This window comes from Poecile atricapillus, assembly GCF_030490865.1.
Source record: "Poecile atricapillus isolate bPoeAtr1 chromosome 36 unlocalized genomic scaffold, bPoeAtr1.hap1 SUPER_36_unloc_9, whole genome shotgun sequence".
Classification (NCBI taxonomy): Eukaryota; Metazoa; Chordata; class Aves; order Passeriformes; family Paridae; genus Poecile; species Poecile atricapillus.
In genome coordinates, this window is record NW_026708999.1 from 10,619 (window position 1) to 71,810 (window position 61,192).

Genomic DNA, 61,192 nt, shown 5'->3' on the forward strand with positions numbered 1-61,192 from the left:
GCAGGATCCCACCCAGTGCTCCCAGGTGCTCCCAGTGCTCCCAGTATCCCCAGTATTCCCAGTCCTCACCCCCGAGCTGCAGCGCCGCTAGGGGGCAGGATCCCACCCAGTGCTCCCAGTGCTCCCAGTGCTCCCAGTATCCCCAGTATCCCCAGTATTCCCAGTCCCCTCACCCCCGAGCTGCAGCGCCGCCAGGGGGCAGGATCCCACCCAGTGCTCCCAGTGCTCCCAGTGCTCCCAGTATCCCCAGTATTCCCAGTCCCTCACCCCCGAGCTGCAGCGCCGCCAGGGGCAGGATCCCACCCAGTGCTCCCAGTGCTCCCAGTGCTCCCAGTGCTCCAGTATCCCCAGTATTCCCAGTCCCTCACCCCCGAGCTGCAGCGCCGCTAGGGGGCAGGATCCCACCCAGTGCTCCCAGTGCTCCCAGTGCTCCCAGTGCTCCCAGTATCCCCAGTATTCCCAGTCCCTCACCCCCGAGCTGCAGCGCCGCCAGGGGCAGGATCCCACCCAGTGCTCCCAGTGCTCCCAGTGCTCCCAGTGCTCCCAGTATCCCCAGTATTCCCAGTCCCTCACCCCCGAGCTGCAGCGCCGCCAGGGGGCAGGATCCCACCCAGTGCTCCCAGTGCTCCCAGTGCTCCCAGTATCCCAGTATTCCCAGTATTCCCAGTCCCTCACCCCCGAGCTGCAGCGCCGCTAGGGGGCAGGATCCCACCAGTGCTCCCAGTGCTCCCAGTGCTCCCAGTGCTCCCAGTATCCCAGTATCCCCACTCCCTCACCCCCGAGCTGCAGCGCCGCCAGGGGGCAGGATCCCACCCAGTGCTCCCAGTGCTCCCAGTGCTCCCAGTGCTCCCAGTATCCCCAGTATTCCCAGTCCCTCACCCCCGAGCTGCAGCGCCGCTAGGGGGCAGGATCCCACCAGTGCTCCCAGTGCTCCCAGTGCTCCCAGTGCTCCCAGTATCCCCAGTATTCCCAGTCCCTCCACCCCGAGCTGCAGCGCCGCTAGGGGGCAGGATCCCACCCAGTGCTCCCAGTGCTCCCAGTGCTCCCAGTATCCCCAGTATTCCCAGTCCCTCACCCCCGAGCTGCAGCGCCGCTAGGGGGCAGGATCCCACCCAGTGCTCCCAGTGCTCCCAGTGCTCCCAGTATCCCCCAGTATTCCCAGTCCCTCACCCCCGAGCTGCAGCGCCGCCAGGGGGCAGGATCCCACCCAGGCCGCGGCGCGCGCGGGGGCCCCGAAGGCGCCGCCAGGGGGGGAGGCAGAGCCCGAGCGCGCGCGCGGCCCCGCTCACACAGCGCCACCTGCAGGAACGCGCCCGACAGCGCCGGGAGCGCGCCCGGGGGGAACGGCCACAGGGGAGCCACGGCGGGGACAGAGGGGACAGAGCGGGGACACGGGGGGGACAGAGCGGGGGACACGGGGGGGACAGAGCGGGGACACGGGGGGGACAGAGCGGGGACACGGGGGGGACAGAGCGGGGACACGGGGGGACAGCGGGGGGATGGGGGGGTCACAGGGACACCGGGGGGACAGAAGGGACAGAGGGGACAGAGGGGACAGCGGGGACAGAGGGGACACGGGGGGACAGCGGGGGGACAGAGGGGACAGCGGGACACGGGAAATGGGGGACACCGGGGAATCAGGGGGACACCGGGGGACACGGGGGGGGGACAATGGGGACCCGGGAAATAGGGGCCTGGGGTCACAGGGGCACCGGGGACAGAGGGGGATCAGGGGGGATGGGGGACACCGGGGGGACACCGGGGGGGGGACACCGGGGGGTCACAGGGACACCGGGGGATCGGGGACACCGGGGGGACAGAGGGGGCTGGGGGTCACAGGGACACGGGGGGACACGGGGACACTGGGGGGGACACCGGGGGGACAGAGGGCAATGGGGGTCACAGGGACACGGGGGACAGGGGGGGATACGGGGGGACACCGGGGGGGACACGGGGGGACAGAGGGCAATGGGGGTCACAGGGACACGGGGGACACGGGAAATGGGGGGCTGAGGTCACAGGGACACGGGGGACAGAGGGGACACGGGGGGACAGGGGGGGACAGAGGGGGCTGGGGGTCACAGGGACACGGGGGGATTCGGGAAATGGGGGGCTGGGGGTCACAGGGGGACAGAGGGAAATGGGGGTTGGGGTCACGGGGACAGTGGGGACACCGGGGGGGACACCGGGGACAGCAGGAATTTGGGGTCAGGGTCACAGGGACACCGGGGGGGACACCGGGGACAGCAGGAATTTGGGGTCAGGGGTCACAGGGACACCGGGGGGGACACCGGGGACAGCAGGAATTTGGGGTCAGGGGGTCACAGGGACAGCGGGGACAGGGTGAAACGGGGACAGCGAGGACAGGGGACAGCGGCAAATGGGGGCTGGGGGGTCACGGGGACACTGAGGGGACACTGAGGGGACACTGAGGGGACACCGGGGACAGTGGGGGGTCACAGGGGGTCACGGGGGGGGTCACGGGGGTCACGGGGGGTCACAGGGGGGTCACAGGGGGTCACGGGGGGTCACAGGGGGTCACGGGGGGGTCACGGGGGTCACAGGGGGGTCACAGGGAGGTCACGGGGGGTCCGGGGGGGGGTCAGGGGTGCCCCAGGAGCTTTGGAGGGTCCCCAATGTCCGGCACCAGCAGCCTGCAAAAAAAACCCACCCGGGGGTCTCAGGGGGTCCCTGGGGGTCTCAGGGGGTCCCGGGGTCTCAGGGGGTCTCAGGGGGGCTCAGGGGGGTCTCACGGGGGTCTCAGGGGGTCTCAGGGGGTCTCAGGGGGTCCCTGGGGGCTCTGGGGGGCTCAGGGGGGTCTCAGGGGATCTCAGGGGGTCTCAGGGGGGTCCCTGGGGGTCCCTGGGGGTCTCGGGGGGGCTCAGGGGGGTCCCGGGGGGTCTCAGGGAGTCTCAGGGGGCTCAGGGGGGTCTCAGGGGGGCTCAGGGGGTCTCAGGGGGGTCTCAGGGGGGTCTCAGGGGGTCCCTGGGGGTCTCAGGGGGTCTCAGGGGGTCTCAGGGGGGTCTCAGGGGGTCCCTTGGGGTCTCAGGGGGTCCCTGGGGGTCTCGGGGGGGCTCAGGGGGTCTCAGGGGGTCCCTGGGGTCTCAGGGGGTCTCAGGGGGTCTCTGGGGGGTCCCTGGGGGGCTCAGGGGGGGCTCAGGGAGTCTCAGGGGGTCCCTGGGGTCTCAGGGGTCTCAGGAGGTTGGGAGGGTCCCAAGGGATCAGGGGGACACCCAAAATTCTGGGGGACTCAGAGGTCAGAGGTCACCAGGGGGACCCAGGTGGGGTTTGGGGGGTCTCAGTGAGTCTGGGGGGGTTTGAGGGGTCCAGTGAGTCCCGGGGGGGGTCCCAGGTGATTTGGGGGGTCCAGGGGGGGGGGTCCCAGTGTCCGGTCCCGCTCCGTACCTGGTGCAGCTCAGGGACAGCTTTGGGGGGTGGGGGGGGGCGAAGTCCCTGGAGGGGGCGGGGGGGGTCACCCGTGTCCCTGTGAGGGGGGGGAGGGGTCTCTGTTAATTAATGATCGCCCCGCCCGCCCCCCCCACCGTGCAAAGGGCGCCAGGAGGGGGCGGGGCCTCCTCGCCATAGCTCCGCCCCTTTTCCCCTCCTCCTCATCCCAAGATGGCGCCGCCCATTTGGCCTCACCCAAGATGGCGTCCGTTAAGCCCCGCCCCCTTTTGCTTTGCCCTCACCCAAGATGGCGCCCGCCATTAACCTCCATTCACTCCCTGACCTCACCAAGATGGCGCCCGCCATTCACCCCCATTCCCTCCCTGCCCTCACCAAGATGGCGCCCGCCATTCACCCCCATTCACTCCCTGCCCTCACCAAGATGGCGCCCGCCATTCACCCCCCATTCACTCCCTGCCCTCACCAAGATGGCGCCCGCCATTAACCCCCATTCACTCCCTGCCCTCACCAAGATGGCGCCCGCCATTAACCCCCATTCCTTCCTGCCCTCACCAAGATGGCGCCCGCCATTAACCCCCATTCACTCCCTGCCCTCACCAAGATGGCGCCGCGGCTTCAGGCCCCGCCCCGTTCCCGCCCCCCGCGCGGGGCACGCCGGGAGCCGGGGATTCCCCAGCGCGTGAGGCGCGGGAGCCGCCGGCGGTACCGGGGGGGGCCCCGGGGGGTTTTGGGGGGTCCCCGGGGGGGGTTTTGGGGGGTCCTGGGGGGGTTTTGGGGGTCCCCGAGGGGCTCCGGGGTTCAGGGGGGTCCCCCCAAACCCTGGGGGTTCCACTGGGGGGAGGGGGTCCCATCCTGAGGGGTCCCCTCAGGCTGAGGGGGAGCAGTGGCGGGAATTTGGGGGGGGGGGGGGGGGGGCGGCTTTTTGGGCCCCTCAGTGAGGGGGGGGAGGGGGAGGGGAGGTTTGGGGGTCCCCAGAGTGGGGGAGGGGAGGTTTGGGGGTCCCCACAGTGGGGGAGGGGAGGTTTGGGGGTCCCCACAGTGGGGGAGGGGCCGTTTTGAGGGGGGGGGTCCCCAAAATCCCCCGAATTTTACCCAAAATAGGAAGGGGGGGGGGGAACAGAGTGGGGGCGGGGCTTTTTAAAAGGGGGCGGGGCTTGAGGAGGCTCCGCCCCTCGGGTTACATTTGGGGGGACCCCCCCCCCCCCCCTAAAAAAAAAAGGGATTTTGGGGATTCCAAAAAAATGGGAATTCCCAAAAAAATCTCGGGGTTCCCCTCCCCCCCCCCAGTGGAGCCGCCGCCCCTCCCCCCACCATGGCCGAGGAGCTGGAGCCGCTGCTGGGGGGGGAAGGGTTCCTGGACCTGTGGAAAATGTGAGGATTTTTGGGGAAAAATGGGGGATTTTGGGAAGAAATGGGGGATTTGGGAAAAAATGGGGGATTTTGGGGAAAAATGGGGGATTTTGGGAAAAAATGGGGGATTTTGGGGGAAAAATGGGGGGATTTTGGGTGGAAATGGGGATTTTGGGGGGGAAATGGGGGATTTTGGGTGGAAAATGGGGGATTTTGGGGGCTTTAGAGTGGAAAATGGGGGATTTTTGGAAAAAATGGGGGATTTTGGGGGGCTTTAGGGTGGAAAATGGGGGATTTTGGGGAAAAATGGGGGATTTTGGGAAAAAATGGGGGATTTTGGGGGGAAAATGGGGGATTTTGGGGGGAAAAACGGGAGATTTGGGGGGTAAAATGGGGGATTAGTGGAAATAAGGGGGATTTGGGGGAAAAAATGAGTGGTTTTGGGGGAGAAAATGGGGGATTTTGGGAAAGAATGGGAGATTTTGGGGGGCTTTAGGATGGAAAATGTGAAGTTTTGGAGAAAAAATGAGGGGTTTTGGGGAAAAACGGGACATTTTGAGGAAAAACTGAGGATTTTTGGGGAAAAATGGGAGAATTTGGGAAAAAATGGGGGGTTTGGGAAATGGGGGATTTTGGGGGGCTTTAGGGTGGAAAAGGGGGGATTTTGGGAAAAAATGGGGGGTTTTGGGGGGCTTTAGGGTGAAAAATGGGGATTTGGGGGAAAAAATGGGGGATTTTGGGAAAAAACGGGGGATTTTGGGAAAAAACGGGGGATTTTGGGGGGCTTTAGAGTGGAAAATGGGGGATTTGGGGGAAAAATGGGGGATTTTGGGAAAAAATGGGGGATTTTGGGGGCCTTTTGGGTGGAAAATGGGGGATTTTGGGGGAAAAATGGGGGATTTTGGGAAAAAATGGGGGATTTTGGGGGGCTTTAGAGTGGAAAAGGGGGGATTTTGGGAAAAATGGGGGATTTTGGGAAAAAATGGGGGATTTTGGGGGGCTTTAGAGTGGAAAATGTGAGGATTTGGGGAAAAATGGGGGATTTTGGGAAAAAATGTGGGGCTTGGGGAAAAAATGGGGGATTTTGGGGGGCTTTAGGGTGGAAAATGGGGGATTTGGGGGAAAAATGGGGGATTTTGGGAAAAAATGGGGCGTTTTGGGAAAAAATGGGAGATTTTGGGGGGCTTTAGAGTGGAAAAGGGGGGATTTGGGGGAAAAATGGGGGATTTTGGGAAAAAATGGGGGATTTTGGGGGGCTTTAGGGTGGAAAATGGGGGATTTTGGGGAAAAATGGGGGATTTTGGGTGGAAAATGTGAGGATTTGGGGGAAAAATGGGGGATTTTGGGGGGCTTTAGAGTGGAAAATGGGAGATTTGGGGGAAAAATGGGGGATTTTGGGGAAAAATGGTAGATTTTGGGGGGCTTTAGGGTGGAAAAGGGGGGATTTTGGGTGGAAAATGGGGGATTTTGGGGGCCTTTAGGGTGGAAAATGGGGGATTTTGGGGGAAAATGGGGGATTTTGGGGAAAAATGGGGGATTTTGGGGGGAAAATGGGGGATTTTGGGAAAAAATGGGGGATTTTGGGGGGCTTTAGGGTGGAAAATGAGGGATTTTGGGGAAAAATGGGGGATTTTGGGGGGCTTTAGGGTGGAAAATGGGGGATTTTGGGGAAAAATGGGGGATTTTTGGGAAAAAATGTGAGGTTTTGGGGAGAAAATGGGGGATTTTGGGAAAAAATGGGGGATTTTGGGTGGAAAATGTGAGGATTTGGGGGAAAAATGGGGGATTTGGGGAAAAAATGGGGGATTTTGGGGGAAAAATGGGGGATTTTGGGAAAAAATGGGGGGTTTTGGGGGAAAAATGGGGAATTTTGGGGAAAAAACGGGGGATTTTGGGGGGCTTTAGGGTGGAAAATGGGGGATTTTGGGGAAAAATGGGAAAATTAGGGAAAAAATGGGGGGGTTTGGGGAAAAAAATGTGAAGTTTTGGGGGAAAAAATGAGAGATTTTGGGAAAAAATGGGAGATTTGGGGGGTAAAATGGGGGATTAGTGGAAATAAGGGGGATTTGGGGAAAAAATGAGTGGTTTTGGGGGAGAAAATTGGGGATTTTGGGAAAGAATGGGAGATTTTGGGGGGCTTTAGGGTGGAAAATGTGAAGTTTTGGAGAAAAAATGAGGGGTTTTGGGGAAAAACGGGACATTTTGAGGAAAAACGGAGGATTTTTGGGGAAAAATGGGAGAATTTGGGAATAAATGGGAGATCTTGGGGAGAAAATGGGAGATTTTGGGGGGCTTTAGGGTGGAAAATGTGAGGATTTTGGGGAAAAATGGGGGATTTTGGGAAAAAATGGGGGATTTTGGGAAAAAATGGGGATTTTAGGGATAAAATGTGAGGATTTGGGGAAAAATAGGAGATTTTGGGGGAAAAACGGGGGATTTTGGGTGGAAAATGTGAGGTTTTGGGGGGCTTTTGGGTGGAAAATGCGAAGTTTTGGGGAAAGAATGAGAGATTTGGGGAAAAAATGGGGGAGTCTGGGAAAAAATGGGAGATTTTTGGGGAATAAATGGGAGAATTTGGGAATAAATGGGAAATTTTGGGGGAGAAGTGGGAGATTTTGGGAAAAAATGGGGGATTTTGGGTGGAAAATGGGGGATTTGGGGGAAAATGGGGGGATTTGGGAAAAAATGGGGATTTTAGGGATAAAATGTGAGGATTTGGGGAAAAATAGGAGATTTTGGGGGATAAACGGGGGATTTTGGGTGGAAAATGTGAGGTTTTGGGGGGTTTTTGGGTGGAAAATGCGAAGTTTTGGGGAAAAAATGAGAGATTTGGGGAAAAAATGGGGGATTCTGGGGAAAAATGGGAGATTTTTGGGGAGAAAATGGGAGAATTTGGGAATAAATGGGAAATTTTGGGGGGGAAGTGGGAGATTTTGGGAAAAAATGGGGGAGTTTGGGTGGAAAATGGGGAATTTGGGGGAAAATGGGGGGATTTGGGAAAAAATGGGGGGTTTTGGGGGGAAAATGGGGGAGTTTGGGAAAAAATTGGGGGTTTTGGGGGGCTTTAGGGTGGAAAATGGGGGATTTTGGGGAAAAATGGGGGATTTTGGGGGGCTTTAGGGTGGAAAATGGGGGATTTTGGGAAAAATGGGGGATTTTTGGGGGGTAAATGGGAGATTTGGGGGGCTTTAGGGTGGAAAATGGGGGATTTAGGGGAAAAATGGGGGATTTTGGGAAAAAATGGGGGATTTTGGGGGCCTTTAGGGTGGAAAAGGGGGGATTTGGGGGAAAAATGTGAGATTTTGGGAAAAAATGGGGGGTTTTGGGGGACTTTAGAGTGGAAAATGGGAGATTTGGGGGAAAAATGGGGGATTTTGGGGAAAAATGGGGGATTTTGGGGAAAAATGGGGGATTTTGGGTGGAAAACGGGGGATTTTGGGGGGCTTTAGAGTGGAAAATGGGGGATTTTGGGGAAAAATGGGAAAATTAGGGAAAAAATGGGGGGGTTTGGGGAAAAAAATGTGAAGTTTTGGGGAAAAAAAATGAGAGATTTTGGGAAAAAACGGGAGATTTGGGGGGTAAAATGGGGGATTAGTGGAAATAAGGGGGATTTGGGGAAAAAATGAGTGGTTTTGGGGGAGAAAATGGGGAATTTTGGGAAAGAATGGGAGATTTTGGGGGGCTTTAGGGTGGAAAATGTGAAGTTTTGGAGTAAAAATGAGGGGTTTTGGGGAAAAACGGGACATTTTGAGGAAAAACTGAGGATTTTTGGGGAAAAATGGGAGAATTTGGGAAAAAATGGGGGGTTTTGGGAAATGGGAGATTTTGGGGGGCTTTAGGGTGGAAAAGGGGGGATTTTGGGGAAAAATGTGAGATTTTGGGAAAAAATGGGGGGTTTTGGGGGGCTTTAGAGTGGAAAAGGGGGGATTTTGGGAAAAAACAGGGGATTTTGGGGGGCTTTAGGGTGGAAAATGGGGGATTTGGGGAAAAATGGGGGATTTGGGGGAAAAATGGGGGATTTTGGGGGGCTTTAGAGTGGAAAATGGGGGATTTTGGCGAAAAATGGGGGATTTGGGGGGCTTTAGAGTGTAAAATGGGGGATTTTGGGGAAAAATGGGGGATTTTGGGAAAAAATGGGGGATTTTGGGGGAAAAATGGGGATTTTAGGGATAAAATGTGAGGATTTGGGGAAAAATAGGAGATTTTGGGGGAAAAACGGGGGATTTTGGGTGGAAAATGTGAGGTTTTGGGGGGTTTTTGGGTGGAAAATGCGAAGTTTTGGGGAAAAAATGGGGGATTCTGGGAATAAATGGGAAATTTTGGGGGGGAAGTGGGAGATTTAGGGAAAAAATGGGGGAGTTTGGGTGGAAAATGGGGGATTTGGGGGAAAATGGGGGGATTTGGGAAAAAATGGGGGGTTTTGGGGGGAAAATGGGGGAGTTTGGGAAAAAATTGGGGGTTTTGGGGGGCTTTAGGGTGGAAAATGGGAGAATTTGGGGGGAAAATGGGAGATTTTGGGGGAAATTTGGGAGATTTTGGGGATAAGTGGGAGATTTTGGGTGGGAAAATGGGAGGTTTTGGTCGGAAAATATGAAGTTTTGGGAAAAAAAGAGATTTTGGGAAAAATGTGAGGTTTTATGTGGAGAATTGGGGATTTTGGGGAGAAAATGGGAGCTTTTGGGTGGAAAATGGGAGAATTTGGGGGGAAAATGGGGGATTTTGGGGGAAATTTGGGTGGAAAATGGGAAATTTTGTGGGGAAAATGGGAGGTTTTGGGGAAAAATGTGGGAGTTTGGGGGAAAATGGGAGATTTTAAGGGAAAAATGGGAGATTTTTGGGGGAAAAAGGGGGTTTTGGGAAAAAATGGGAGATTTTGGGGAGGAAATGGGGGGATTTTGGGGGGAAATGGGGGATTTTGGAGGAAAATGGGAGGGTTTGGGGGAAAACCAGGATTTTGGGGGTAAAATGGGTGAATTTGGGGGTAAAATGGAAGATTTTGGAAATAAATGGGAGATTTTGGGGGGAAATGGGAGATTTTGGGGGGCTTTTGGGTGAAAAATGGGTGAATTTGGGGGGAAAATGGAAAATTTTGGGAATAAATGGGAGATTTTGGGGCGTTTGGGGGAAATTTGAGGTTTTAGGGGGGTGCTGGGTGGAAAATCTGAGATTTTTGGGTGGTAAAAGTGAGAATTTTGGGTGGGAAATGAGAGATTTTTGGTAGAAAAAGTGAGGTTTTGGGGTTTTGGGTGATAAATGGAATATTTTGGGTTATTTTGGGGTGATCTTTGATTTCTTCTCTTTTCAGGCTCCCCGATAGCATCAACTCCATCCCCGAGGATTCTCTGGATTGGGTGAGTGGGGAGGCACCAAAAAACAGGGAAAAATCCCCCCAAAATGGGCAAAATTACAAAAAAACGCCCAAGGGGGGGTGGGGAACCCAAAAAGGGTCGGGGGTGTTGCGAGACCCCTCCCCAAAATGGGATCCTGGACCCCGAAATTTGGGTTTGGGTGTTCTGACACCCCTTAAAAATTGGATTTTTCACCTCAAAATGACCCAAAATTTTCCAAAAATTGGATTTTTTCCCATAAAATTATCCCAAATTCTCCCAAAACTTGGTTTATTTTCCTCAAATTCTCCCGAAGTTGAATTTTTTCCCTGAAAAATTGGTGTATTCCCTGTGAAATTGAATTTTTCACCCCAAAATGATTCCAAGTTGCCTTAAAATTGGATTTTATTCTTCTAAAATTGGATTTTTCCCCCAAAGATGATCCCAAATTTCCCTAAAATTGGGTTTTTCCCCCCAAAATTGGATTTTATTTCTCCAAAATTGGATTTTTTCTCCAAAAATGGTCCCAAATTCTCCAAAAATGAGATTTATTCCCCCAAAATTGGATTTTTCCCCAAAAAATTGAGTTTTTCTTCTCAAAAATTGAATTTTTACCCCCAAAAATTGAATTTTTGCCCCCAAAAATGATTCCAAATTCCCCCAAATTTGGGGTTTTTTCCCCAAAAATTGAGATTTTCCCCCCAAGATTGGGATTTTTCCCAAAATTGGAATTTTCCCCCAAAAATCCGGATTTTCCCCAAAAAATTGGGTATTTCCCCAAAAATTGGGATTTTTTCCCAAAAATTGGGATTTTCCCAAAAATTGGGATTTTCCCCCCAAAAATTGGGATTTTCCCCCAAAAATTGGGATTTTCCCCCCAAAAATTGTGATTTTTCCCCCAGAAATTGGGGTTTTCCCCCAAAATTGGGATTTTCCCCAGAAAATTGGGAATTTCCCCAAAAATTGGGATTTTCCCCGAAAAATTGGGATTTTCCCCCCAAAATTGTGATTTTCCCCCAAAAAATTGGGATTTTCCCCCCAAAAATTGGGATTTTTTCCCAAAAATTGGGATTTTCCTCAGAAAATTGGGATTTTCCCCAGAAAATTGGGAATTTCCCCAAAAATTGGGATTTTTCCCAAAAATTGGGATTTTCCCCCCAAATTTGGGATTTTCCCCCCAAAATTGGGATTTTTCCCCCAAAAATTGGGATTTTCCCCCCAAAATTGGGATTTTTTTCCAAAAGTCGGGATTTTCTCCAGAAAATTGGGATTTTTCCTTTAAAAATTGGGATTTTCCCCCCAAAATTGGGATTTTTCCCCCAAAAATTGGGATTTTCCCCCAAAAATCGTGAATTTCCCCAGAAAATTGGGAATTTCCCCAGAAATTGGGATTTTCCCCCAAAAAATTGGGATTTTCCCCAAGAATTGGGATTTTCCCCCCAAAAAATTGGGATTTTCCCCAAGAATTGGAATTTTTCCCCAAAAATTGGGATTTTTCCCCCCAAAAATTGGGATTTTTCCCAAAAATGGGGATTTTCCCCCCAATTCCCGCCCTCCCCTCCCCCACAGGAGCTGAGCCCCCTCGAGGTGGTCCCGGAGCCCCCCGGGGGGGTTGGGGTGGGGGAGGGGCCGGCGCCGCCCCCTCCCCCCGCAGAGCCCCCCCCGCCGCCCCTCCCCCCCCCGGCCGTGCCCTCCACCGAGGATTACGGGGGGGAGCACGACTTCCGGCTGGAATTCCGGGAAACGGGAACGGCCAAATCCGTCACCTGCACCGTGAGTACACCGGGAATGAAATCCGGGAATTCATCTGGGAATCTGGGAATTAATCTGGGAATTCCGGGAAACGGGAACCGCCAAATCCGTCACCTGCACCGTGAGTACAGCGGGAAAATCCCGGGAATTCATCTGGGAATCTGGGAATTAATCTGGGAATTCCGGGAAACGGGGACCGCCAAATCCGTCACCTGCACCGTGAGTACACCCGGAAAATCCGGGAATTCTGGGGAGAAATCCGGGAATTAATCTGGGAATTGTGGGGAATGGGAACGGCCAAATCCGTCACCTGCACCGTGAGTACACCGGGAAAATCCGGGAATTCTGGGGAATCTGGGAATTCATCTGGGAATTCTGGGAAACGGGAACGGCCAAATCCGTCACCTGCACCGTGAGTACACCCGGAAAATCCGGGAATTCATCTGGGAATCTGGGAATTCTGGGAATTCTGGGAAACGGGGACCGCCAAATCCGTCACCTGCACCGTGAGTACACCGGGAAAAACCGGGAATTCTGGGGAATCTGGGAATTCTGGGAATTAATCTGGGAAACGGGAACGGCCAAATCCGTCACCTGCACCGTGAGTACACCGGGAAAATCCGGGAATTCATCTGGGAAAAATCTGGGAATTCTGGGAATTAATGCGGGAAACGGGAACCGCCAAATCCGTCACCTGCACCGTGAGTACAGCGGGAATGAAACCTGGGAGTTCTGGGAATAATGCGGGAATTAATCTGGGAATTCCGGGAAATGGGGACCGCCAAATCCGTCACCTGCACCGTGAGTACAGCGGGAATGAAACCTGGGAATTCTGGGGAATCTGGGAATTCTGGGAAATGGGAACGGCCAAATCCGTCACCTGCACCGTGAGTACAGCGGGAAAATCCAGGAATTCATCTGGGAAGCTGGGAATTCTGGGGAGAAATCTGGGAAACGGGAACCGCCAAATCCGTCACCTGCACCGTGAGTACACGGGAATGAAACCTGGGAATTCTGGGAAAAAATCCGGGAATTCTGGGGAGAAATCTGGGAATTAATCTGGGGAGAAATCTGGGAATTAATCTGGGAATTCTGGGAAACGGGAACCGCCAAATCCGTCACCTGCACCGTGAGTACACGGGGAAAACATCCGGGAATTAATCTGGGAATGAAACCTGGGAATTCTGGGGAGAAATCTGGGAATTCTGGGGAGAAATCCGGGAATTCTGGGGAGAAATCTGGGAATTAATCCGGGAATTAATCTGGGAATTCTGTGAAATGGGAACCACCAAATCTGTCACCTGCACCGTGAGTACAGGGAAATGAAATCTGGGAATTCGTCTGGGAAAAATCCGGGAATTCTGGGGAGAAATCCGGGAATTAATCTGGGAATTAATCTGGGAATTAATCTGGGAATGGAGAAATGTGGGAATTAATCTGGGAAATAATCTGGGAATTCTGGGAAACGGGAATGGCCAAATCTGTCACCTGCACCGTGAGTACACGGGAATGAAACCTGGGAATTCTGGGGAAAAATCCGGGAATTGTGGGGAGAAATCCGGGAATTCTGGGGAGAAATCCGGGAATTAATCTGGGAATTAATCTGGGAATTCTGGGGAATGGGAACCACCAAATCCGTCACCTGCACCGTGAGTACGCGGGGAAAAATCCGGGAATTCATCTGGGAAAAATACGGGAATTCTGGGGAGAAATCTGGGAAATAATCTGGGAAATAACCTGGGAATTCTGGGGAATGGGAACGGCCAAATCCGTCACCTGCACCGTGAGTACACGGGAATGAAACCTGGGAATTCTGGAAAAAAATCTGGGAATTCTGGGGAGAAATCCAGGAATTCTGGGGAAAAATCCGGGAATTCTGGGGAGAAATCTGGGAATTCATCTGGGAATTAATGCGGGAAACGGGAACCGCCAAATCCGTCACCTGCACCGTGAGTACAGCGGGAAAATCCGGGAATTCATCTGGGAATCTGGGAAAAATCCGGGAATTAATCTGGGAAACGGGAATGGCCAAATCCGTCACCTGCACCGTGAGTACAGCGGAAATGAAACCTGGGAATTCTGGGGAATCTGGGAATTCTGGGAATTAATCTGGGAATTCCGGGAAACGGGGACCACCAAATCCGTCACCTGCACCGTGAGTACAGCGGGAAAACCCCAGGAATTCTGGGGAGAAATCCGGGAATTCTGGGGAGAAATCCGGGAATTAATTGGGGAATTAATCTGGGAATTCTGGGGGGGAATTCCGGGAAAGGGGAACGGCCAAATCCATCACCTGCACTGTAAGTACACGGGAATGAAACCTGGGAATTCTGGGAAAAAGTCCGGGAATTCTGGGGAGAAATCTGGGAATTCTGGGAAATGGGAACGGCCAAATCCGTCACCTGCACCGTGAGTACACGGGAATGAAACCTGGGAATTCTGGGAATAATGCGGGAATTCTGGGGAATCTGGGAATTCTGGGAATTCCGGGTGGGAATTCTGGGAAATGAGGACAGCCAAATCTGTCACCTGCCCCGGGAGTGTCTGGAATTCTGGGAATTCTGGGAATTCTGGGGAATAATCCAGGAATTCCGGGAATTCTGGGAATTTTAGGAAATCTGGGAAATAATCCAGGAATTCTGGGGAATAATCCAGGAATTCTGGGGAATAATCCAGGAATTTTGGGAATTCTGGGGGGGGGGAATTCTGGGAAATGGGAACGGCCAAATCCGTCACCTGCACCAGGAATGGCGCCGGAATTCCGGGGAAATCCGGGAATTGCGGGAATTTGGGGGAAGGGAATTTCACTGGGATGGATTTTTTTTGGATTTTGGGATATTTGGGGGTTCCCAGAGCCCTCCCAGTAACTCCCAGTTTGTCCCAGTACTCCCCAGTGCTGAACAAGCTCTACTGGGATGGATTTTATCGGGATTCTTTATTATTTGGGTCGTTTTTATTGGGATTTTGGGATACTGGGATGGATTTTTTTGGGATTTTGGGATATTTGGGGGTTCCAGGACCCCTCCCAGTAACTCCCAGTTTGTCCCAGTACTCCCCAGTGCTGAACAAGCTCTACTGGGATGGATTTTATTGGGATTTGGGGATATTTGGATGGATTTTATTGGGATTTTGGGATATTGGGGTGGTTTTTGGGGGGATTTTGGGATATTTGGGGTTTCCCAGAGCCCTCCCAGTAACTCCCAGTTTGTCCCAGTACTCCCCAGTGCTGAACAAGCTCTACTGGGAGGGATTTTATTGGGAATTTGAGATATTTGGATGTTTTTTATTGGGATTTTGGGATATTTGGGTGGATTTTATTGGGATTTTGGGATGCTGGGGTGGTTTTTGGGGGGATTTTGGGATATTTGGGGTTTCCCAGAGCCCTCCCAGTAACTCCCAGTTTGTCCCAGTACTCCCCAGTGCTGAACAAGCTCTACTGGGAGGGATTTTATTGGGAATTTGAGATATTTGGATGTTTTTTATCAGGATTTTTGGTTTCTGGGATGGATTTTTTTGGGATTTTGGGATATTTGGGGGTGTCCCGGAGCCCTCCCAGTAACTCCCAGTTTGTCCCAGTACTCCCCAGTGCTGAACAAGCTCTACTGGGATGGATTTTATAGGGAATTTTGATTATTTGGGTCGTTTTTATCGGGATTTTGGGATATTGGGGTGGATTTTTTTTGGATTTTGGGATATTTGGGGGTTCCCAGAGCCCTCCCAGTAACTCCCAGTTTGTCCCAGTACTCCCCAGTGCTGAACAAGCTCTACTGGGATGGGTTCCATTGGGAATTTGGAGATATTTGGATGGATTTTATCAGGATTTTGGGATATTGGGGTGGTTTTTGGGGGGATTTTGGGATATTTGGGGTTTCCCAGAGCCCTCCCAGTAACTCCCAGTTTGTCCCAGTACTCCCCAGTGCTGAACAAGCTCTACTGGGGTGGATTTTATCGGGAATTTTGATTTTTGGGATGGATTTTGGGTCACTGGGATGGTTTTTATTGGGATTTTGGGATACTGGGATGGATTTTTTTTGGATTTTGGGATATTTGGGGGTTCCCAGAGCCCTCCCAGTAACTCCCAGTTCCTCCCAGTACTCCCCAGTGCTGAACAAGCTCTACTGGGATGGATTTTATTGGGATTTTGGGATATTGGGATGGATTTTTTTGGTATTTTGGGCTATTTGGGGGTTCCAGGACCCCTCCCAGTAACTCCCAGTTCCTCCCAGTACTCCCCAGTGCTGAACAAGCTCTACTGGGATGGGTTCCATTGGGAATTTTGATTTTTGGGATGGATTTTGGGATTCTGGGGTGGATTTTTTTGGGATTTTGGGATATTTGGATGGATTTTTTTGGGATTTTGGGATATTTGGGGGTGTCCCAGAGCCCTCCCAGTAACTCCCAGTTTGTCCCAGTACTCCCCAGTGCTGAACAAGCTCTACTGGGATGGATTTTATTGGGAATTTGTGTTACTGGGGTGGTTTTTATTGGGAATTTGAGATATTTGGATGTTTTTTATCGGGATTTTGGGATATTTGGATGGATTTTTTTTGGGATTTTGGGATTTCTGGGATGGATTTTTTGGGATTTTGGGATATTTGGGGTTTCCCAGAGCCCTCCCAGTAACTCCCAGTTCCTCCCAGTACTCCCCAGTGCTGAACAAGCTCTACTGGGATGGATTTTATCGGGAATTTTGATTTTTGGGATGGATTTTGGGATTCTGGGGTGGATTTTTTTTGGATTTTGGGATATTTGGGGTGTCCCAGAGCCCTCCCAGTAACTCCCAGTTTGTCCCAGTACTCCCCAGTGCTGAACAAGCTGTACTGCCGCCTGGCCAAGCCGTGCCCGGTGCAGGTCAGGGTGGGGGTCCCGCCGCCCCCCGGGGCTCTGCTCCGCGCCGTCGCCGTCTACAAGAAATCCGAGCACGTGGCCGAGGTGGTGAGGAGGTGTCCCCACCACGAGCGCTGCGGGGCAGGAGGTGAGAGATGGGAAATGGGGCAAAAAACCGGGATTTTGGGAAAAAACAAAAAAAAAATGGGGAAAAACGGTGAAAAAATGGGGAAAAAATTCAAAATAATGGGGAAAAAATGGGGAGAAATTGGAAATAATGGGGAAAAAATGTGGGAAATTGGAGGTGGTGGGGAGGTGAGAGATGGGAAATGGGGCAAAAAAACGGGATTTTGGGAAAAAACAAGAAAAAAATGGGGAAAACGGGGAAAAATGGGGAAAAAAATGGCAAAAAATTCAAAATAATGGGGAAAAATGGGAGGGGAGGAGGTGCCCCCACCACGAGCGCTGCGGGGGAGGAGGTGAGAGATGGGAAATGGGGCAAAAAACCGGAATTTTGGGAAAAATTAAAAAAAAAATGTGGAAAAACGGTGAAAAAATGGGGAAAAAATCCAAAATAATGGGGAAAAAATGGGGAAAAATTGGGAAAAAAATGGGAAAAATGGGTGGGAAATGGAAGGGGGGAAGAGGTGAGAGATGGGAAATGGGGGAAAAAACCAGGATTTTGGGAAAAAACAAAAAAAATGAAGAAAAAGGGGGAAAAAATTCAAAAAATGGGGAAAAAATACAAAATAATGGGGAAAAAATGGAGAAAAATGGGTGGGAATGGAGGGAAATGGGAGGGGGGAAGAGGTGAGAGATGGGAAATGGGGGAAAAAATGGGGAATTTGGGAAAAATGGAAAAAAAAATAGGGAAAACCAGGGAAAAAATGGGAGAAAAATGGGGAAAAAATTCAAAATAATGGGGAAAAGTGGGGGGAAATGGGAGGGGAGGAGGTGCCCCCACCACGAGCGCTGCGGGGGAGGAGGTGAGACACCAAAATGGGGCAAAAAACAGGGAAATTGGGAAAAATTTAAAAAAAAATGGGGAAAAACGGTGAAAAAATGGGGAAAAAATTCAAAATAATGGGGAAAAAATTCAAAATAATGGGGAAAAATGGGAGGGGAGGAGGTGTCCCCACCACGAGCGCTGCGGGGGAGGAGGTGAGAGATGGGAAATGGGGCAAAAAACCGGGATTTTGGGAAAAAACAAAAAAAAAATGGGGAAAAACGGTGAAAAAATGGGGAAAAAATTCAAAATAATGGGGAAAAAGTGGGAAAAAATTGGGAAAAAAATGGGAAAAATGGGTGGGAATGGAGAGAAATGGGAGGGGAGGAGGTGAGAGATGGGAAATGGGGGAAAAAAAGGGGATTTTGGGAAAAAACAAAAAAAATGGGGAAAAACGGGGGAAAATGGGGAAAAAATTCAAAATAATGGGGAAAAAATGGGGAAAAATTTAAAATAATGGGGAAAAAATGTGGGGAAATGGGAGGGGGGAAGAGGTGACAGATGGGAAATGGGGCAAAAAAACGGGATTTTGGGAAAAAACAAAAAAAATGGGGAAAAATGGGGAAGAAATGCAAAAAAATGGGGAAAAAATTCAAAATAATGGGGAAAAAATGGTGGGAAATGGGAGGTGAGGAGGTGTCCCCACCACGAGCGCTGTGGGGGAGGAGGTGAGACACCAAAATGGGGCAAAAAACGGGAATTTTGGGAAAAAACAAAAAAAAAATGGGGAAAAACGGTGAAAAAATGGGGAAAAAATTCAAAATAATGAGGAAAAATGGGAAAAATTTTGAAATAATGGGGAAAAAATGTGGGAAATGGGAGGTGGGAGGAGGTGAGAGATGGGAAATGGGGCAAAAAATGGGAATTTGGGAAAAACCAAAAAAAAAATGGGGAAAAATGGTGAAAAAATGGGGAAAAACGGGGAAAAATGGGGAAAAAGTTCAAAATAATGGGGAAAAAATGGGGAAAAATTGGAAATAATGGGGAAAAAATGTGGGAAATGGGAGGGGGGAAGAGGTGAGAGATGGGAAATGGGGCAAAAAATGGGGAATTTGGGAAAAACCAAAAAAAATGGGGAAAAACAGGGAAAAATGGGGAAAAAATACAAAATAATGGGAAAAAAATGGGAAAAAATGGGAAAAAAATGGGAAAAATGGGTGGGAATGGAGGGAAATGGGAGGGAGGGAGGAGGTGAGAGATGGGAAATGGGGGAAAAAACGGGGATTTTGGGAAAAAACAAAAAAAAAATGGGGAAAAACGGTGAAAAAATGGGGAAAAAATTCAAAGTAATGGGGAAAAGTGGGGGGAAATGGGAGGGGAGGAGGTGTCCCCACCATGAGCGCTGCGGGGGAGGAGGTGAGAGATGGGAAATGGGGCAAAAAACCGGGATTTTGGGAAAAATTAAAAAAAAAAAAGGGGAAAAACGGTGAAAAAATGGGGAGAAAATTCAAAATAATGGGGAAAAAATTCAAAATAATGGGGAAAAAATTGAAATAATGGGGGAAAAATGTGGGAAATGGGAGGGGGGGAGGAGGTGAGAGATGGGAAATGGGGCAAAAAAACAGGATTTTGGGAAAAAACAAAAAAAAATGGAAAAAAATAGGGAAAAATAGGGAAAAATGGGAAAATATGGGGAAAAAATTCAAAATAATGGGGAAAAATGGGGAAAAATTTAAAATAATGGGGAAAAAATGGGTGGGAATGGAGGGAAATGGGAAATGGGAGGGAGGGAGGAGGTGAGAGATGGGAAATGGGGGAAAAAAAGGAGATTTTGGGAAAAATGGAAAAAAAAATAGGGAAAAACGGGGGAAAAATGGGGAAAAATTCAAAAAAATGGGGAAAAATGGGAAAAAATTCGAAATAATGGGGAAAAATGGGGGGAAATGGGAGGTGGGAAGGAGGTGAGGGATGGGAAATGGGGGAAAAAATGGGGAATTTGGGAAAAAACAAAAAAAAAAGGGGAAAAATGGGGGAAAAAATGGGAGAAAAATGGGGAAAAAATTCAAAATAATTGGGGAAAAATGGTGGGAAATGGGAGGTGAGGAGATGTTCCCACCATGAGCACTGTGGGGGAGGAGGTGAGACACCAAAATGGGGCAAAAAACGGGAATTTTGGGAAAAGTTAAAAAAAAAATGGGGAAAAACGGTGAAAAAATGGGGAAAAAATTCAAAGTAATGGGGAAAAAATGGGGAAAAATTTAAAATAATGGGGAAAAAATGTGGGAAATGGGAGGGGGAGGAGGTGAGAGATGGGAAATGGGGCAAAAAATGGGGAATTTGGGAAAAAACAAAAAAAAAGGGGAAAAATGGGGGGAAAAATGGGTGGGAATGGGGGGAAATTGGGAAATTTTGGGGCTGATTTTGGACTTTTGGGGCTGATTTTGGGGTTTTGGGGCAGATTTTGGGGTTGATTTTGGGGTTTTGGGTTTGATTTTGGGGTTTTAGATTGATTTTGGGGTTCTGGGGCTGAGTTTGGGGTTTTGGGGTCGATTTGGGGGTTTTGGGGCTGATTTTGGACATTTGGGGTCGATTTTGGGGTCGATTTTGGGTTTTTGGGGTTGATTTGGGGTTTTTGGGGCTGTTTTCGGGGGTTTTGGGCTGATTTTGGGGCAGATTTGGGCGTTCTGGGGTTGATTTTTGGGTTTTGGGGCTGAATTTGGGGTCAGCTTTGGATTTTTGGGGTTGGTTTTGGGGTTTTGGGGCTGATTTTGGACATTTGGGGCTGATTTTGGATTTGATTTTGGGTTTTTGGGGTCAATTTTGGGTTTTTGGGGTCGATTTTGGGTTTGATTTTGGGGCTGATTTTGGGTTTTGGGGCTGGTTTTGGGGTCAATTTTGGGATTTTGGGGTTGATTTTGGGTTCTTGGGGCTGATTGTGGGGTCAATTTTGGGTTTTGGGGCTGATTTTGGGGTCAATTTTAGGGTTTTGGGGCTGTTTTTGGGGTCGATTTTAGGTTTTTGGGGTCGATTTTGGGGTTTGGGGGCTGATTTTGAGGTCAGGTTTGGGTTTTGGGGCTGATTTTGGGGTCAATTTTGGGGTTTTTGGGGCTGATTTTGGGTTCTTGGGGCTGATTTTGGGGTCAATTTTGGGATTTTGGGGTCAATTTTGGGTTCTTGGGGCTGATTTTGGGGCTGATTTTGGGGTCAATTTTGGGATTTTGGGGCTGATTTTGGGGTTAATTTTGGGATTTTGGGGTTGATTTTGGGTTTTTGGGGTTGATTTTGGGTTTTTGGGGCTGATTCGGGGTTTTGGGGCTGATTTTGGGGTCAATTTTGGGATTTTGGGGCTGATTTTGGGTTCTTGGGGCTGATTTTGGGGCTGATTTGGGATTTTGGGGCTGATTTTGGGTTTTTGGGGTCAATTTTGGGATTTTGGGGCTGATTTGGGGTTCTTGGGGCTGATTTGGGGTTTTTGGGGCTGATTTTGGGGTCCCCCTCAGGTGACGCCCCCGCCCAGCACCTGATCCGGGTGGAGGGGAACCCCCAGGCTCGGTACCAGGACGACGAAACCACCAAGAGACACAGCGTGGCCGTGCCCTACTCACCCCCCGAGGTGACCCCAAAACCCTTCCTGGGACCCCAAAAACCTCCCTGGGACCCCAAAAATCCTTCTCTGGGACCCCAAAAACCCCCTGGGACCCCAAAAACCCCCTGGGACCCCAAAATCCTTCTCTGGGACCCCAAAAACCTCCCTGGGACCCCAAAATCCTTCTCTGGGACCCCAAAATCCTTCTCTGGGACCCCAAAAACCTCCCTGGGACCCCAAAATCCTTCCCTGGGACCCCAAAAATCTTCCTGGGACCCCAAAATCCCTTCCTGGGACCCCAAAAACCTTCCCTGGGACCCCAAAAATCTTCTCTGGGACCCCAAAAATCTTCTCTGGGACCCCAAAATCCCCCCCTGGGACCCCAAAAACCCCCCTGGGACCCCAAAATCCCTTCCTGGGACCCCAAAACCCTTCCCTGGGACCCCAAAAATCTTCTCTGGGACCCCAAAATCCCCCTGGGACCCCAAAAACCCCCTGGGGACCCCAAAAACCCCCTGGGACCCCAAAATCCCCCTGGGGACCCCAAAATCCTTCTCTGGGACCCCAAAAACCTTCCCTGGGACCCCAAAAACCTTCCCTGGGACCCCAAAATCCTTCTCTGGGACCCCAAAAACCCCCCTGGGACCCCAAAATCCTTCCCTGGGACCCCAAAAACCTTCCCTGGGACCCCAAAAACCTTCCTGGGACCCCAAAATTCCTTCCTGGGACCCCAAAATTCCTTCCTGGGACCCCAAAAACCTTCCCTGGGACCCCAAAAACCTTCCTGGGACCCCAAAAACCTCCCTGTGACCCCAAAAACCTTCCCTGGGACCCCAAAATCCTTCCTGGGACCCCAAAAACCCCCTGGGGACCCCAAAATCCTTCTCTGGGACCCCAAAAACCATCCCTGGGACCCCAAAATCCTTCTCTGGGACCCCAAAAACCCCCTGGGGACCCCAAAATCCTTCCTGGGACCCCAAAAACCATCCCTGGGACCCCAAAAATCTTCCTGGGACCCCAAAAACCTCCCTGGGACCCCAAAAATCTTCCTGGGACCCCAAAAACCTTCCTGGGACCCCAAAAATCTTCCTGGGACCCCAAAAACCTTCCTGGGACCCCAAAAATCTTCCTGGGACCCCAAAACCCCCCCTGGGACCCCAAAATCCTTCTCTGGGACCCCAAAAACCTTCCTGGGACCCCAAAAACCTTCCTGGGACCCCAAAATCCTTTCCTGGGACCCCAAAAACCTTCCCTGGGACCCCAAAAACCCCCCTGGGACCCCAAAAACCTCCCTGGGACCCCAAAAACCCCCCCTGGGACCCCAAAAACCTCCCTGGGACCCCAAAAACCTTCCTGGGACCCCAAAATCCTTCCTGGGACCCCAAAATCCTTCCTGGGACCCCAAAATCCTTCCCTGAGACCTCAAAATCCTTCCTGGGACCCCAAAAACCTCCCTGGGACCCCAAAATCCTTCCCTGGGACCCCAAAAACCTCCCTGGAACCCCAAAACCCTTCCCTGGGACCCCAAAAACCCCCTGGGACCCCAAAAACCTTCTCTGGGACCCCAAAACCCTTCCCTGAGACCCCAAAATCCTTCTCTGGGACCCCAAAAACCTCCCTGGGACCCCCAAAAACCTTCCCTGGGACCCCAAAATCCTTCCCTGGGACCCCAGAATCCTTCCCTGGAACCCCAAAAACCTCCCTGGGACCCCAAAATCCTTCCCTGGGACCCAAAAATCCTTCCCTGGGACCCCAAAAACCTTCCTGGGACCCCAAAATCCTTCCTGGGACCCCAAAATCCTTCCCTGAGACCTCAAAATCCTTCCTGGGACCCCAAAAACCTCCCTGGGACCCCAAAATCCTTCCCTGGGACCCCAAAAACCTCCCTGGAACCCCAAAACCCTTCCCTGGGACCCCAAAAACCCCCTGGGACCCCAAAAACCTTCTCTGGGACCCCAAAACCCTTCCCTGAGACCCCAAAATCCTTCTCTGGGACCCCAAAAACCTCCCTGGGACCCCCAAAAACCTTCCCTGGGACCCCAAAATCCTTCCCTGGGACCCCAGAATCCTTCCCTGGAACCCCAAAAACCTCCCTGGGACCCCAAAATCCTTCCCTGGGACCCAAAAATCCTTCCCTGGGACCCCAAAAACCTTCCTGGGACCCCAAAATCCTTCCTGGGACCCCAAAAACCTCCCTGGGACCCCAAAATCCTTCTCTGGGACCCCAAAATTCTTCCTGGGACCCCAAAAACCCCCTGGGACCCCAAAAACCCCCCAAAACACCCCCTGGGACCCCAAATATCCCCCCTGAGGTGACCCCAAAACACCCTGGGACCCCAAAATCCCTTCCTGAGACCCGAAAAACTTTCATGGGATCCCAAAAACCTCCCTGGGACCCCAAAATCCCCCTGGGGACCCCAAAAACCCTTCCTGGGACCCCAAAATCCCCCTGGGACCCCAAAACACCCCAAAAACACCCCCAAAACCCCAAATATTCCCCCTGAGGTGACCCCAAAACCTCCCTGGGACCCCAAAATCCCTTCCTGAGACCCCAAAAACCTCTCTGGAACCCCAAAACCTCTCTGGGACCCCAAAAAATCTTCCCTGGGACCCCAAAAACCCCCAAAATACCCCAAATACGCTCCCGGTGTGGCTGGGTTTGGGGTCTGGGGTGGATTTTGGGGTGGATTTTGTGTTTTGGGGTGGATTTCGGGTGTGTTTTGGGGGTGTTTTTGGGGTGTATTTCAGGGTGTTTTGGGGCTATGTTTTGGGGTGTATTTATGGTGTATTTGGGCTGTATTTAGGGTGTATTTTAGGGTGTATTTTGGGGGTGTTTTGGGGTGTATTTCAGGGTGTTTTGGGGTGTTTTTGGGGTGTAGTTTGTGTTTTAGGGTGTATTTTAGGATGTATTTAGGGTGTATTTTAGGGTGTATTTTGGGAGTGTTTTGGGGTGTATTTCAGGGTGTTTTGGGGCTGTGTTTTGGGGTGTATTTTGTGTTTTGGGCTGTATTTAGGGTGTATTTTGGGGTGTATTTAGGGTGTATTTTGGGGGTGTTTTTGGGGTGTATTTCAGGGTGTTTTGGGGTGTATTTTGTGTTTTGGGGTGTATTTTGTGTTTTGGGGTGTATTTATGGTGTATTTGGGGTGTATTTAGGGTGTATTTTGGGAGTGTTTTGGGGTGTATTTCAGGGTGTTTTGGGGCTATGTTTTGGGGTGTATTTTGTGTTTTAGGGTGTATTTTAGGGTGTATTTTGGGGGTGTTTTGGGGTGTATTTCAGGGTGTTTTGGGGTGTATTTTGTGTTTTGGGGTGTATTTTGTGTTTTGGGCTGTATTTAGGGTGTATTTTGGGGTGTATTTAGGGTGTGTTTTGGGGTGGTTTTGGGGTGTATTTCAGGGTGTTTTGGGGCTGTGTTTTGGGGTGTATTTTGTGTTTTAGGGTGTATTTTGGGGTGTATTTATGGTGTATTTGGGCTGTATTTAGGGTGTATTTTGGGAGTGTTTTGGGGTGTATTTCAGGGTGTTTTGGGGTGTTTTTGGGCTGTATTTTGTGTTTTAGGGTGTATTTTGGGGGTGTTTTTGGGGTGTATTTCAGGGTGTTTTGGGGCTGTGTTTTGGGCTGTATTTTGTGTTTTAGGGTGTATTTTGGGGTGTATTTAAGGTGTACTTAGGGTGTATTTTGGGAGTGTTTTGGGGTGTATTTCAGGGTGTTTTGGGGTGTTTTTGGGGTGTATTTTGTGTTTTAGGGTGTATTTAGGGTGTATTTTGGGGGTGTTTTTGGGGTGTATTTCAGGGTGTTTTGGGGCTGTGTTTTGGGGTGTTTTTTGTGTTTTAGGGTGTATTTAGGGTGTATTTTGGGGGTGTTTTTGGGGTGTATTTCAGGGTGTTTTGGGGCTGTGTTTTGGGGTGTTTTTGGGGTGTATTTTGTGTTTTAGGGTGTATTTTGGGGTGTATTTCAGGCTGTATTTTGGGGGTGTTTTTGGGGTGTATTTCAGGCTGGTTTTGGGGTGTTCTTGGGGTGTTTTTGGGGTGTATTTCAAGGTGTTTTTGTGGTGTTTTTGGGGGGGTTTCAGGCTGTATTTTGGGCTGGTTTTGGGGTGTATTTCAGGGTGTTTTTGGGGTGGTTTTGGGGTGTTTTGGGGCTGGTTTTTTGGGTGTATTTTGGGGTGTTTTGGGGTGTTCTTGGGCTGTATTTGGGCTGTAATTTGGGCTGTTTTTGGGGTGTATTTCAGGGTGTTTTTGGGGTATTTTGGGCTGGTTTTGGGCTGGTTTTGGGGTGGTTTTGGGGTGTATTTCAGGCTGTTTTTGGGGTGTTTTGGGGCTGTTTTTGGGGTGTATTTTGGGAGTATTTAGGGTGTATTTTGGGGTGTTTTGGGCTGTATTTGGGCTGTAATTTGGGCTGGTTTTGGGGTGTATTTCAGGTTGTTTTTGGGGTGTTTTGGGGCTGTTTTTGGGGTGTATTTTGGGAGTATTTAGGGTGTATTTTGGGGTGTTCTTGGGCTGTATTTGGGCTGGTTTTGGGGTGTATTTCAGGGTGGTTTTGGGGTGTTTTGGGGCTGTTTTTGGGGTGTTTTTGGGGCTGTATTTTGGGCTGTATTTTAGGCGGTATTTTGGGCTGTTTTGGGGGTGTTTTTGGGGTGTATTTTGGGGTGGTTTTGGGTTGTGTCTTGGGCTGTATTTAGGCTGTTTTTGGGGTGTATTTCAGGCTGTATTTTGGGGTGTATTTCAGGCTGTTTTTGGGGTGTATTTCAGGCTGTATTTTGGGGTGTATTTCAGGCTGTATTTTGGGGTGTATTTCAGGCTGGTTTTGGGCTGTTTTTGGGCTGTTTTTGGGGTGTATTTTGGGTGTATTTAGGGTGTATTTCGGTCTGGTTTTGGGCTGGTTTTGGGCTGTTTTTGGGCTGTTTTTGGGGTGTTTTTGGGGTGTATTTTGGGTGTATTTAGGGTGTATTTCGGTCTGGTTTTGGGCTGGTTTTGGGCTGTTTTTGGGCTGTTTTTGGGGTGTTTTTGGGGTGTATTTTGGGCTGTATTTTGGGGTGGTTTGGGCTGTTTTGGGCTGTATTTTGGGGTGTTTTGGGGTGTATTTCAGGCTGTATTTTGGGTTGGTTTTGGGGTGTATTTCAGGCTGTATTTTGGGGTGGTTTGGGCTGGTTTTGGGGTGTATTTCAGGGTGTTTTTGGGGTGTATTTTGGGTGTATTTTGGGCTGGTTTTGGGGTGTTTTGGGTTGTTTTTGGGGTGGTTTTGGGCTGTATTTCAGGCTGTATTTTGGGTTGTTTTTGGGGTGTTTTTGGGCTGTATTTCGGGGTTCCCCTCTAAGAGCTGTCTCCCCTCTCCAGGTGGGCTCCGAGTGCACCACGGTTCTCTACAACTTCATGTGCAACAGCTCCTGCATGGGGGGCATGAACCGCCGGCCCATCCTCACCATCCTCACCCTCGAGGGGCCGGGGTGAGCCCCCAAAATCCGGGGAACCCCCCCAGAACCCGACACAGCTCGCCCCAAAACCCTGACAGTTCCCATCTCCCCGAAAAAACGGGATTTCTGCACCGAAATTGGGGTTTTCTGCACTAAAATCTGAATTTTCTGCACCGAAATCTAAATTTTTTTGAGCCTAAAAATGTGGGATTTTCCCTAAATATGGGATCATTCACCCCAAAAATCTGGGAGTTTTCATCCCCCAGAAATCTGAGTTTTCCTGCCTGAAAATCTGAATTCTCTGGGCATAAAAATCTGAATTTTTTGGGTCTAAAAATGTGGGATTTTTTTAAAATATGAGATCGTTCACTCCAAAACCCTGACAGTTCCCGTCACCCCAAAAAAATGGGATTTCTGCACCAAAATTGGGGTTTTTTGCACCAAAACCTGAATTTTCTGCACCAAAATCTGAATTTTATGCACCAGAATCTGTTTTTTTTGCCTTAAAAATCTGAATTTTCTGCTTTTAAAAATGTGGGGTTTTCTTAAAATCTGGGATCGTTCGCTCCTAAATTTGGGATTTTTCACCCCAAAAATTTGGGGTTTGGGGGGTTCCTGGGTGGGGTTTTTGGGGTGGTTTGGGGTGGTTTTGGCCGATTTCGGGGTGTTTTAGGTTGTTTTTGGGGTGTTTCAGGGTGTTTTTGGCTGTTTTGGGGGTGTTTTTGGCCGATTTTGGTGTGGTTTTGGCTGTTTTTAGGGTGTTTCTGGCTGTTCTCGGGGTGTTTTTGGCCGATTTCGGGGTGTTTCAGGGTGTTTCTGGCTGTTTTTGGCTGATTTCGGGGTGTTTTTGGCCGATTTCGGGGTGTTTGTGGCTGTTTTTGGGGTGTTTTTGGCCGATTTTGGGGTGTTTCTGGCAGGGGACAGACGTTGACCTGTCGCTGTTTCGAGGTTCGGGTGTCCCCGGGTGGGTCAGGGCTGGGATTTTGGGGTGTTTTTGGCTGTTTTTGGGGTGTCTTTGGACAATTTCGGGCCATTTTTGGCTGTTTTGCATGTGGTTTTGGCCGATTTCAGGCTGTTTTGGGGGTGGTTTTGGCTGTTTTTGGGGTGTTTTTGGCCGATTTTGGGGTGTTTTTAGGGTGTTTTTGGGGTGTTCTTGGCTGTTTTTAGGGTGTTTTTGGGGTGTTTCTGGCTGTTTTCAGGGTGTTTTTGGCCGATTTCAGGGTGTTTTTGGCTGTTTTCAGGGTGGTTTTGGGGTGTTTTTGGCTGTTTTTGGGGTGTTTTTGGCTGGTTTTGGGTGTTTTGGGGGTGTTTTTGGCTGTTTTTGGGGGGTTTTCGGGTGTTTGGGGGGTGTTTTTTGGTTGTTTTGGGGGTGGTTTTGGCCGATTTCGGGGTGTTTTTGGCTGTTTTCAGGGTGTTTTTGGCTGGTTTGGGGGTGTTTTTGGTTGTTTTGGGGGTGTTTTTGGCCGATTTCGGGGTGGTTTTGGCTGTTTTTGGGGTGTTTTTGGGTGTTTTGGGGGTGTTTTTGCTTGTTTTTTGGCTGTTTTCAGGGTGTTTTGGGGGTGGTTTTGGCCGATTTCGGGGTTGTTTTGGCTGTTTTTGGGGTGTTTTTGGTTGTTTTGGGGGTGTTTTTGGTTGTTTTGGGGGTGTTTTTGGCCGATTTCGGGGTGTTTTTGGCCGATTTCGGGGTGTTTCAGGGGGTTTCTGGCTGGTTTTGGCTGATTTTGGGGTGGTTTTTGGCTGTTTTCAGGGTGTTTTTGGCCGATTTTGGTGTGTTTTTGGCTGTTTTTGCTGTTTTCGGGTTGGTTTTGGCCGATTTCAGGGTGTTTCCGGGTGTTTCAGGGTGTTTTTGGCTGTTTTCAGGGTGATTTTTGCTGTTTTCGGGGTGTTTTTGGCTGATTTCGGGGTGGTTTTGGCCTATTTTGGTGTGTTTTTGGTTGTTTTTGCTGTTTTTGGGGTGTTTTTGGCCGATTTTGGGGTGGTTTTGGCTGTTTCTGGCTGTTTTCGGGGTGTTTTTGGCCGATTTTGGTGTGTTTTTGGCTGTTTTTGCTGTTTTCGGGGTGTTTTTGGGTGATTTCGGGGTGTTTCAGGGTGTTTCTGGCTGGTTTTGGCCAATTTTGGGGTGTTTTTGGCCGATTTTGGTGTATTTTTGGCTGTTTCTGGCTGTTTTCGGGGTGTTTTTGGCCGATTTCCGGGTGTTTCAGGGTGTTTTTGGCCGATTTTGGGGTGTTTTTGGCTGTTTCTGGCTGTTTTCGGGGTGTTTTTGGCCGATTTCGGGTGTTTCTGGCAGGGGACAGACTCTCGGCCGCCGCTGTTTCGAGGTTCGTGTCTGCGCCTGCCCCGGCCGCGATCGGCGCCTGGAGGAGGAGAACCAGCGCAAAAGGGGCGGGGCCAAGCGAGGTGAGGGCGGGGCCTGAGCCTGGGTGGGCGGGGCCTGGGCTTGGGTCTATCCAATGGGGATGAGGGCGTGGCCTGGGCTTTGAAAGGGGGCGTGGCCTGACCCTGGTGGGTCTAAAAGGGGCGTGGCCACCTCAGAGGGGGCGTGGCCTGACTCTGGTGGGTCTAAAAGGGGCGTGGCCACCTCAGAGAGGGCGTGGCCTGACCCTGGTGGGTCTAAAAGGGGCGTGGCCAACTCAGAGGGGGCGTGGCCTGACAGAAAGGGGCGTGGCCACACTGGGTGAGTTTGGGGTGGGTTTAATGGGGGTGGGGCAAAGTGGGCGTGGCCTGGGCCGGGTGGGGGGTGGGGGAGGGGTCAAACATAAATAGGGCGTGGTCAGGGTGGGGCCTAAAATGGGGTGGGGTGAAATATGCTAATGAGGAGGTGAATAATTATGGGTAATGGGCGTGGCCTGCTCAGAGGGGTCTCCAGTGATTGGGGGGGGTCTCAGGGGGTTTTGGGGGGTCCCTGAGCCCCTCCTGCCCCTCCCCCAGCCCTGCCCCCCCCGGCTGAAGCCCCCGAGAGCTCCAAGAAGAGGGTCCTGGACCCCGACCCCGAGATCTTCACCCTGCAGGTGGGACCGGGGGGCTTGGGGGGCTTGGGGAGCGAATTCGGGGTCCCCAGGGGGAAATTCGGGGTCCAGAGAGGGAAATTTGGGGTCCCAAGATAAAATTTGGGGTCCCCAGGGGGAAATTTGGGGTGCCCAAGAGGGAAATTTGGGGTCCCCAGGGGGAAATTTGGGGTCCCCAGGGGGAAATTTGAAGTCCTATGGGTGAAATTTGGGCTCCTGAGGGGAAATTTGAGGTCCCGAGGGGGAAATTTGGGGTCTCCAGGGGGAAATTTGGGGTCTCTGGGGTGAAATTTGGGGTCCCAAGGGGGAGATTTGGGGTCCCAAGGGTGAAATTCGGGGTCCTCAGGAGGAAATTTGGGGTCCCAAGATAAAATTTGGGGTGCCCAGGAGCAAATTCGGGGTCCCCAGGGGGAAATTTGGGGTGCCCAGGAGGAAATTTGGGGTCCCCAGGGGGAAATTTGAAGTCCTGTGGGTGAAATTTGGGGTCCTGAGGGGAGATTTGAGGTCCCAAGGGTGAAATTCAGGGTCCTCAGGAGGAAATTTGGGGTCCCAAGATAAAATTTGGGGTCCCCAGGAGCAATTAGGGTTCCTAAGGGGGAAATTTGGGGTCCCCAGGAGCAAATTTGGGGTCCCCAGGGGGAATTAGGGTTCTTGAGGGGGAAATTTGGGGTCCCCAGGGGGAAATTTGGGGTCCCGAGTGGGTTTTTAGGCATCCCAGAGAGCGATTTGGGATCCCAGGAGAGTTTTTAGGGGTCCCAGGGTGACAATTTGGGGTCCCAAAAGGATTTTCGAAGTCTCACAGTGACAATTCGGGGTCCCAGGGGGATTTTAGGGTTCCCAAGGGGGTTTTTAGGGGTCCCAGGGTGACAAATTGGGGTCACAAAAGGATTTTAGGAGTCTCACAGTGACAATTTGGGGTCCCAGAGAGATTTTTAGGGGTCCCAGGGTGATAATTCGGGGTCCCAGGCTGACAATTCGGGGTCCCAGAGTGACAATTTGGGGTCCCAGTGGGATTTTTAGGGGTCCCAGAGGGATTTTTAGGGGTCCCAGGGTGACAATTCGGGGTCCCAGGGTGACAATTTGGGGTCCCAGGATGAATTTTAGGGGTCCCAGGACCCTCAAGGTGCTGCTTTTGGGGGAGGGGTCTGTCCCTAAAGCACCCCCCCATCACCCCAGACATTTTGGGGGGGGTCCAGCCCTTTTGGGGACCCCCCTGAGCCCCGATTTTGGGCTGGGGGCAGGTGAGGGGCCGGAAACGCTTCGAGATGCTCCGGACCATCAACGAGGCCCTGGAGGCCGCCGAGGCCGCGGGGACGGCGCCGCGAACGTGAGACCCCCACGGGGCTGGGGGGGTCCTGGGGGGGTCTGGGGGGGGCCTGGGGTCATTTTGGGGGTCCTGGGGGGGTCTGGGGTCATTTTGGGGGTCCTGGGGTCACTTTGGGGTCACTTTTGGGGACCTGGGGTCACTTTGGGGTCATTTTGGGAGTCCTGGGGTCACTTTGGGGTCAATTTGGGGGTCCTGGGGGGGTCTTGGGGTCACTTGGGGGGGCCTAGGGGGGGTCTGGTGTCATTTTGGGGGGCCTGGGGTCACTTTGGGGTCATTTTGGGGGTCCTGGGGGGGTCTGGTGTCATTTTGGGGGGTCTGGGGTCACTTTGGGGTCACTTTGGGGGGCCTGGGGTCACTTTGGGGTCATTTTGGGGGTCCTGGGGGGGTCTGGGGTCATTTTGGGGGGCCTGGGGTCACTTTGGGGTCACTTTTGGGGTCCTGGGGTCACTTTGGGGTCACTTTGGGGGTTCTGGGGGGATCTGGGGTCATTTTGGGGTCACTTTGGGGGTCCTGGGGTCACTTTGGGGTCATCTGGGGGGGGTCTGGGGTCATTTTGGGGGTCCTGGGGTCATTTTGGGGTCACTTTGGAGGGCCTGGGGTCCCTTTGGGGTCAATTTGGGGTCCTGGGGTCACTTTGGGGGTCCTGGGGTCATTTCAGGGTCACTTGGGGGTCACTTGGGGGGTCCTGGGGTCACTTTGGGAGGGTTTGGGATCACTTGGAGGGGCTGGGAAGGGTCTGGGGGTCTGGTGGGGGTCTGGGGTCACTTTGGGGGGCCTGGGGTCACTTTGGGGTCACTTTGGGGGAAATTTGGGGGGTCTGGGGTCACTTTGGGGGTCCTGGGGGGATCTGGGGTCACTTGGGGGGGAATTTGGGGGGTCTGGGGTCACTTTGGGGTCACTTTGGGGGGATCTGGGGTCACTTTGGGGGAATTTGGGGGTGACTCGGGGGGGGGTCTCCTTGACGGATTTTGGGCTGAATTTTGGGAATTTTGGGGTGACTCCAGGGGGTCTCTGTGTGGGATTTCAGGGGGAATTTGGGACTGGGAGAATTTTGGGGTGACTCGGGGGGGGTCTCTGTGAGGGATTTTGGGGTGAATTTGGGGAATTTCAGGGTGGCTCCAGGGGGTCTCTGTGAGGGATTTTGGGGTGAATTTGGGGAATTTTGGGGTGACTCCGGGGGTCCCTGGGTGGGATTTTGGGGTGAATTTGGGACTGGGGGAATTTGGGGGTGACTCTGGGGGGGGTCTCTGGGTGGGAATTTTGGACTTGTGGAATTTTGGGGTGACTCGGGGGGGGTCTCAGTGAGGGATTTTGGGGTGAATTTGGGGAATTTTGGGGTGACTTGGGAGGGTCTCAGTGGGAATTTGGGGCTGGAGGAATTTGGGGGTGACTCCGGGGGGTCTCTGTGAGGGATTTTGGGGTGAATTTTGGGGTGATTCGGGGGGGGGTCCTTGTGAGGGATTTTGGGGCGAATTTGGGGAATTTTGGGGTGACTCGGGGGGGTCTAAGTGAGGGATTTTGGGGTGACTCAGGGGGGTCTCTGTGAGGGATTTTTGGGGTGAATTTGGGGAATTTTGGGGTGACTCTGGGGGGTCTCTGACTCTCCCCTCCCCCCCGGGACCAGGGGGCGGCGCCCGCGGGGGGAGGGGCCAGTGCCCCGTGGGAAGAAGCTGCTGCTCAAACCGGAGTCGGGGGACTCGGATTGACCCCGCCCCCTCCCCGCAGACCACGCCCCCTCCCCCGGAGGCCACGCCCCCTCCCCTGCAGGCCACGCCCCCTTTCCCACCACACCCCCAATCCCCGTTTCCCATTGGCCCATCCCGTGTAGCCCCGCCCCTTTTGCTTTTAGCCACGCCCACCTGTCAATCACAACTTTGACCACGCCCCCTTTAAACATGGAGCTTTAGCCACGCCCACCTGTCAATCACAGCGTTGGCCACGCCCCCTTTAACCACTGGGCTTTAGCCACGCCCACCTGTCAATCATTGCTTTGACCACGCCCCCTTAACCGCTGAGCTTTGGCCACGCCCACCTGTCAATCACCAGTTTTGGCCACGCCCCCTTTAACCACTGGGTTTTAGCCACGCCCACCTGTCAATCACAGCTTTGGCCACGCCCACCTGTCAATCACAGTTTTGGCCACGCCCCCTTTAACCCCTTAGCTTTAGCCACGCCCACTTTAATCCCCTGCCCTTCATTTTAGCCACGCCCACTTTAATGAGATGCATCCTTTAAGCCACGCCCACATCCTGCATGATGACGTCATCCCCGGCCACGCCCCCCTCCCTCTCCCCCGCGGATTTTTAATGTTTTTATACAATAAAGGAATTTTTTATATCGCCCCTCCCCCCACCTGAGCGTGAGGGGGGAGGGGCTGGGGGGGGAGGGGCAAGGGGGGGTCAATTTGGGGGTGTCAAAATCTGGGGGTCCCAGTTTGGGGGGGTCCCAGTTTGGGGGGTCCCAGTTTGAGGCGTCCCAGTTTGGGGGAGTTCCCAGTTTGGGGAGTTCCCAGTTTGGGGGGTCCCGGTTTGGGGGAGTTCCCAGTTTGGGGAGTTCCCAGTTTGGGGGAGTTCCCAGTTTGGGGGGTCCCAGTTTGGGGGGGTCCCAGTTTGGGGGAGTTCCCAGTTTGGGATGATCCCAGTTTGGGGCAGTTCCCAGTTTGGAGGGTCCCGGTTTGGGGGAGTTCCCAGTTTGGGGGGTCCCAGTTTGGGGGGTCCCAGTTTGGGGGAGTTCCCAGTTTGGGAATTCCCAGTTTGGGGGGTCCCGGTTTGGGGGAGTTCCCAGTTTGGGGGGTCCCAGTTTGGGGGAGTTCCCAGTTTGGGGGAGTTCCCAGTTTGGGGGGTCCCAGTTTGGGGGAGTTCCCAGTTTGGGGGAGTTCCCAGTTTGGGGGGTCCCAGTTTGGGGAGTTCCCAGTTTGGGGGGTCCCAGTTTGGGGGAGTTCCCACTTTGGGGGAGTTCCCAGTTTGGGGGGGGGTCCCAGTTTGGGGGGTCCCAGTTTGGGGGAGTTCCCAGTTTGGGGGGTCCCAGTTTGGGGGGTCCCAGTTTGGGGAGTCCCAGTTTGGGGGAGTTCCCAGTTTGGGGAGGGGTCCCAGTTTGGGAAGTTCCCAGTTTGGGGGAGTTCCCAGTTTGGGGAATTCCCAGTTTGGGGGGTCCCAGTTTGGGGGAGTTCCCAGTTTGGGAATTCCCAGTTTGGGGGGTCCCAGTTTGAGGAGTTCCCAGTTTGGGGGAATTCCCAGTTTGGGGAGTTCCCAGTTTGGGGGAATTCCCAGTTTGGGGGGTCCCAGTTTGGGGGGTCCCAGTTTGGGGGAGTTCCCAGTTTGGGGGGTCCCAGTTTGGGGGAGTTCCCAGTTTGGGGGGTCCCAGTTTGGGGGAGTTCCCAGTTTGGGGAGTTCCCAGTTTGGGGGGTCCCAGTTTGGGGGGTCCCAGTTTGGGGGAGTTCCCAGTTTGGGGGAGTCCCAGTTTGGGGGAGTTCCCAGTTTGGGGGAGTTCCCAGTTTGGGGGAGTCCCAGTTTGGGGGGTCCCAGTTTGGGAATTCCCAGTTTGGGGGAGTTCCCAGTTTGGGGGAGTTCCCAGTTTGGGGGAGTTCCCAGTTTGGGGGAGTCCCAGTTTGGGGGAGTTCCCAGTTTGGGGGAGTTCCCAGTTTGGGGAGTTCCCAGTTTGGGGGAGTTCCCAGTTTGGGGGGTCCCAGTTTGGGGGAGTTCCCAGTTTGGGGGGTCCCAGTTCGGGGGAGTTCCCAGTTTGGGGGAGTTCCCAGTTTGGGGGGTCCCAGTTTGGGGGAGTTCCCAGTTTGGGGGAGTTCCCAGTTTGGGGAGTTCCCAGTTTGGGGGGTCCCAGTTTGGGAATTCCCAGTTTGGGGGAGTTCCCAGTTTGGGGGAGTTCCCAGTTTGGGGGAGTCCCAGTTTGGGGGAGTTCCCAGTTTGGGGGAGTTCCCAGTTTGGGGAGTTCCCAGTTTGGGGGAGTTCCCAGTTTGGGGAGTTCCCAGTTTGGGGGGTCCCAGTTTGGGGGGTCCCAGTTTGGGGAGTTCCCAGTTTGGGGAGTTCCCAGTTTGGGGGGTCCCAGTTTGGGGGAGTTCCCAGTTTGGGGGGGTCCCAGTTTGGGGAATTCCCAGTTTGGGAACTGGGAAAATGGTGGGGTCCCAGTTTGGGGTAACTGGGAGGGGAGGAGGGTCCCAGTTTGGCTCTAACTGGTCCCAGTTTGGGGTAACTGGTCCCAGTTCGGCTCTAACTGGTCCCAGTTTGGCTCTAACTGGTCCCAGTTTGGGGTAACTGGTCCCAGTTCGGCTCTAACTGGTCCCAGTTTGGCTCTAACTGGTCCCAGTTTGGCTCTAACTGGTCCCAGTTCAGCTGTAACTGGTCCCAGTTCGGCTCTAACTGGTCCCAGTTTGGCTCTAACTGGTCCCACTTTGGCTGTAACTGGTCCCAGTTTGGCTCTAACTGGTCCCAGTTCAGCTGTAACTGGTCCCAGTTCGGCTCTAACTGGTCCCAGTTCGGGGTAACTGGTCCCAGTTTGGGGTAACTGGTCCCAGTTCGGCTCTAACTGGTCCCAGTTTGGGGTTACTGATCCCAGTTCGGGGTTACTGGTCCCAGTTTGGCTCTAACTGGTCCCAGTTTGGGGTTACTGGGAGCCCAGTTTGGCTCTAACTGGTCCCAGTTTGGCTGTAACTGGTCCCAGTTTGGCTCTAACTGGTCCCAGTTCGGCTCTAACTGGTCCCAGTTCGGAGTAACTGGTCCCAGTTTGGCTCTAACTGGTCCCAGTTTGGGGTAACTGGTCCCAGTTTGGCTCTAACTGGTCCCAGTTTGGCTGTAACTGGTCCCAGTTTGGCTCTAACTGGTCCCAGTTCGGCTCTAACTGGTCCCAGTTTGGGGTAACTGGTCCCAGTTTGGCTCTAACTGGTCCCAGTTTGGGGTAACTGGTCCCAGTTTGGGGTAACTGGGAGCCCAGTTTGGGGTAACTGGTCCCAGATTGGCTCTAACTGGTCCCAGTTTGGCTGTAACTGGTCCCAGTTTGGCTCTAACTGGTCCCAGTTTGGCTGTAACTGGTCCCAGTTTGGGGTTACTGGTCCCAGTTTGGCTCTAACTGGTCCCAGTTTGGGGTTACTGGGAGCCCAGTTTGGCTGTAACTGGTCCCAGTTTGGGGTTACTGGGAGCCCAGTTCGGCTCTAACTGGTCCCAGTTTGGCTGTAACTGGTCCCAGTTTGGCTCTAACTGGTCCCAGTTTGGGGTAACTGGTCCCAGTTCAGCTGTAACGGGTCCCAGTTTGGCTGTAACTGGTCCCAGTTTGGCTCTAACTGGTCCCAGTTTGGCTGTAACTGGTCCCAGTTTGGGGTAACTGGTCCCAGTTCGGCTGTAACTGGTCCCAGTTCGGCTGTAACTGGTCCCAGTTTGGGGTAACTGGTCCCAGTTTGGGGTAACTGGTCCCAGTTTGGCTCTAACTGGTCCCAGTTAGGGGTTACTGAGATCCCAGTTTGGGGTAACTGGTCCCAGTTTGGCTCTAACTGGTCCCAGTTCGGCTGTAACTGGTCCCAGTTTGGCTCTAACTGGTCCCAGTTCGGCTCTAACTGGTCCCAGTTTGGCTCTAACTGGTCCCAGTTTGGGGTAACTGGTCCCAGTTTGGCTCTAACTGGTCCCAGTTTGGTGTAACTGGTCCCAGTTCGGCTCTAACTGGTCCCAATTTGGCTCTAACTGGTCCCAGTTTGGCTCTAACTGGTCCCAGTTTGGCTCTAACTGGTCCCAGTTTGGCTCTAACTGGTCCCAGTTTGGGGTAAGTGGTCCCAGTTTGGCTGTAACTGGTCCCAGTTTGGGGTAACTGGTCCCAGTTTGGTTCTAACTGGTCCCAGTTTGGCTGTAACTGGTCCCAGTTTGGTTCTAACTGGTCCCAGTTCGGCTCTAACTGGTCCCAGTTCGGCTCTAACTGGTCCCAGTTAGGGGTTACTGGTCCCAGTTTGGCTCTAACTGGTCCCAGTTTGGCTCTAACTGGTCCTAGTTTGGGGTTACTGGTCCCAGTTTGGCTCTAACTGGTCCCAGTTTGGCTGTAACTGGTCCCAGTTTGGGGTAACTGGTCCCAGTTTGGGGTTACTGGTCCCAGTTTGGCTCTAACTGGTCCCAGTTTGGCTGTAACTGGTCCCAGTTTGGGGTTACTGGTCCCAGTTTGGCTCTAACTGGTCCCAGTTTGGCTGTAACTGGTCCCAGTTTGGTTCTAACTGGTCCCAGTTTGGCTCTAACTGGTCCCAGTTCGGCTCTAACTGGTCCCAGTTTGGGGTAACTGGTCCCAGTTCGGCTCTAACTGGTCCCAGTTTGGCTCTAACTGGTCCCAGTTTGGGGTAACTGGTCCCAGTTTGGCTGTAACTGGTCCCAGTTTGGCTCTAACTGGTCCCAGTTTGGGGTTACTGGTCCCAGTTTGGCTCTAACTGGTCCCAGTTTGGGGTTACTGGGAGCCCAGTTTGGCTCTAACTGGTCCCAGTTTGGCTCTAACTGGTCCCAGTTTGGCTGTAACTGGTCCCAGTTCGGCTGTAACTGGTCCCAGTTCAGGGTTACTGGTCCCAGTTTGGCTCTAACTGGTCCCAGTTTGGCTGTAACTGGTCCCAGTTTGGCTCTAACTGGTCCCAGTTCGGCTGTAACTGGTCCCAGTTTGGCTCTAACTGGTCCCAGTTTGGCTCTAACTGGTCCCAGTTTGGCTCTAACTGGTCCCAGTTCGGCTCTAACTGGTCCCAGTTAGGGGTTACTGGTCCCAGTTTGGCTGTAACTGGTCCCAGTTTGGCTGTAACTGGTCCCAGTTTGGGGTAACTGGTCCCAGTTTGGGGTTACTGGGAGCCCAGTTCGGCTCTAACTGGTCCCAGTTTGGCTGTAACTGGTCCCAGTTTGGGGTTACTGGTCCCAGTTTGGCTGTAACTGGTCCCAGTTTGGCTCTAACTGGTCCCAGTTTGGCTCTAACTGGTCCCAGTTTGGGGTTACTGGTCCCAGTTTGGGGTTACTGGGAGCCCAGTTTGGCTGTAACTGGTCCCAGTTTGGGGTAACTGGTCCCAGTTTGGCTCTAACTGGTCCCAGTTTGGCTCTAACTGGTCCCAGTTTGGGGTTACTGAGATCCCAGTTCGGGGTAACTGGTCCCAGTTTGGCTCTAACTGGTCCCAGTTTGGGGTAACTGGTCCCAGTTTGGCTGTAACTGGTCCCAGTTCGGCTCTAACTGGTCCCAGTTCGGCTCTAACTGGTCCCAGTTTGGCTCTAACTGGTCCCAGTTCGGGGTTACTGGTCCCAGTTTGGCTGTAACTGGTCCCAGTTTGGCTCTAACTGGTCCCAGTTCGGCTCTAACTGGTCCCAGTTTGGCTCTAAGTGGTCCCAGTTTGGCTGTAACTGGTCCCAGTTTGGGGTAACTGGTCCCAGTTTGGCTGTAACTGGTCCCAGTTCGGCTCTAACTGGTCCCAGTTTGGCTGTAACTGGTCCCAGTTTGGCTCTAACTGGTCCCAGTTTGGCTGTAACTGGTCCCAGTTTGGCTGTAACTGGTCCCAGTTCGGCTCTAACTGGTCCCAGTTCGGCTGTAACTGGTCCCAGTTTGGCTCTAACTGGTCCCAGTTCAGGGTTACTGGTCCCAGTTTGGGGTAACTGGTCCCAGTTCGGCTCTAACTGGTCCCAGTTTGGGGTAACTTGTCCCAGTTTGGCTGTAACTGGTCCCAGTTTGGCTCTAACTGGTCCCAGTTTGGCTCTAACTGGTCCCAGTTTGGGGTTACTGGTCCCAGTTTGGCTGTAACTGGTCCCAGTTCGGCTGTAACTGGTCCCAGTTTGGGGTAACTGGTCCCAGTTCGGCTCTAACTGGTCCCAGTTTGGGGTAACTGGTCCCAGTTTGGCTCTAACTGGTCCCAGTTTGGGGTAACTGGTGCCAGTTTGGGGTAACTGGTCCCAGTTTGGGGTTACTGGGAGCCCAGGTTGGGGTAACTGGTCCCAGTTTGGGGTTACTGGGAGTCCAGTTTGGCTCTAACTGGTCCCAGTTTGGCTCTAACTGGTCCCAGTTTGGGGTTACTGGTCCCAGTTTGGCTCTAACTGGTCCCAGTTTGGGGTTACTGGTCCCAGTTTGGCTCTAACTGGTCCCAGTTTGGCTCTAACTGGTCCCAGTTTGGCTCTAACTGGTCCCAGGTTGGTTCTAACTGGTCCCAGTTTGGTTCTAACTGGTCCCAGTTTGGCTCTAACTGGTCCCAGTTTGGCTGTAACTGGTCCCAGTTTGGCTCTAACTGGTCCCAGGTTGGGGTAACTGGTCCCAGTTCGGCTCTAACTGGTCCCAGTTCGGGGTTACTGAGATCCCAGTTTGGCTCTAACTGGTCCAGTTTGGCTCTAACTGGTCCCAGTTTGGCTCTAACTGGTCCCAGTTTGGCTGTAACTGGTCCCAGTTTGGGGTAACTGGTCCCAGTTCGGCTCTAACTGGTCCCAGTTTGGCTCTAACTGGTCCCAGTTTGGCTGTAACTGGTCCCAGTTTGGGGTTACTGGTCCCAGTTTGGCTCTAACTGGTCCCAGTTTGGCTCTAACTGGTCCCAGTTTGGCTGTAACTGGTCCCAGTTTGGGGTAACTGGTCCCAGTTTGGCTCTAACTGGTCCCAGTTTGGCTCTAACTGGTCCCAGTTCGGGGTTACTGGTCCCAGTTTGGTTCTAACTGGTCCCGGTTTGGCTCTAACTGGTCCCAGTTTGGGGTAACTGGTCCCAGTTTGGCTGTAACTGGTCCCAGTTTGGCTGTAACTGGTCCCAGTTTGGCTCTAACTGGTCCCAGTTTGGCTGTAACTGGTCCCAGTTTGGGGTAACTGGTCCCAGTTTGGCTCTAACTGGTCCCAGTTTGGGGTTACTGGGAGCCCAGTTTGGCTCTAACTGGTCCCATTTTGGCTGTAACTGGTCCCAGTTTGGCTCTAACTGGTCCCAGTTTGGGTCCCCCCGGGGGGGGAGGGGTTAAGGAGGGGGCGGAGCCTCCCAGGCCGCCCCTCCCCCCCCATCCCCAGCCCCTGCCGAGGCTCCTTCTGGAAAATTCCTCCGTCCCCTTCACCCGCCCTTGGAGCCCCGGGGGGGGCCCCGGGGGGGGCTGGAATTCGGGGGGGGGGTCTGGGGTACCCGGGGGGGGCTCCGGGAATTCCGGGGATCCCCAAAAACCGCCCGGAATTCCCAAAAAAAAACCGGGATTGGGGTGGGGGAGGGGAGGGGAGGGGGGGGGGGCACCATCTGGCCGGGATTAGGGGGGGGGGGAGGGGCGGGGATCAGGCGGGATTTGCCCCTCCCCCCCCTCCCCTCCCCCCCCCCGGGGGATGTGGGTCAGGAGGGGGAGGGGAGGGGCTGGCTGAGGGGGTTAATTAACCTTAATTAACGGGGTAATTAATGAGGGGAGGGGTAATTTGGGTGGGGGTTGTTCCAAATAAGGGAATTTCGGGGGGGGGGGGGGAAAATTCCAGAGGAAAAACTTGGAATGTCGAGAGAGCGTAATTAAAAGTTAATTAATCAGGAGTTATTAATTAATCGGGATTGATTAATTAATTAATGGCGAGGTATTAATTTTAGGCATTAATTAAGATGAAGCGTTAATTTGGGGTGTCTGGGGTAATTCCGGAGGAGCAGATCGGGGTGTCCCGGGGGACGTTAATTAAAGAGGTGTTAATTGGAGGAATTAATTGAGAGTTGTTAAGTGTGGGGGTTAATTGGGGCGTGCTATTAGGGATTATTAATTAAAAAATCGTGATTTCTCTTTTAATTAGATGAGTTTCTCTTAGGGGATATTAATGGAGAGTTAATTGGGGTCTCAGTGATCATTAATTAGTGATTAGAGAGGTCAATATTAGTTATTAATTGGGGTTGTCGTAATTAGGGGTTGTCATTAGTCATTAATTAGAGGCTGTTAATTAGAAGGATTTTTATTGAGGATTAATAAATGGGGGGCGATTCAGGGTCTCCATTAAGGGCTTTTAATTGGGGGCTTAATTAAGGAGCTAATTACAAGCTATTAATTATAGTCAGGTAATTAGATAGGTCTCTATTAGGGATTATTAATTAGGCGTGTTGTTAATTGAGAAGTCTCTTGGGGCTATTTGTGCTAATTGAGGGTTGCTATGGGGATTATTAATTAGGGGACTATTAATTAGATCTCTATTAGCAGCTATTAATTAGGGGCTGGTAAAAAGTGAAACGTTTATTAAGGACTTAATTAGGGGTGTTGTTAATTGTGGGGTGTCTTTGGGGTTATTAATTGGGGGGATCTATTGGAGAATCTTAATAGGAATATTAATGGGGGATGTTAATTAGGAGCTGTTAATTGGGGGGCGTCTCAATTAGGGGGTTCATTAGGGAAGGGGATTTGGGGTGTTAATTGCGGGGGTGTTAATTTGAGGGGTTAATTGGGGGAGGGGTTAATTAGTCCGTTGGGGGAGGGGCGGGGAAATTTGGGGCAAATTGGGGCGATTTTGGTGGCTCCTCCCCCTGATGACGTCATCGCCGAGGCCACGCCCCCTTTGCTGAATGGGGGCTCCCCTGCCAAGGGGGGGAGGGGACCCCGTGTCCGGGCACGGGGCCCTGGCAGCGCTGCCCTAACGAGCTCGTCAGGCTCATTAAGAGCCCCAACCCCCCCCGTGGCCTAATTAACACCCCCGGGAGGAGCCGCGGCCTGGGAGACAAAAAATCACCCAAAATCACCCCAAAAATCACCCAAAATCACCCCAAAATCAACCAAAATTACCCAAAATTACCCAAAATCACCCAAAACCCACCCAAAATCACCCAAAATCAACCAAAATCAACCAAAATTACCCAAAAAACACCCAAAACCCACCCAAAATCACCCAAAATCAACCAAAACTACCCCAAAATCAACAAAAAACACCCAAAATCACCCAAAATCAACCAAAATTACCCCAAAATCAACAAAAAACACCCAAAATTACCCAAAAATCTACAGAACTCACCCAAAATCACCCAAAAAATCAAAAACCACCCAAAATTACCCAAAAATAATCAAAAATCACCCAAAACCCACCCAAAATCACCTCAAAATCAACCAAAATTACCCCAAAATCAACAAAAAACACCCAAAATTACCCAAAAATCAACAAAAATCACCCAAAACCCACCCAAAATCACCCAAAACCACCCAAAAATCAAAACTCACCCAAAATCAACCAAAATTACCCCAAAATCAAAAAAAACCACCCAAAATCACCCAAAAATCAACAAAAATCACCCTAAATTACCCCAAAATCAACAAAACTCACCCAAAATCGCACAAAAAAATCAATAAAAACCACACAAAATTACCCAAATATAATAAAAAAATCACCCAAAACCCACCCAAAATCACCCAAAACCACCCAAAAATCACCAAAACGCACCCAAAATCACCCAAAAATCACCCAAAACCACCCAAAAGTCAACAAAATTCACCCAAGATCACCCAAAATCACCCCAAACCACCCAAAAATTTCCAGAGCACACCCAAAAATCACCTAAAATCAACAAAAACGCCAAAAATCACCCAAAACCCACCCAAAAATCACCCAAAAATCACCAAAACCCACTAAAAATCACCCAAAACCACACAAAAATCACCAAAACCCACCCAAAATCACCCAAAAATCAACAAAACCGACTAAAAATCACCCAAAACCACCCAAAATCACCCAAACCACCCAAAAATCAACAAAACCCACCCAAAACCACCCAAAATCACCCCAGAACACCCAAAAATCACCAAAACACACCCAAAAATCACCCAAAATCAACCAAAAATCAACACAACACACCCAAAAAATCTACCAAAAATCACCAAAATCACCAAAACACACCCAAAAACCACCCAAAAATCACCCAAAAGCACAGAAAAATCAACAAAAATCACCAAAATCTCCACAAAATCACCAAATCCCACCCAAAAATCACCAAAAATTAACAAAAACCACCCAAAAATCATCAAAACCCACCAAAAATCACCAAGACCCCCAAAAGTCACCCCAAAATCATCAAAACACACAAAAAATCACCCAAAAATCACCAAAACACACCCAAAATCACCCAAAAAAATCATCAAATCACACCCAGAAATCACCAAAACCCACCAAAAATCACCCAAAAAACAACAAAAATCACCGAGACCCCCAAAAATCATCAAAACCCACAAAAAAACCACCCAAAAATCACCAAGACCCAAAAATAATCCCCAAGAAACCCCAAAAACACCAAAAGTGTCACCAAGAACCCCTTGAAAAACCCAAAAATCACAAAAACCACCCCAAAAATTCCCCATTAACCACCAAAATCCACAAAAAAATTAAAAAAAACTCCAAAAAACATTGAAAAAGAGACGAAAACACCCAAAAAATCCCCAATAATCACCAAAATCCTCCAAAATCAGGGATTTTCCCCAAAATCCACCAAAATCGGGGATTTTCCCCAAAATCCACCAAAATCGGGGATTTTCCCCCAAATCCACCAAAATCAGGGATTTTCCCCAAAATCCACCAAAATCGGGGATTTTCACCAAAATCCACCAAAATCAGGGATTTTCACCAAAATCCAACAAAATCGGGGATTTTCCCCAAAATCCACCAAAATCGGGGATTTTCCCCAAAATCCACCAAAATCAGGGATTTTCACCAAAATCCACCAAAATCGGGGATTTTCCCCAAAATCCAGAGGTTTGATAGCGAAGGATCCCCCTCTCCCTGCCCTGATTTTCCCTAAAAGCACCAAAATCACCCCAAAATTGTTCCGGGGGAATGTTCTGGAAGGGAGAAGGAGGATTCAAGATGGCGGAGGGACAAGATGGCCGCCGCAGGAGGAGGAGGAGGAGGAGGGAAGATGGGGTGAGGAAGGGCCAAGATGGCCGCCAAGGTGGCCCTGGGTTGTTCTCATCCAAGATGGCCGCCAGGAATCCATAATGGCCACCGAGGATCCAAGATGGCCACTGAGGATCCAAGATGGCCACCAAGGATCCAAAATGGCCACCAGGAATCCAAGATGGCCACCAGGATTCCAAGATGGCCACTGAGGATCCAAGATGGCCACCAGGATTCCAAGATGGCCACCAAGGATCCAAGATGGCCACCAGGAATCCAAGATGGCCACCAGGAATCCAAGATGGCCACCGAGAATCCAAGATGGCCACCGAGGATCCAAGATGGCCACCAGGGATCCAAGATGGCCACCAGGATTCCAAGATGGCCACCAAGGATCCAAGATGGCCACCAGGAATCCAAGATGGCCACCAAGGATCCAAGATGGCCGCCAGGAATCCAAGATGGCCACCAGGATTCCAAGATGGCCGCCAGGAATCCAAGATGGCCACCAGGATTCCAAGATGGCCACCAGGATTCCAAGATGGCCACCGAGGATCCAAGATGGCCACCAGGATTCCAAGATGGCCACCAGGGATCCAAGATGGCCGCTAGGGATCCAAGATGGCCACCGAGGACCTTGGAGAGGCGGACGGTTCAAGATGGCCACCAAGGATCCAAGATGGCCACCAAGGTTCCAAGATGGCCACCAAAGATCCAAGATGGCCACCGAGGATCCAAGATGGCCACCAGGGATCCAAGATGGCCACTGAGGATCCAAGATGGCCGCCCAGTTGCCATGGCAACAACACAATCCAAGATGGCCACCAGCCGCAATCACCGCTTGCGATAGGGAGCCAAGATGGCCGCCAGCAGCCGCCATCTTGCTCTGCTCAGCCAATGGCAATGCCGGAATCTTGGCGGCCATCTTGGCTCTCATTTGCATAACAGCGGTCGCCTTCTCTGGCTCAGCCAATGGCGGCCTTGCTTTGCCGTCATTTTGTCGGCCATCTTGGATCTCATTTGCATAGTGGCAGCCATCTTGGCCAGCTCAGCCAATGAAAGCCTTCCTTTTCCGCTATGTCGGCGGCCATCTTGAACCTCATTTGCATAATAGCAGCCATCTTGGCCAGCCCAGCCAATGACAGCCTTGTGCTGCCATTACTTTGTCGGCCATCTTGGATCTCATTTGCATAATGGCAGCCATCTTAGCCAGCTCAACCAATGGCAGCCTCCCCTTTCCGCTATGTTGGCGGCCATCTTGAACCTCATTTGCATAATAGCAGCCATCTTGGTCAGCTCAGCCAATGGCAGCCTCCCCTTTCCGCTATGTTGGCGGCCATCTTGGATCTCATTTGCATAATGGCAGCCATCTTGGTCAGCTCAGCCAATGGCAGCCTCCTCTTTCCGCCATGTTGGCGGCCATCTTGAACCTCATTTGCATAATGGCAGCCATCTTGGTCAGCTCAGCCAATGGCAGCCTCCCATTTCCGCTATGTTGGCGGCCATCTTTGCCTTCATCACCACAGCCACCGGCGGCCATCTTGGCCTCCACCAACCCCCATCTGCCGCTGCCATCTTGCTCCTGACTTACCCAACCAACGTCGGCCATCTTGGTGAGCTGGCGGCCATCTTGATCCCACCTATCCAATGTCGGCCATCTTGATCCCGCCTACCCAACGTCGGCCATCTTGGTGTGCCGGTGGCCATCTTGATCCCACCTATCCAATGTCGGCCATCTTGGTGTGCAGGCGGCCATCTTGATCCTGCCTACGCAATGTCAGCCATCTTGGTGTGCCGGCGGCCATCTTGATCCCGCCTATCCAATGTCGGCCATCTTGGTGTGCCGGCAGCCATCTTGATCCCACCTACGCAACGTCGGCCATCTTGGTGTGCCGGCGGCCATCTTGATCCTGCCTACCCAACGTCGGCCATCTTGGTGTGCCGGCGGCCATCTTGATCCCGCCTATCCAATGTCGGCCATCTTGGTGTGCTGGCGGCCATCTTGATCCCGCCTACCCAATGTCAGCCATCTTGGTGTGCTGGCGGCCATCTTGATCCCGCCTATCCAATGTCAGCCATCTTGGTGTGCCGGTGGCCATCTTGATCCCGCCTACACGATGTCGGCCATCTTGGTGTGCTGGGGGCCATCTTGATCCCACCTACACAATGTCGGCCATCTTGGTGAGCTGGCGGCCATCTTGATCCTACCTACGCAATGTCGGCCATCTTGGTGTGCCGGCAGCCATCTTGATCCCACCTATCCAATGTCAGCCATCTTGGTGAGCTGGCGGCCATCTTGATCCCAATCAAACCGCAGCCACCCTGCCGTGTGGCGCGGCGGCCATCTTGTTTGCCATCCCTACATCCGGGGTCGGCCATCTTGATCCTGAAGGCCGCTCGGCACTGTCCCCGCTGCGGCAGCCATCTTGTTCCTTCTCCCCACACCCACAGCAGCCATCTTGGCCCAGTGGCCATCTTGGCCCAGTGGCCATCTTGGCCTGGCGGCCATCTTGGCCCGGTGGCCATCTTGGCCTGGCAGCCATCTTGGCCCGGCAGCCATCTTGTCCCGGCGGCCATCTTGGCCCGGCGGCCATCTTGACCTCCCCCAATACCAAACCCCCCAAAAAACCCCTTAAACCCCCCAAATTTCCCCCAAACTCCCCAAAACCGGCCCCGAACCCCCTCAACCGCACCCAGGAGACAAATTTTGAGGACAAAACGCCGACATTTGGGACACGAGGGAGGAGGGAGGGGACGAGCCAGGGCCCTACTGCACCGTTTAATAGATTTATCATATAAAAAATATCTATGTACATTTATTATTCTTAGATTAGGAGCTTCCGGGTGGGGGCGGGGCAGGGAATTAGAGCCGAGCGGGGAGCGGCGGCGGCGGCGGCGGCGGCGGCGGCGGGGGAGGAACCGGGGGGCTACGGGGGGGTCCGGGCGGGGTCAGTCGCGGTTGATCCGGAGGCGGAAGGCGACGCGCCCGGCGAATTTGTCGCGCTCGTCGTCGGTGCGGAGCCCGGCGGCGTTGAGCCGACATTCCACGTGGTGATCCACGTTGGCCGTGGCGTTGGAAAACTGCACGGCCACCACGGGCTGGGTGTAATTCACCTGCGGGGGGGAAAAAAGGGACGGATCGGGAAAAAATCACAATTTTCTGGGAATTCTGGGGTTGGGGTGGGTGAAATATTCCTGTTTTCAGGAGCTGGTGATCCCCAAAATCCTCATTTCCATGGATTCAGGTTTCCAGGTGATCCCCAAAATCCCCATTCCCAGGGATTCGGGTTTCCAGGTGATCCCCAAAATGCTGATCTCAAAGAATTTGGGTTTCCAGGTGATCCCCAAAATCCCCATTCCCAGAGATTTGGGCTTCCAGGTGATCCCCAAAATCCCCATTTCCAGGGATTTGGGTTTCCAGGTGATCCCCAAAACACCGATCCCAAAGATTTGGGTTTCCAGGTGATCCCCAAAATCCCCATTCCCAGGAATTTGGGGTTCCAGGTGATCCCCAAAATCCCCATTTCCAGGGATTTGGATTTCCAGGTGACCCCCAAAACGCTGATCCCAGGGATTCGGATTTCCTGAATTTTCCAGGTGATCCCCAAAATCCCCATTCCCAGGGATTCAGGTTTCCAGGTGATCCCCAAAATCCCCATTCCCAGGGATTTGGGGTTCCAGGTGATCCCCAAAATCCCCATTTCCAGGAATTCGGGTTTCCAGGTGAAATTTTTTTGGAAAATCCCCATTCCCAGGTGTCCAAGAAATCCCAAAAATCTCTGTTTCCAGGGATTCGGGAATCTGGGAACCCCCAAATCCCTCCCCCAAAAGGAATCCAGGTGTCCAGTGGGACAAACTTTTGGGGTCCCCTAAAACCCCTTGAAAGGATCCCAAACCTTCAGGAAATCCCCCCAAAAACCCCTTCAAGGGATCCCAAACTTCCAGAAACTTCCACAAAACCCCTTGGGATGACCCCAAGGGTCCCTGACCCCCCTCCCACCGGGATTTTGGGATCTCTCCCAACCCTCCCAGCAAGGTCCCGGGTTTTGGGGTCCCCGGGGGTTTTTGGGGTGCTGGGTTTTTGAGATCCTGGGGGTTTTTGGGGCCCTCGTTTTTGGGGTCCCAGGGGTTTTTTGGGATCCCCGGGGGTTTTTGGGATCCCGAGGGTTTTGGGATCCCGGGGGTTTTTGGGATCCCGAGGGTTTTGGGATCCCGGGGGTTTTTGGGGTCCCGGGGATTTTTGGGGTCCCAGTTTTTGGGATCTCAGGGTTTTTGGGGTGCTGGGTTTTGGGTCCCGGGGGTTTTTTGGGATCCTCGGGGGTTTTTGGGATCCCGGGGGTTTTTTGGGGTCCCGGGTTTTGGGATCCCGAGGGTTTTGGGGTCCCGGGTTTTGGGATCCCGGGGGTTTTTGGAGTCCCAGGGATTTTTAGGGTCCTGGTTTTGGGATCCCGGGGGTTTTTTGGGGTCCCCGGGGGTTTTTAGGGTCCCGGATTTGGGGTCCCAGGGGTTTTTGGGGTGCCAGATTTTGGGGTCCTGGGGGTTTTTAGGGTCCCGGATTTGGGGTCCCCGGGGGTTTTTAGGGTCCCAGTTTTGGGGTCCCGGGTGTTTTTGGGGTGCCAGATTTTGGGGTCCTGGGGGTTTTTAGAGTCCCGGTTTTGGGGTCCCCGGGGGTTTTTGGGGTCCCAGTTTTTAGGGTCCTGGGGGTTTTTAGGGTGCTGGGTTTTTGGGGTCCCGGATTTGGGGTCCCTGAGGGTTTTTAGGGTCCCGGGGGTTTTTGGGTCCTGGTTTTAGGGTCCCGGTTTTGGGGTCCCCGGGGGTTTTTGGGGTCCTCGGGGTTTTTGGGGTCCCGGTTTTGGGGTCCCCGGGGGTTTTTGAGGTCCTCGGGGTTTTTGGGGTCCCGGATTTGGGGTTTTTGGGGTCCCGGATTTGGGGTTTTAGGGTCCCGGTTTTGGGGTCCCCGGGGTTTTTTTGGGGTGCGAGGCTCACGTGGACTCGTTTCCCGTAGTAGGGGAAGTACATGAGGTCGATGGAGCCGTTGGGGGGGAAGAGCTGCATTGGGCCCAGCAGAGCCGCGTCCTCCTCACGCTGGGGGGGGGACACGGGGGGTGTCCCCAAATGTCCCCTGGGTGGGGGTGGGGCGGGGACACCCCCAAAAAACTCCCCCCTCCCCAAACCCCCCCCAGACCCCCCAAAACCCCCCCCAGACCCCATTAAATGCGTCCTGAAAGACCCATCAGGACCCCCCCCCACAAAAAAATGATCCTGAAAAGCCTCCCTGACCCCCCCCCAAATAAATCTGGGACCCCCCCCAATATTCCCATGACCCCCCCAAATAAACCCAGGACCCCCCAAATATTCCCATGACCCCCCCAAATAAAGCCGGGACCCCCCAAATAAACCCAGGACCCCCCCCAAATATTCTCAGGACCCCCCCCAAATAAATCCCTCCCCAAATAAATCCCTCCCCAAATAAATCCGGGACCCCCCCAAATAAATCTGGGACCCCCCCAAATATTCTCAGGACCCCCCCAAATAAATCTGAGACCCCCCCACTAAATAAATCCCCCCCCAAAATAAATCCAGGACCCCCAAATAAATTCGAGACCCCCCCAAATAAACCCGGGACCCCCCCTAAATACCCTCCAGGGACCCCCTCCCCCATCCCATTTAAATTCCCCCCCAAAATCTCCCAGACCCCCCCAGGGACCCCCCCAGTTTGTCCCAGTTTGTCTCAGTGCCCCCCTGACACCCCCCAGTTCATCCCAGTGCTCTCCCAGTGTCCCCCAGTTTGTTCCAGTGTCTCCCAGTGCCCCCCTGACACCCCCCAGTTCATCCCAGTGCCCTCCAGTGTCCCCCAGTTCATCCCAGTGCCCCCAGTTCATCCCAGTGCCCTCCCAGTGCCCCCCAGTTCATCCCAGTGCCCTCCCAGTTCATCCCAGTGCCCCCCCAGTTTGTCCCAGTTCATCCCAGTGCCCCCCAGTTCATCCCAGTGCCCTCCCAGTGCCCCCCAGTTCATCCCAGTGCACTCCCAGTGCCCCCCAGTTCATCCCAGTGCCCCCCCAGTTTGTCCCAGTTCATCCCAGTGCCCTCCCAGTGCCCTTCCAACGCCCCCCAGTTCATCCCAGTGCCCCCCCAGTTTGCCCCAGTTCATCCCAGTGCTTTCCCAGTGCCCTCCCAGTGCCCCCCAGTTCATCCCAGTGCCCCCCCAGTTTGCCCCAGTTCATCCCAGTGCTTTCCCAGTGCCCTCCCAGTGCCCCCCAGTTCATCCCAGTGCCCCCCCAGTATGTCCCAGTTTGTCCCAGTGCCCTCCCAGTGCCCCCCAGTTCATCCCAGTGCCCCCCCAGTATGTCCCAGTTTGTCCCAGTGCCCTCCCAGTGCCCTTACGGTGGTGGCCGAGTGTCCCTGGGCCCCGCGGGCAGCGAGAGAGAGACAGACAGAGGGACATGGGGACATCGGGGGACATCGGGGACATTGGGGGGATTGGGGACATTGGGGACATTGGGGGGACATTGGGGACATTGGGGGACAATGGGGACATTGGGGACATTGGGGGGATTGGGGACATTGGGGGGATTGGGGACATTGGGGACACTGGGGACATTGGGGGGACATTGGGGACATTGGGGACACTGGGGACATTGGGGGACATTGGGGACATTGGGGACACTGGGGACATTGGGGACACTGGGGACATTGGGGGACATTGGGGGCATTGGGGGACAATGGGGACATTGGGGACATTGGGGACATTGGGGGGATTGGGGACATTGGGGACGTTGGGGACATTGGGGACATTGGGGACATTGGGGACATTGGGGACATCGGGGACATCGGGGACATCGGGGACATTGGGGGCATTGGGGACATTGGGGACATTGGGGGACATTGGGGGGACATTGGGGGGACATCGGGGACATTGGGGACATTGGGGGGACATTGGGGACATTGGGGGGACATTGGGGACATTGGGGACATTGGGGGGACATTGGGGACATTGGGGACATTGGGGACATTGGGGACATTGGGGACATTGGGGACATTGGGGACATTGGGGACATTGGGGGGACATTGGGGACATTGGGGACATTGGGGGGACATTGGGGACATTGGGGACATTGGGGACATTGGGGACATTGGGGGGACATTGGGGACATTGGGAACATCATTGGGGGACATTGGGGGGACATTTGGTGACATCAAGGACACTGCACAGGGACATTTGGGGACATTTGGGGACATCGGGGGGACATTGGAGATGTTGGACAGGGACATTTGGGACATCAGGGGGACATTGGGGGGGATTGGGGGGACTGGGGACATTGGGGACATTGTGGGGACAGTGGGGACATCATTGGGGACATTGGGGACATCATTGGGGACATTGGGGACATTGGGGGGACATCTGGGGACACTGGGGACATTGGGGACATTGGGGACATTGGGGACATTGGGGACATTGGGGGACATTGGGGACATTGGGGACATCATTGGGGGACATTGGGGACACCTGGGGACATCCAGGACACCGCACAGGGACACTGGGGGATATTTGGGGACACTTGGGGACACTTGGGGACATTTGGGGACATTTGGAGACATTTGGGGACATTGGGGGACATCCAGGACACCGCACAGGGACACTGGGGGACACCACGGACCCAAAAGCTCTGTCTGGGGACCCCCGGATGGAATTTGGGGTGAAATCGGCCAATTTTGGGCCGCCAAAAAAGCGAATTTGGGCACAGCCAATGGGATTTGGGGATTTTGGGACTCCCAGAGGGATTTTGGGGTGAAAAAAGCAGATTTTGGGACACCCAGAGGGATTTTGGGGTGAAAAAAGCAGATTTTGGGACTCCCAGAGGGATTTTGGGGGTGAAAAAAGCAGATTTAGTGGTTCTCACAAGGATTTTGGGGTGAAACTCTGGGGTTTTGGGACACCTTACAAGGATTTTTGGGGGATCTACCCAATTTTGGGATTTCTGAAGGGATTTTGGGGTGAAAAAAGCAGATTTTGGGACTCCCAGAGAGATTTTGGGGTGAAAAAAGCAGATTTAGGGATTCTCACAAGGATTTTGGGGTGAAAAAAGCAGATTTAGGGATTCTCACAAGGATTTTGGGGGGAAATAAGTGGATTTCGGGATTCCTAGAGGGATTTTGGGGATGAACCTCCCCAATTTCTGGAATCCTAGATGGATTTTGGGGTGAAACGAGCGGATTTGGGGATTCCTAGAGGACTTTTGGGATCAAAGAAGCGAATTTTGGGATTCCTGGAGGGATTTTGGGGCGAATCCACCCCAGTTCTGGGAATTCCAAAGGGATTTTGGGGTGGAACGAGCGGATTTTGGGGGTTTTTGGGATGTTCCGGAGGGACCCCGCCCTTACCAGGTCACCCTTGGTCCGGGGCCGCTGGGCAGAGACAAGAGACAGTGAGGGGACATTGGGGACATTGGGGACATTGGGGACATTGGGGGGACATTGGGGACATTGGGGACATTGGGGGACATTGGGGACATTGGGGACATTGGGGACATTGGGGACATTGGGGACATCAGGGGGACATTGGGGACATTGGGGACATTGGGGGCGTTGGGGACATTGAGGGGATTGGGGACATTTGGGGACATTGGGGACATTGGGGGGATTGGGGACATTGGGGACATTGGGGGACATTGAGGGGACACTGGGGACATTTGGGGACATTGGGGACATTGGGGACATTGGGGACATTTGGGGACATTGGGGACATTGGGAACATTTGGGGAGATTTGGGGACATTGGGGACATTTGGGGACACTGAGGACATTGGGGGGGACATTGGGGACATTTTTGGGGACATTTTTGGGGAGACACCAAGGGGACACTGAGGGGACACTGAGGGGACACTGGAGTGGCCATGGGGGGACACCCAGAAGTGACCCAGGGGGGACATTTGGGGACACCTGAGGTGACACGAGAGGGGACACCTGGGGGGGACACTGGAGGTGACACATGGACACCTGGGGACACTGGGGACACCTGGAGACACTGGAGGTGACACTGGGGGGACACTGGGGGGACACTGGGGACACTGGGGGGACACTGGGGGGACACTGGGGGGGACACTGGGGACACTGGGGGGGTGACACGGGGGGGGTTGGGGACACCGGGAGGGGACGGTGACGTCACCTTGGCGGCGCAGACGATGTTGATGCTCTTGTTCTTCCCGGGAAGAAGTTGATGACCTGCGGGACCAGTACAGACCAGTATGAACCAGTATGAACCAGTGTGGACCAGTACGGACCAGTATGGACCAGTGTGGACCAGTACAGACCAGTATAAACCAGTATAAACCAGTATGGACCAGTATGGACCAGTGTGGACCAGTACAGACCAGTATAAACCAGTATAAACCAGTATGGACCAGTATGGACCAGTGTGGACCAGTACAGACCAGTATAAACCAGTATAAACCAGTATGGACCAGTATGGACCAGTATAGATCAGTATGGACCAGCATGGACCAGTATGAACCAGTATGAACCAGTATGGACCAGTGTGGACCAGTATAAACCAGTATGGACCAGTGCAGAGCAGGGCACTGCACTGAACAGCCCCCCCCCAGTCCATCCCAGTCCATCCCAGTCCCTCCCAGTCCATCCCAGTCCATCCCAGTGTGTCCCAATCCCATCCCAGTCCATCCAGTCCATCCCAGTCCATCCCAGTCCCATTGAACCCAATGACACACCCCAGTATCCGTCCCAGCTGCTCTCCCAGTGCTCCCAGTCCCTCCCAGTCCATCCCAGTGTGTCCCAATCCCCTCCCAGTCCCTCCCAGTCCATCCCAGTCCATCCCAGTCCCTCCCAGTCCCCCCAGTACTGACCCGGTTGACCTTGACGAGCACGCAGGGCTGGCCGGAGCCGTAGCCGTAGTGACCATGGGGCCGAGCCCAGTGCTCCCAGTCCATCCCAGTCCATCCCAGTGTGTCCCACTCCCATCCCAGTCCATCCCAGTCCATCCCAGTCCATCCCAGTGTGTCCCAATCCCATCCCAGTCCATCCCAGTCCCATCCCAGTCCCATTGAACCCAATGACACACCCCAGTATCCATCCCCAGCTGCTCTCCCAGTGCTCCCAGTCCCTCCAGTCCATCCCAGTCCCATCCCAGTCCCATCCCAGTCCATCCCAGTGTGCCCCAATCCCCTCCCAGTCCCTCCCAGTCCCTCCCAGTCCCCCCAGTCTCCCCAGTACTGACCCGGTTGACCTTGACGAGCACGCAGGGCTGGCCGGAGCCGTAGCCGTAGTGACCATGGGGACCGAGCCCAGTGCTCCCAGTCCATCCCAGTCCATCCCAGTCCCTCCCAGTCCATCCAGTCCCTCCCAGTCCCCCCAGTACTGACCCGGTTGACCTTGACGAGCACGCAGGGCTGGCCGGAGCCGTAGCCGTAGTCGCCGTGGGGGCCGAGCCCAGTGCTCCCAGTCCATCCCAGTCCATCCCAGCCCATCCCAGTGTGTCCCAATCCCATCCCAGTCCCTCCCAGTGCTCCCAGTCCCTCCCAGTACTGACCCGGTTGACCTTGACGAGCACGCAGGGCTGGCCGGAGCCGTAGGCCGTAGTGACCATGGGGACCGAGCCCAGTGCTCCCAGTCCATCCCAGTCCATCCCAGTGTGTCCCAATCCCATCCCAGTCCCTCCCAGTCCATCCCAGTCCATCCCAGTCCATCCCAGTCCCTCCCAGTGTGTCCCAATCCATTCCAGTCCCTCCCAGTCCATCCCAGTGCCCCCAGTGCTCACCCGGTTGACCTTGACGAGCACGCAGGGCTGGCCGGAGCCGTAGCCGTAGTCGCCGTGGGGGCCGAGGCCGGCGCAGGGTCCGAGCAGGGAGCGGTTGAAGCGACAGGCGCGTTTGGGGTAGTTGGGGACGCTGTCGTCCGGCTGTTCGTTGTAGCGCCCGGCCGGACAGGCGGCGTTACGGGCGGCCTGGACGCTGTCGTTGTACGCTGCGGCCACGGCAACGCGCTCAGGGGCTGACCGGTACTGACCGGTGCTGACTGGTTCTGACTGGTTCTAACTGGTGCTGACCGGTGCTGACCGGTGCTGACCGGTGCTGACCAGTTCTAACTGGTGCTGACCGGTGCTGACTGGTGCTGACCGGTACTGACTGGTTCTAACTGGTGCTGACCGGTGCTGACCGGTGCTGACCGGTTCTAACTGGTTCTAACCGGTGCTGACCACTTCTGACCGGTTCTGACCGGTGCTGACCAGTTCTGACTGGTACTGACCGGTTCTAACTGGTTCTAACTGGTTCTAACTGGTGCTGACCGGTGCTGACCGGTGCTGACCGGTTCTAACTGGTTCTAACTGGTTCTGACTGGTGCTGACCGGTGCTGACCGGTTCTAACTGGTTCTAACTGGTGCTGACCGGTGCTGACCGGTGCTGACCAGTTCTAACTGGTTCTAACTGGTTCTAACTGGTTCTAACCGTGCTGACCAGTGCTGACCGGTGCTGACCGGTGCTGACCAGTTCTAACTGGTTCTAACTGGTGCTGACCGGTACTGACCAGCTCTGACTGGTGCTGACCGGTGCTGACTGGTGCTGACCAGTTCTGACTGGTTCTAACTGGTTCTGACCAGTTCTGACCGGTGCTGACCGGTGCTGACCAGTTCTGACCGGTTCTAACTGGTTCTGACCAGTTCTGACCAGTCCTAACCGGTTCTGACCAGTTCTAACCATTTCTGACCAGTTCTGATCAGTTCTGACCAATTCAGACCGGTTCTGACCAGTTCTGACCAGTAACGGACTGGGAGCAGCCCAAGCCCCAAACCTGGCCCGTGGTAATGGCTCGGTTGCTCCCAGTTTGGGTTTGTTCCATCCCAGTTTGGGTTTGTTCCATCCCAGTTTGGGTTTGTTCCATCCCAATTTGGGTTGGGTCATCCCAGTTTGGGTTTGGGCCATCCCAGTCCCCTCCCAGTTCCCTCCCAGTTCCCTCCCAGTCCCTCCCAGTCCCTCCCAGTCCCTCCAGTTCCTCCCAGTCCCTCCCAGTCCCCCCAGTCCCTCCCAGTCCCCCCCAGTCCCCCCAGTCCCTCCCAGTCCCCCCCAGTCCCTCCCAGTCCCTCCAGTCCCTCCCAGTCCCCCCCAGTCCTCCCAGTCCCTCCCAGTTCCCTCCCAGTCCCTCCCAGTCCCTCCCAGTCCCTCCCAGTCCCTCCCAGTTCACTCACGCTCCAGGAACTGGTGCAGGGCTCTCACGTACTGGTGCCAGGTCTGGCTCTGGCTCACGTTGAAGGTGACATCGAGACCCTCGGCACAGGGACGGATCACAGCCCTGGGGACATTGGGGACAGCGGGGACATTGGGGACATTGGGGGACATTGGGGACATTGGGGACATTGGGGGGACATTGGGGACATTGGGGGACATTGGGGACATTGAGGACATTGGGGACATTGGGGACATTGGGGGGACATTGGGGACATTGGGGACATTGGGGAAGGGGGGGGGGGGGGGGGACATTGGGGACATTGGGGACATTGGGGACATTGGGGACATTGGGGACATTGGGGGACATTGGGGACATTGGGGGGACATTGGGGACATTGGGGACATTGGGACATTGGGGGACATTGGGGACATTGGGGACATTGGGGACATTGGGGACATTGGGACATTGGGGGTGTTGGGGGTTTGGGGACATTTGGGGACATTTGGGGACATTTGGGACATTGGGGACATTGGGGACATTGGGGTCACATCGGGGTCAGGGTGGTCCCGGGGGGGGATGGGACAGCGGGAGGGGGCACGGGGGGGGTGACACAAAGGTCACCTGGGGGTCACACGAGGGGGGGGTGGGGGACACACACGGGGGGGTCCCAGTGACCCAAACCCAGACCCCCACCCCAGACCGGACCCCCCAGACCCCCCCCAGAATCCCCTCCAGACCCCTCGGACCCTCCCCAGACCCCCCCAGGACCCCTCCGGACCCCCCCGGACTGCCCAGGACCCCCCCAGACCCCCCAGACCTCCCCAAGACCCCCCAGGACCCCCCCAGGACCCCCCAAGAACCCGCCCAGACCCCCACCCCAGATCCCCCAGGACCCCCCCAGACCCCCCCAGACCCCTCGGACCCCCCAGACCCCCCAGACCCCCCAGGACTCCCCCAGACCCCTCTGGACCCCCCCCAGGATCCCCCAAGACCCCCACAGGACCCCCCCAGACCTCCCCAAGACCCCCTCTAGACCCCCCAGAACCCCCCAGACCCCCTCAAACCCCCCCAGACCTCTCCAAGACCCTCTAGACCCCCCAGACCCCCCAGGACCCCCCCAAGGACCCCCCAGAACCCCCTCAAACCCCCCCAGACCCCCCCAGAACCCCCCCAGACCCCCCCAGGACCCCCTCAAACCCCCCCCAAGACCCTTCTAGACCCCCCAAAAACCCCCCAGACCCCCCAGGACCCCCTCAAACCCCCCAGACCCCCCCAGGATCCCCCAGACCTCCCCAGGGACCCCCCCAGACCCCCCCAAGAACCACCCAGACCCCCACCCCAGATCCCCCAGGACCCCCCAGACCCCTCTAGACCCCCCCAGACCCCTCTGGACCCCCCCAGGACCCCCCCAGCCCCCCCGGGGGTCTCACCGGGGGTCAGCAGCCGGTCCTGGTACTTTGGGCACGTGGGGTCGACGCTCTGCAGCATCACCCACATGGTGAGGGCGAAGAGCCCGGCCAGGAACCCGTAAAACACCAGGTAGAACAGCAGGATCAGCCCTGGGGGGGGCCAAATTTGGGGGGTCAGGACCCCCAGAAATGAACCCCCCGCGAGGAAAAAACCCCCAGGGGCCACAGACCCCAAAATCCCACCCAAAATGGGTGAAAAATCCCCCAAATCCCCACCCAAAATGGGTGAAAAAGACACAAAATTGGGAATAAATAAATATAAAGTCGCTTTGGAAGAGCAGGATCAGCCCTGGGGGGGTGAAATTGAGGGTCAGGACCCCCAGAAATGAACCCCCCGCGAGGAAAAACCCCCGGGGGTCAGAGACCCCAAAATCCCACCCAAAATGGGTGAAAAAGACCCAAAATCCCACCCAAAATGGGTGAAAAAGACACAAAATTGGGAACAAATCCCAAAAAAAGTCACTTTGGAAGAGCAGGATCAGCTCTGGGAGGGGGAAATTTGGGATCAGGACCCCCAAAACCCCCCAGGGGTCACAAACCCCCAAATCCCACCCAAAATGGGTGAAAAAGACACAAAATTGGGAATAAATCCACGAAAAAAGTCGCTTTGGAGCAGCAGGATCAGCCCTGGGGGGTGAAATTGGGGTCAGGACCCCCAAAAATGAAAAATTTGGGGTCACAAACCCAAAATGGGTGAAACAGCCCCAAAATTTAAATGATATTTAAATTTAAATAAAATTTAAATTTAAATAAAATTTAAATTTAATAAAGCGGTGAAAGAGACCCGAAATTGGGGGAAAATCAGGAAATAATCAGGTTGGAGCAGCGGGATCAGCTCTGAGGGGGCCAAATTTGGGGGTCAGGACCCCAAAAATGAACCCCCCGAGAGGAAAAACCCCCCAGGGGTCAGAGACCCCAAAATCCCACCCAAAATGGGTGAAAATCCCCCAAATCCCACCCAAAATGGGTGAAAAAGACACAAAATTGGGAATAAATCCACGAAAAAAGTCGCTTTGGAAGAGCAGGATCAGCCCTGGGGGGGGAAAATTTGGGGATCAGAACCCCCAAAACCCCCCAGGGTCACAAACCCCAAAATCCCACCCAAAATGGTGAAAAACACACAAAATTGGGAATAAATCCGCAAAAAAAAGTCACTTTGGAGCAGCGGGATCAGCCCTGGGGGCGGAAATCGGGGGTCAGGACCCCCAAAAATGAACCCCCCATGGGGAAAAACCCCCCAGGGGTCACAGATCCCAAAATGGGTGAAAATCCCCCAAATCTCACCCAAAATGGGTGGAAAAAGACACAAAATTGGGAATAAATCCACGAAAAAAGTCGCTTTGGAAGAGCGGGATCAGCCCTGGGGGGTGAAATTGGGGTCAGGACCCCCAAAAATGAAAAATTTGGGGTCACAAACCCAAAATGGGTGAAACAGCCCCAAAATTTAAATGATATTTAAATTTAAATAAATTTAAATTTAAATAAAATTTAAATTTAAATAAAGCGGTGAAAGAGACACAAAATTGGGGGAAAATCAGGAAATAAATCAGGTTGGAGCAGCGGGATCAGCTCTAGGGGGTGAAATTGGGGTCAGGACCCCCAAAAATGAATCCCCGAGGGATCAGTGACCCCCAAAATCCCCAAATCCCCACCTTAATATGGTGAAAAATCCCTTAAATCTGGGATAAATCCCCAAAAAAATCAGTTTGGAAGAGCAGGATCAGCTCTGAGGGGCCAAATTTGGGGGTCGGGACCCCAAAAAAATCCCCCAGACCCCTCCAAAATTTCCCCAATGACACCAAATAACCCAAAAAAAACCCCCAAAATCCCCTAAATACCCCCAAAAATGCCCCAATGGCATCAAATCCCCCAAAAATGCCCCAAAAAACTGCCCCGAATACACCAAATACCCCCAAAAGTGCTCAGGGCTCTTAAAATTCTCCTAAAATTGTCCCAGATTTATAAAATACCCCTAAAACTGCCCAAAACACCCAAAATACAACAAAAATCCCCCAAAATCGCCCCGAACACCCCAAAATCGCCCCAAAATCCCTCAAATACCCCTAAAAAATCTTCCCCGGGCACCTCAAATTCGCCCCTAAAATGTCCCCGAGCCCTAAAAACGCCCCCAAAATCGCTCAGATCCCATCAAAAACCCTCCAAAGTGCCCCAAAAATCCCAAAAATCACCCCAAAACAGCAAAATCCCCCCAAAACCGCCCCGGAACCCCCAAATCTGCCCCCAAAATTGCCCCGATGGCAGCGAAGGATCCCAAAATTTCCCTTCACCTTTCAAAATTTGCCCAAACTTCCCCAAATCCTTCGAACACCCCGAAAATTCACCCGAAAATTGCCCCGAACAGCCCAAAATCCCCCCAAAATTGCCCCAAAACCCCCCAAAGCTGCCCCCAAAACCCCGAAAATTGCCCCAAAATCCCCGAAAATTGCCCCAAAACACCCGAAAATTGCCCCAATCCCATCGAAACCCCCCAAAAGTGCTCAAAGCTCCCCAAATTCTCTTGGATTTACCTCGCTGATATCGAATACCCCCCAAAAACTGCCCCACACCCCCCAAAACTGCCCCAAACCCCCCAAAATTGCCCCAAACCCCAAAATTGCCCCAAAACCCCCGAAAATTGCCCCAACCCCCCAAATCCTCATTAATTTACCCCAGAATGTCAAATACCCCCCGAAATTGCCCTGAACCCCCAAAACTGCCCCAAAACCCCCGAAATTGCCCTGAACCCCCCAAAACTGCCCCAAACCCCCCCAAAATTGCCCCAAAATCCCCTCAAATTGCCCCAAACCCCCAAAATTGCCCCAAAATCCCCCCAAACTGCCCAAAACCCCCAAAATTGCCCCCAAACCCCCAAATCCTCATTAATTTACCCCAGAACTATCAAATAGCCCCCGAAATTGCCCTGAACCCCTCAAAACTGCCCCAAATCCCTAAAATAGCCACAAACCCCCCAAAACTGCCCCAAAACCCCCAAAATCGCCCCAAAATCCCCCCAAAATTGCCCCAAACCCCAAATCCTCATTAATTTACCCCAGAAACGTCAAACACCCCCGAAATTGCCCTGAACCCCCCAAAACTGCCCCAAAACCCCCCAAAATTGGCCCAAAAGCCCCCCAAAACTGCCCAAAATCCCAAATACTCATTAATTTATCCCAGAATATCAAATAGCCCCCGAAATTGGCCCAAAAGCCCCAAAACTGCCCAAAATCACAAATACTCATTAATTTACCCCAGAAACATCAAATACCCCCCGAAATTGCCCTGAACCCCTCAAAACTGCCCCAAATCCCCCAAAATTGCCCCAAAAATCCCCCCAAAACCGCCCCAAAACCCCGAAATTGCCCCAATACCCCCAAAATTGCCCCCAAACCCCAAATCCTCATTAATTTACCCAGAAACGTCAAACACCCCCCGAAATTGCCCCGAACCCCCCAAATCCCCCCCGAATCTTCCCCAATTTCATCCAAAATCCCCCTCCCCAAAAAAAAAACCTCGCCGGAACCCCCCCAAATTTGCCCCCAAATTCCCCCCAAAATCCCCCCAAAATCGCCCCAAAAATCGCCCCCCCCACCCCCAAAAAATCCGCATTTCCCCCCCAAAAAAATCAACCCCGGAGCCCCCCAAGCCATCCCCCAACTCTCGGACCCCCCCCAAAATTCCCCGCCCCCCCAAAATTCCCCGCCCCCCCCCAAATCCCCCCCCCAGACACTCAAATCCCCCTCCCCTCCCCCCCCCCGGAGCCATCTGGCCCTGCCTGGGGGGGGGATGGGCTGGGAGGGGGGGGGGGGGGGCGATTTTGGGTTCCCCCA

General features: G+C 53.3%; 4 protein-coding genes across 11 annotated transcripts in view; 1 reads left to right on the forward strand and 3 right to left on the reverse strand.

Annotated features, from left to right (window-relative positions):
* LOC131574157 (monocarboxylate transporter 13-like) overlaps positions 1-3,753 on the reverse strand; it is a gene marked incomplete at its 3' end in the record, with an annotated part of 13,724 nt that extends 9,971 nt beyond the window's left edge. Inside the window, 3 exon segments of the mRNA XM_058828558.1 lie at positions 1,171-1,247; positions 1,249-1,393; positions 3,690-3,753. Coding sequence (XP_058684541.1) covers positions 1,171-1,247; positions 1,249-1,393; positions 3,690-3,753 — 286 coding nt within the window.
* Positions 3,754-12,002: 8,249 nt separating this feature from the next.
* On the forward strand, positions 12,003-33,280 carry TP53 (tumor protein p53). 8 transcript variants are annotated; one of them, XM_058828568.1, is made up of 9 exons: positions 12,003-12,056; positions 16,632-16,780; positions 17,619-17,650; positions 21,111-21,223; positions 26,532-26,641; positions 28,896-29,005; positions 29,537-29,616; positions 30,855-30,940; positions 32,559-33,280. In XM_058828568.1, exons 5-9 carry the CDS (start codon positions 26,568-26,570, stop codon positions 32,644-32,646), a joined length of 438 nt encoding a protein of 145 aa, XP_058684551.1. In that variant the 5' UTR covers positions 12,003-12,056; positions 16,632-16,780; positions 17,619-17,650; positions 21,111-21,223; positions 26,532-26,567; the 3' UTR covers positions 32,647-33,280. The 8 variants fall into 8 exon arrangements, with proteins under 8 accessions (XP_058684551.1, XP_058684553.1, XP_058684552.1 ...); XM_058828570.1 differs by lacking the exon at positions 12,003-12,056 and adding an exon at positions 12,316-12,343; XM_058828569.1 differs by lacking the exon at positions 12,003-12,056 and adding an exon at positions 12,405-12,438.
* Positions 33,281-33,436: 156 nt separating this feature from the next.
* LOC131574158 (basic proline-rich protein-like) lies at positions 33,437-34,774 on the reverse strand (the record flags this gene model as incomplete). Its single annotated transcript, XM_058828559.1, is given in 6 exon segments — positions 33,437-33,594; positions 33,732-33,929; positions 33,932-33,992; positions 34,090-34,237; positions 34,318-34,406; positions 34,409-34,774. Coding segments are annotated over 6 exon segments (1,020 nt in total), but the record flags the coding sequence as incomplete, so codon positions are not given.
* An 11,874-nt stretch (positions 34,775-46,648) lies between these two features.
* Positions 46,649-57,455, reverse strand: ATP1B2 (ATPase Na+/K+ transporting subunit beta 2; the record flags this gene model as incomplete). The annotated part of the gene is given in 8 exon segments (XM_058828560.1): positions 46,649-46,834; positions 48,707-48,805; positions 52,886-52,926; positions 52,929-52,941; positions 54,491-54,696; positions 55,916-56,019; positions 56,445-56,517; positions 57,327-57,455. Coding segments are annotated over 8 exon segments (830 nt in total), but the record flags the coding sequence as incomplete, so codon positions are not given.
* Between the last annotated feature and the right edge of the window lie 3,737 nt (positions 57,456-61,192).

Coding starts and splice junctions, on each gene's coding strand:
- TP53 (XM_058828565.1), top strand. CDS start 13,748: ATGCGGGAAACGGGAACCGCCAAATCCGTCACCTGCACC. Junction 21,224..26,531: donor TGCCCTACTCACCCCCCGAG/GTGACCCCAAAA, acceptor TCCCCTCTCCAG/GTGGGCTCCGAGTGCACCAC. Junction 30,941..32,558: donor GCGGGGACGGCGCCGCGAAC/GTGAGACCCCCA, acceptor CCTCCCCCCCGG/GACCAGGGGGCGGCGCCCGC.